This window comes from Plecotus auritus (assembly GCF_963455305.1).
Source record: "Plecotus auritus genome assembly, chromosome: 9".
NCBI classification, from domain to species: domain Eukaryota; kingdom Metazoa; phylum Chordata; class Mammalia; order Chiroptera; family Vespertilionidae; genus Plecotus; species Plecotus auritus.
The window spans coordinates 69,338,420-69,409,303 of NC_137783.1; the positions used below are offsets into that span (position 1 = coordinate 69,338,420).

Consider the following 70,884-nt stretch of genomic DNA (forward strand, 5'->3'; position numbering starts at 1 on the left):
GGACCCTTTGGTCCGCAGGCCAACGTTCTAGCCACTGAACCAAATCGGCTTGGGCACACACGTTATTTTTATTATTTTATTTTTAATGCTGTGCATTTAGATTTTTTCTTTTATTTTTGTTTTAAGTATATTTTTATTGATTTCAGAAAGGAAGGGAGAGGGAGAAAGAGAAACATCAATGATGAGAGAGAATCATTCATCGGCTGCCTTCTGCACGCCCCCTACTGGGGATTGAGCCTGCAACCCGGGCACGTGCCCTTAACTGGAATTGAACCTGGGACCCTTCAGTCAGCAGGCCAACACTCTAGCCACTGAGCCAAACCAGCCAGGGCCACACATTATTTTTAAATTAATAAGTTAAAATTGCTGGTGAGCGGTAATTTTAGTAAAACTGAAGAGGAAAAATGAATAGCTAGAATTCTCTGGGTGATGACCAGAAGACAAACAATGCTGGAACCTTATGAGGCCAAAAGACACCTGCTGAGCTGAGCTAGCTGGTTGTGGTGCCTTAGGAATGGAGAAATGTTATCTGTCAAAAGGAATATCAATTCTGCAAACTAAACCTGGTAGTTTGGGGAATATGTGTTTAACCCATTTTAACTCTCCCTGCATGTAATATTGCTTTCCCACTTTTCAACTTAACTATGGAAGTGGAACATTTAAAAATATATTTTTATTGATTTCAGAGAGGAAGGGAGGAAGGGAGAGGGAGATAGAAACTTCAATGATGAGAATCACTGATTGGCTGCCTCCTGCAAGACCCCTACTGGGGATCAAGCCCGCAACCTGGCATGTACTCTGACTAGGAATCAAACAGAGACCTCCTGGCTCATAGGTCAATGTGCAACAACTGAACCACTCCGGCCAGGCAGAAATGGAACATTTATTCCAACAAAATGTGCCTGGTGTGGCCTCTCAGTGATTAAAAACATCTGCTTAGTTCGCATTAGCTTCAGTATAGTACTTGTACCTCTCTGAGATCTTAGCCTTCAGCAGGCTGGTGCTGCTTCATTTTCTTCAGGTGTGTAAATTGAAGAGGCAATTTTTTACCTATGAATCCCAAAGAAAAATGGTATTTGGCTCCTTGGGCTTATTAGCCTTTAATCTTAGTGACTACCAGATGTTACTAAAGCATATTTGGGAAAGAGCTTTACCTGCTGAAACTTCTTTTGGAAATCAGAATATTATAATGCAAGTCATGAAAGAGGGAAAATGTTGACCTATAAAGCTCAGCCAGGGGTAAATCCTTTTATTGAGGACTAGAGGCCTGGTGCACAAAATTTGTGCATGGGCGGGGGGGGGGGGGAGGTCCCTCAGCCTGGCCTGCACCCTCTCCAATCCAGGACCCCTCGGGGGATGTCCAACTGCCAGTTTAGGCCCCACCGCCTCTGCCTTGGCACCCACTACCATGGCTTTGTCCGGAAGTCAGACATCCGGAAGATGTCTGGTCACCCGGTCTAATTAGCATATTACCCTTTTATTAATATAGATCCTAGAGGCCTGCTGGCACCAGCCTTGGCTGGCCTGGGGCCTGGGGACAGCTCCTGCATTGAGCATCTGCCCCCTGGTAGTCAGTGCGCGTTATAGCGACCGGTCATTTCGCTGTTTGGTCGATTTGCATATTAGGCTTTTATTACATAGGATGGTATGGGCAAATCTTTTTTCTTAAGTAAGTAATGAACATATTTGCTTATTGAGTTTGAAAAAAAAGCTATTATGTTTCCTTAAAAAATTTTTATAGAAAGTGAAAAGTGTGAAATCCATTTTAGCATGTTAAAAACATTTGAGGCCCTAGCTGGTTGGGCTCAGTGGATAGAGTGTCGGCCTGTGGACTAAAGGGTCCCGGGTTCAATTCCAGTCGAGGGCACATACCCGAGTTGTGGGCTTGGTCCCCAGTAGGGGACATGTAGGAGGAGCCGATCAATGATTCTCTCTCATCATTGATGTTTCTCTCTCTCTCTCCCTCTCCCTTCCTCTCTGAAATCAATAAAATATATATATATTTAAAAAATTGAAGAGGAAAATGTATGAAATAAATGTTATGTACCCTGTGATCTAGAATGTGAAAAAAAAAAAACCCACATTTGAGTTTTAAGAGTATCATACGCCTAGCCAGTTTGGCTCAGTGGATAGAGTGTCAGCCTGCTTATTGAAGGGTCCCAGATTCAATTCTGGTCAAGGGCACATGTGGGGGTTGCGGGCTTGATCCCTGTCTCTCATCACTGATGTTTCTCTCTTTCTCCCTCTCCCTTCCTCTCTGAAATCAATAAAAAATATTTTTAAAAAAATAGTATCATAGCTATAAATATATCCAACTTCAAATTACTTGGAATTCTAGATTCTAAATATTTTCAATTGAAGTTAAAATGAAATCAAGTGATTTAAAATTAATGTGATTTTTTTCTGGTTATTTTTAGGTAAATAGGATGTGAGACTGGCAAATAATGCTTGCTAGGAGGACCCATTATTGTAATTGAATTCCAAGTAGCATTTTTTAGTTGCATCTCATTCTTTCAAAAAAAGGAATCCTATTGTGTTATAAATAAAGATACTGAAAACCTCAATTTTATTTTTGAATCTTTTCTTTTTTAAAACATATTTTCTACAGACAGATTCTCTAGAAGCCAGCTAACAATCCAGGCCTAACACTTTAGCTAACAGCTTTATAGTTCAAAATTCAAAACATAGGGTAGGAGGAAAGTGAGAGTGACTACAAATCAAATGAACACAGCTAATATATCTTGGGAAGCATTTTGTTAAAATAAATAGGTGACTCACTGGGTATAGCACACCCTCCAGAAACCATATTTACCACAGACCACCCAAACAATTATATTCAATATTAAGTAAAAGGCCAAAGGATTGGATTTATATATCATTTTTAAAACATTCATTTTACAATATAATGCATTATCAAATAATTCATCTATATTCCTAGTGTCATATTTTCTATGGTTCTTGTTAATCTGTTTGAAGTAGGGAGGGGAAAAAAGTGTTGAGATATAGTAGTTGGATCAGACCTATCAACTACTTAAAATGAACCCTGCTAACCCAAGGGGTTCATAGCTTAATTTTATACTGTCTATGCTTCTCATCAGGAAACTGAAAAGGGCTGACATCCTATATAATAAAAGGATAATATGCAAATTGACCCTAACAGCAGAAGGACATCACTATGACACGCACTGACCACCAGGGGGCAGACACTCAACGCAGGAGCTGCCCCTGGTGGTCAGTGCGCTTCCACAGGGGGAGCTCCGCTCAGCCACAAGCCAGGCTGTCAGCTTCCAGCACAGCAGCAGAGGCGGGAGCCTCTCCTGCCACTGCGGCAGCGCTAAGGATGTCTGGCTGCAGCTAAGCCACAGGTGGACATCCCCCAAGGGCTCCCGGGCTGCCAGAAGGATGTCTGACTGGAGCCCGCCTAAGCTGGCAGGTAGACATCCCCCTAGGGCTCCCGGACTGTGAGAGGGTGCAGGCCTGGCTGAGGGGATCCCCCCCCCACATCCAGTGCACGAATTTTCGTGCACCAGGCCTCTAGTAAAGTTATAAGGATATCTGACTATCTTACAAGACATTATACAGACTCTTTTAATGTTTTAGCCGTGACAGGATTCCCAGGTAAAAATGGGCAGCTATTTCATATTTTACTTCTGGCTGCTTCCTCACTTTTGTTTTTTTGTCAGGACTTCAGCCAAGAGCCTGTGGAAGGTAAGTTTATTTATGAAGCAAACCCCATTCCTTCGCCTGGCCTCATTTTTTGGCTGTATAGGGAGAAACCCCACAGCGCTCTGTTTCAAATCTTTAGGCTCCTCTCCCCTTAACATTCATGCTACTGGGAGACAGTGAAGCAAACAAAGGCCTCACATTTTAACATTTTATTAAGTAACCATTTAGCCACCTCTCTCCAGGATGGGCACAAGGTGTAGAGTTATTTCCTTATATGAGTTATTTCCTTATAAAATCTGGGTGGGAGATGACATGCTACAAAATTAAGCATTTTAAAAATTGTAAGGGGAATCTTCTTTTTAATCTCAAGAACAGCCTTTTCACACTTCTTTATCACCTTTCCATTGGTTGTGTGCATATAAAGACCAACAAAGAGAACGGATTGGAGGGTGTTGGCATGGGTAAGCTGGAGGCGGACTATTAGAGGGGCACCTTGTGTGACTGATTTGGGGAACATATTTAACTTTATCTGATGGGTCCCGAGTTGGAAGCAGCAGCAAAAATGAGGGAAGCTGGCGGTCAGACCATCGAGACCCATCAGGCTGATTCCTGCAGGGGCGGTGGTTTCACTTCCCCGGCTGGGCGCTGCAGATGTGGGTCAGAGCTGTGTCGTCACCTGTCCTGGCCACTCTCCTGGGCATTGGGTCTCAGCTGGGTGAGGCCAGACTTTTCTTCCCCCGACCTAGCTTTCCAGCTTCAATTTTTGTTTCACCTGGAACCACCTCACTTTCTTGTTATTCTGTTAAGGGTTAACAGGACATTAAGATTTGAAAAGTATTTCTGGGGACAAACACATAATACCCTTCTGGTGAGGGTCAGGCCGGCCGGAACCCCCTTCCCTTCAGAACCTATTCCCAGGACAACTGGCTCCCCCGCAGCTTCCCCGGCGCCTTTCTCCGAGGCGCCTGCGGGCCGGGTCCGCTCTCCGTCCCGAGCTGTGGCCTGGGAGGCCCCACTCAGAGCGCGTCCCGGGGCAGGAGATGCAGGTCCGCCTCGGTCACCACCCCGGGTCCCTTGGGGCGAAGGCAGGGCGGACACTTAAGGGCCTCGGCCCCGCGGTGGGAAAGGCAGCCCTCCCTCCCCTTGGGGAGCAGCCGCACCCCCTCTCCCAGCCTGGCGTCCACGGCCTGGGGGGTGAGCACGGCCCGCGTTCTCCGCAGGGCATCGCTGCCCCGCCGACCCCTGCCGGGGAGCTGGGGAACCCGGGAGCCGGGAGGCCGGGGACCCAAGAGGCGACCGTGCAGCGGTGCCGGAGCGCTCGCCATCTTGCGCGGAGAAGGAGCCGCCGCCATGCGGGGGGGCACAAGAGTAAGGCGGGGAGCGGCGGGCCAGGACGGGTGCCGGAGCGAGGCGGCCAGTGGCCAGTGGCGACTTCGGCGGCGGCCTGAGTGCGGGCAGCGGCGGAATTGGGGCCGCAGACCTGGGGTGCGGTTACCACGCTGGGCCCGGCCGGGGGACGGGACTGGGGATGCGGGGCGGGCTGGGGATGCGGGACGGGGCCGGGGGGCCGGGGGGCCGGGCGGGGCCTTGCTAAGCTGGCGGGGCGGGGCCGGCGGCGCGGGGCGGGGCCGGCGGCGCGGGGCGGGGCCGGCGGCGCGGGGCGGGGCCGGCGGCGCGGGGCGGGGCCGGCGGCGCGGGGCGGGGCCGGCGGCGCGGGGCGGGGCCGGCGGCGCGGGGCGGGGCCGGCGGCGCGGGGCGGGGCCGGCGGCGCGGGGCGGGGCCGGCGGCGCGGGGCGGGGCCGGCGGCGCGGCGGGCGGGGCGGGCGCTGGAGCCGAGGAGGAAGGAGCGCCGCCATTTTGGGAGCTTCGAGTCAACAATAAAGGGCCGGGGGTGCGAGCGGAGCGGCCTCGGCGGTAGGACTCGGGCCGAGCCAGGGAGTTGGGTGAAGGGCGGGGGTAAGGTCGGCGGCGCAGTCGGGGCTGCAGGGAGCCCGTCGCCGGCGTGGGGCGCTCAGAGGCGGCGGCCTGAGGCCTGGACGGGCCAGGGGAGGAAGGCAGGCGGCAGCTGTGGGTCGGGGTGCCTGAGAGGAGTCGGATACGGGATGTGGTGCGCGGCGGGGTCCGCGAAGGAGCGGGCCACGGGTTCGGAGGAGCTTTCTAGAAGCGGGAGAATGAGGGCCATGGGGAGGCCAGGACCCCGGACCACGATGGAGGTGACCGGGTACGAGGCAGCCTCCGGGGGCGGCGGGGGTGCAGTGGACCGGCAGCTGCTGGGCTGGAATAAGGCCTGGTAGGTCGGTAGCGAGGGTGTTGCTGGCGCCCCCGAGTCGTGGAGGAAAGGAGGGCTTTTTGGTTAAGGGTTTCTCTTTGGGGCCTTATAGGAAACTCCATATTGTTTCCTACTCACGGAGCTGGTTCGGTCCCTGCTCTTGTTGCGCAGATAGGATTGCAGGGCCCCAACCCTTGTGTGTTTATGATCACGGGGAGCTGACTTGGACTGTGGGTATCTTTTGGCGGGGGAGGAGTGGACAGGGAGAGCAAGAAATAATTGAATTATTATCTTACAATTACGAGGCTCAAATCATCGGCTTGCGTCTTTCCTTATTGCTTGCTTACTCCCCTTTCTCTCCTTCACCCCCTTTCCCCTCTTCACAATAAAACCAGTCAGTCCAGCTAGCAGGCCCACCTTGGAGGAGCTGCGTTGGGGATGACGGGCACTGTTTGGGGAGTAAAACTGTCAATTGCTAACTACAGCCAGGGAAGTGCTGTAATTAACTCAGCGTGGGGTTCCTCCCAGCGAATCTACGTTTCCTTCGAACTTTTGAAAATGTAGAAATATAAGTTGCAAATCTAAGTTGGGAAGGGGTAGGAGGAATATTTCCCTTTCTGAGACAGTGCAAGTTTCGGTTTTAATTAAGAGGGACGCAGTTCTCGCTCTTGGGATCTGAAATCTGTCTTACGCACATGATGGATAGTAATGATAACATTTAATTTTTGGAGGTTGCCCTCTTCATCCTGTTCGTACTTTGCAAACAAGTTTTCTGGTGCGAACTACTGATATTGTTGATCATAATATAAACCTGTCACTATAGGATACCATTCACTGCCTTGAACAGAAACTAGGTAACTGTTGACCACGATCTGCTTAAGAAGTTAATCAGATTCTGGGAGACTTTGAAATAATACCTCTTTGTGTTTGCGATAATCAGGATTTGCTTGTGAGCAACTTTCTTTTTTTAAGGCATAAGTATTTTAGAAAAATTTTGTTTGAGAAGCCGTGGAGTATGACAAAAACAACACTAATTAATAAGCTTGTGTATTTTGGGTAAGGAGGTAAAAAGGAACAAACCCAACAGAGTAGGCATTTATTTTCTGTCTGGCCTTTGTAAATTTTTTATTCACTTCATTTTAATATATGAATTCGGTTTTGGGAATAATTAAAAATGGAGGAAGTTAACCACCTTCATATGTTTATATATTATAGATTTCAGAGAGGAAGGGAGAGAGAGAAACATCAATGATGAAAATCATCAAAAGGCTGCCTCCTGCACGCCCCCTACTGGGGATCAGCCCCCAACGCTAGCATGTGCCTGGTCCAGGAATTGAAGCATGACTTTTGGATTCTGATGCCGCTGCTCAACAACTGAGCCACACCAGCCAGCTAACAGTTTTTTTAGTATTCAAATTCTTGGCTATTTTCAAGCAAAATATTGTGACATGTAGACGTGTATATTCCTGCTTCAGTTACTGTTTTACAGGACAAGAACTTAAGGAAAATGCATTTTTCTTCATAAAGTTTAATTTCTGCACTTGAAATTCATAAGGTTACAAATGGGTTTTATATTTCTAAAAGCATAAAGTTAAGTCAAAAGCTTCTATAGCTCGGAGGATTCTCAGTTGCTGTTAGAAATAGAAGAAATTTGTCTTGCCTTGTACATATGTAGATTTACTCTTAAGTTGTGAGATACTTATTTGAGTTGTGACGCAATTAAGTGGAATGAATCATTGACTTTTAGAAAATTCAGGGAGGAAACTGAAGAGAAGATACTGTCACTTGAGAACTATTGCTAATTTAATTACAGTATCTTTATACTAATATTTTCTGGGTTGCTTTGAGCTGACAATTTAAAAGTTTGAGATTGATTTCATTGTGGGTTTTGTTTTGTGTGCAGTTCATCTTTTTGTGTCTATTAGCCTGGCTAATGATGTGATCTAAGTGCAGTTGTATTCTTAATTTTTTAATTTAAAAAAAAGTGTTAGGGGAAACAGTTTTTTCTAACCTTCCTGTGTTTGCTAACTTAACTTTTTCTTTGTTTCAGATTGAAGTGAGTGAATTCATATATATAACCAAACCTCGTTAGAGAACCTTTAAAAAAATAAAAAGTTGATTCGGTGCATGAGAGCAAGTTACTGCTGCTTACTGTTCAGAGACTTACAGGTGCTTGCCTGCATTGCAATAAAGGACTCAATATTGAGCAAGACTTATATTTATCTCTTCATTTTGGAGAGCCTAATAAACTGTATTACAGTTTCTCTACTGATTTTCAAAAGTTTTGAAGTTTGGAAGAGACATCTGTACATTTAATACAGCATGAGCACGGCCAGAACAGAGAACCCTGTTATAATGGGTCTATCCAGTCAAAATGGTCAGCTGAGGGGCCCTGTGAAGCCCAGTGGTGGCCCCGGAGGAGGGGGCACACCAACACAGCAACAGATGAACCAACTGAAAAACACCAACACAATCAATAATGGCACTCAGCAGCAAGCACAGAGCATGACCACCACTATTAAGTAAGTGTTAGAAGAAATAAACATACTTGGGGGGACCAAGGAGATTTCTTTTTATTACTTTGTTAATGACTATGTATACTTTAACCGTTTTGATTGTAAAGGACAGATGACTTTGTTTTATGGCCAGTAGGTATTTGCAATAGAATAATGTATTTCTGTCATAATTCAGGTTTATTAAGTAATGAATATAGGTACAGATGATATATATTAATTTTGTATAGGTTATATTTTAAACATTGCTGGCTTTCATAATTAGCTCAGATTCATCTTGTTTTTGTCAATATGATTTTTCCCTAGTATAACTGCACCATGTCCTAGTTTAAATGACATTTAAAGTCAATTTGAAGTTTCTAATATAAGGACTTGCCCTGCCTTCTTACCTCTAAATGTACTCATAAAATTCATCCATAACTTTATTTATTTATTTATTTTTTCAGTTTTTGCAGCTTAGCTTAAAATTTTTTGGTTTATAAGCTTTCTCCTGTTACACACACACACAAAATAACACACAGTCAACTATAGGATCTCAGGATTTTGAACTCTGGGAAACACACCTCTGAATAGCCCCAATTCCCCTAGTTGACTAAAAACTTAAGAGCCTCATCTGACTACGGAATATGTTTTCTTTCAAATCTGTAAGATTGTAGGCAGCCATTTTTTAAGTGTTCACTATACATTATTTGAATGGTAAATATCGCTCTAAAGATTCCATTAAAAGAAAATTAACATTTAAACTTGACTCATTTGAGGTTTGGCTTTGTTAAGAATCTAGCCATATAATTGATTTAACCTCTAGAAATATTCTAAGATGATGAAACAGGTTCACTGAACTAAAATATTTTGTGTTACAATCCAGATATTTTCCATGCTTTAGAAGCACTTCCTAAAGAAAAATGGCTTTTATAAGATAACAGGATATCATATAGATGGTCACTGCTATGTGGTTCACTAGTGACTTATAAGAATTTCCAATAGAATTGATTTGGTCACTGGGAGAATTGTCATTAATGCATATTCTATTATTTTTAAGGTGAATGCTTTAATTAGAATATTTTCTGAATTGTATTTTGTCTTGATAAACTATGAATAGGCTAGCAAAATTTAGGCTATTTTTATTCCTTAAAAATAGAAACATAAATCTATGTTATTCTAATTTGAGACAACAGTGGGCTTTACTTTTGCTTTTCCGAGGATTAATGGTTTCTTTTCAATTCTGTGGCTTCTTTAAATCATAGTTCAAGTGTCATCTCTTCCATGAAGGCTTCTAGATCCCATCAGCTGTTCAGGACTCTTCTAATACCGCTATCACTTGTTTTAAGTAGTTTGGTTTCTAAATTCCTTGTGGACAGATTTTGCATTGTATCCTCCGTACTTTTATTAACTGTTGAATTTGACAGTGTGGTAGGCTGGCCTAGTAGGATGTTCAGCTGACATATTTTTGCTTAGAAACTTTGCTGTGGTATAGGTTGAGGTAGAAGGTTTTAATACCCTTGGAAGTGGTAGCAAATAGGTACCTTTCTTAGAGTATCTCTGATTATATGGAACCTAGCTTTAAGTAAAATAAGTGTTCATCTTTCTAAATCAAGACTTGAAATGTTTTGGAGGCTCTGATTATGAGTGGCTATAATGAAATCAATGAAAACATATCTTTTCCCCCCCATTGCTATTAGAGAGTGGAAAGGAGGGAAGGAGGGAGAGAGAGAGAGAGAGAAACATCAATTGATTGGTTGCCTCCAGTACATGCCCCCACCAGAGATGGGGAGCGAACCCCTAACCCAGGTATGTGCCCTGGACCGGAAATCAAACCAGAGACCCGTGGGTTCCCCAGGGTGAGGCTCTGACCACTGAACACCACCAGCCAGGGCAAAAAACTTATTTTTTAAAATATATTTTCTTATTTTTATTGATTTTAGAGAGGAAGGGAGATGGAGAGATAGAAACATCAATGATGAGAGAGAATCATTGATCGGCTGCCTCCTGCACACCCCCTACTGGGGATCCAGCCCGCAACCCAGGCATATGCCCTTGACTGGAATCGAACGCAGGACCCTTCAGTCTGCAGGCTGTCGCTCTATCCACTGAGCCAAACCAGCCAGGGCAAAACTTATTTATTTTAAAGACAGCACTGTTGAAAAGCATTGTTTGCCTTATTGCCAATTTTTTTTCCTATTAGATGCTTTGGATATTATAGTAGAGGTTTTTGCCTGGCCTAAAAGAGATTTTAAAAATTATATATTTTTTGTTTTTTAACTGTATTCATAGTTTAAAGCAGTGGTTGCCAACCAGTGGTCCATGAGGTCCGAAAGGTTGGCGACCACTGGTTTAAGGAAACCTTTGGAGCAGCAGTCGCCAACCGGTGGCCCGAGAGATTTGAAAGGTTGCAACCGCTGGTTTAAAGCATACCTGGTAAAAAAGATTAAGAGAGAGATTCATTAACATAATATTGAGTTCATTTTTTTTCTTTTTTTTTTAAAGGAGTTTTTTTGTTTGTTTTTATATTTTTATTGATTTCAGAGAGGAAGGGAGAGAGAAACAAACATCAATGATAAGAGAGAATCACCAATTGGCTGTCCCCCGTCTCCCCCCCCCCCCCCCCCCCGCAGGTCTCCCCCACCAGGGACCAAGCCCAACTCTGTGCTGATTGCCTTATGTAAATTATCTGATATAATTCTTAATCCGTTGTATATATGAGAATGGAAACTTGGAAAAGTACCTGCTGCATGGTCAAAAAATAAATGGTAGAGTCAGGGATGAAACTGGAGTCTTTAGTGTGTTTTTTTGTTTTTTGTTTTGTTTTAATTCAGAGGGGAACAGAGAGAGGTAGAAACATCAATGATGAGAGAGAGTCATTGATCAGCTGCCTCCTGCACGCCATATGCTAGGAATTGAGCCCACATCGAGGCATGTGCCCTGACTGGGAATCAAACCGTGACTTCCTGGTTCATAGGTGGATGCTCAACCACTGAGCCACTCCAGCCGGGCTGGAGTCCTTGGTTTTAACTAGTATCCAGAAGTTACCAACTCAAATGGCTGTGCCAGATGAGAGGATACTTGCCCTCTTTAAAAGGTCAGCTGCTTGATTTTAAACTCAGTTACTATGCTCTGTCAAACTATTGCCATGCAGAAATTTGGAACCAATGTTGCTAAAGCTTCCAGTTTTACAGGAAAAGCCAGAATCTGGACTTTTACACAAAATTTTCTAATTTTTTAATATTGGTAACTAGCTTAAATTAAAACACATACATGATATGTTTATCTCTGTTAACTATATTCTTTATATATTAGATTTTTAAAAATTGATTCTAGGGGGGAGTAGGAGAGAAATATTGATATAAGAGAGACAATGATCTGTTGCCTCCCACAGGCAGTCAATCAGGAAATGAACCCACCACCTTTTGGTGTGTGAGATGATGCTCTCCAATCAATTGAGCCACACAGGCCAGGGCTGTTAACTATATTCCTAAGTAAATGGCAATATATTAAACTTACTCTGCTTTTTATAACTTAACTAGAGGCCTGGTGCATAAAAATCGTGCACTGGGGAGCGGGGGAGGCCTAGCTTGGCCTGTGCCCTGTCACAGTGCAGGAGCCCTGCAATCAGTTGCCCCAAAGAGGTAGGCGGGAACCTTGGGATGTGCCTCGCAGAGCCACGGGACCCCTGGCCTCGCCATGCGGAGCAGTGGGACCCGCCTCCACGCCATGCACGCAGCGTCAAGCCCCTGCCTACCCGCGTGCGCCCACTGCACACGCAGCCTCCTGGTGATCGCTCATTATGGCATGGACCACATAGGCTTTTATTAATAGGATTATAATTGAGATGAATTATCTTTGTATTAGAATATGATGTTATGAATTCTCATACTTCAGTTTTACTACATTCTCTCTAGACCTGGTGATGACTGGAAAAAGACTTTAAAACTCCCTCCAAAGGATCTAAGAATCAAAACTTCGGTAAGTTGATTGTAAAATTTAACTTAAGATGGTGTGGAAACTCTAAAAGTGAAGTAATCCTTTATGATCCTATATAATAAAAGGCTAATATGCAAATTGTCCCCTTGACTGGGAGTTTGACCAGGGGATGGGCCAGCCGGCCAACCTCCCATGTCCCCTCCCCCTGGCCTGATTGGACTGGACCCAATTCGTGCATGAATTCGTGCACTGGGCCTCTAGTTAATCCTATATAATAAAAGCCTAATGTGCTAAGTATCCAGTTGTCCAGTTGGCTGTTCAACCAATCAAAGCGTAATATGCTAATGATATGCTAAGGCCATTCAACTGCTCGCCATGACGTGCACTGACCACCAGGGAGCATATGCTCTGAATGGTAGGTTAGCTTGCTGCTGGGGTCTGGCCGATTGGGATTGAGCGAGACGGGCTGGACACACCCTGGAGCCCTCCTATGGTCCCTCCCTGGCTGGCCAACCTCCCACATCCCTCCCCAGCCCTGATAGTGCACCAGTGGGGTCCCTCGGCTTGGCCTGCACCCTTTTGCAATCTGAGACCCTCAGGGGATGTCGGAGAGCCTGACGGAGAAATGAGTGGTCTCTATGATGTGCACTGACCACCAGGGGGCAGACACTCAATGTAGGATATGCCTCCTGGTGGTTAGTGCACTCCCACAGGGGGCGAGGTGCTCTGCCAGAAGCCAGGAGTGCAGCGGCAATAGTGGGAGCCTCTCCCGCCTCCACGGCAGTGCTAAGGATGTCCCGACTGATGGCTTAGGCCCGCTCCCCCTGGAAGTTGAAAATGGTTAGTTCTCTTAGCCCAGTATTTTCAACCAAGAGATATTTAGCAATAGCTACAAATATTTCTGGTTATCACAGCTGGGGAAAGGCTACAAGACAGCCCCTTACAGCAGTGAATTTTCTGGCCCAAATGTCAATATTGCTGAGCTTGAGAAGCCCTGATTTTGACTAGGCTATTTGTAGGCAATGAGGGTTTGATTTCATATCTTGGATTTTAATTTCACAGCATGATTCTTATAGTATTCCACCTGTTCCTTAGAAGAATATGACCACAGAGTGGCCTTTCCTCCAAACACAGTTTTTAAATGGCCTGTGTCTGTTAGAGAGTGGTTATTCTTCAGGAATAGTTGAAATACAGATCAGGACAGAGCTAATCTGCATATATTTATACCTTAAATGGGGTAGATAAAGAATTAGTTTCTCAGACAAACATGCTTAAGCACGCTAACTAACAAAGGAACACAGTTGTACTTTATTCTTTTATTATTGTTTTGTTTGGTTGACAAGGATGTAACCTCCACAAAAGGAAATGAGTTTGAAGATTATTGTTTAAAGCGGGAGTTACTGATGGGAATTTTTGAAATGGGCTGGGAAAAGCCATCTCCTATTCAGGTATGTTTCCCCTTTTTATCACGTGTATAATGTTATGAGTGAATAATTATGTACTTATCATCTATGGGAATGATAATATGAATCAATATTTCTCTTTTGTGTACCACACCCACACATATATGCACATATATGCACTCTTTTTCCAAACCTTCCCCCCCCCCCCCAAACTTCTTAAGGATAAGTTACAAAATCATGGCCATCACCTCTAAATATTTCAGTGTTTCCTAAGAATAGAGATACTCTGTTATATAACCTGTTGTCATATCTACATTAATACAATTTTTTTTTGCTGTGTCTCTTAAGTCCCCCCTTTTTTAAAAAATCTCTTTATTAATACAATATTCCTATCTTATCATTTGTATTCTAATTTTTAATTGACACGAAAAATGTCCTTTTTAGCATTTTTTTCTCCTTGGTATAGAATCCATCCTAGGATTGGGTATTTCATATAGTTATGTCTCTTTAACCTCCTTTCAGCATTTCCCTGGTCTGTTTTAGTCTTTTATGATTTTGATATATTAAAAAATATAGCCCCCTTTTTAAAATAGAACATTCCTCATTCTGGGTTTGTCTCATGTTTCTATGTGATTAAAGTTAATACATTCTTAGCCAAAATACTGTAGAAATCATGCTATGGCCTTCTCAGGGTATCACATTTGGAGGTGTATACAGTGTCTGTTTATTTCTCATTGGTGATTTTAATTTTGATTACCCTGTCAAAGTGGCCTCTGATTTTTCTACTGTATAATTGCAGCTTTTTTCCTTCTTTGAAATTTATAAGCAGTCTATAGAGATTACTTTAAGATCATACAGAGATCCTACTCTTCATCAAAGTTTCTCCTAGTCTTAGCATCCATTGATGATCCTATCTTTGTTGGATTATGATGAGTTTCCAACTCTAGGACTCCTTTGGCTTTTTAAAGAGCCTTCCCTATCTCTTCCTTATGCGCGCGCGCTCGGGTGTGTGTGTGTGTGTGTGTGTGTGTGTGTGTGTGTGTGTGTGTGTGTAGAATCAGTATGGAATCATGAATTCTTCTTTTTCCAATGATATTTTTGTGCTCAAATTCCCAGATTTGAGCTCCTTTGTGGTTCTTTTGTAACGTGCCCCCTTTTCTTTTTCAGATAGACTATTTTTATTTTTTTTATTTTATTATTTTTATCAGGTTTCTTTTCTTTTTGTTTAGTTTTTAGTATTGAAAGTATTACATATGTCCCCTTTTTCCCCCCATCTACCTCCTCTAGCCCATCTCCACTCCTGCCATGTATAGACTATTTTTAGAGCAGTTTTAAGCTCACAGCAGTTGAATTGATAGAGATTTCCCATATGCCCCGTCCCCACTTATGCATAGCACCTCCCTCCCCCGCCCCCCCCCCCCCGCCCATTATCAGTATTCTCTGCAAGAGTTATACATTGTGATACATTTGTTACAACTGATGACTTACATTGACATGTATCATCCAAAGTCCATAGTTTACCTTAGGGTTCACTCTTGGTGGTGTACATTCTATGAGTTTGAACAAATGTATAATGACATATATCCACCATTATGGTATCATACAGAGTTGTTTCACTGTCCTAAAAAATCCTCTGTGCTCCACCCTTTCCTCCCTCCATTTTTCTTGAGCACTTCGTTTTTGGCACATCATGAAGCTTATCTGTACCTACCCTGCCCCAGTCTTGGAATCAGCCATTTCTCCAAGGAACCCCAGTTCCAATTAGTGGGGAATAGGGTTAGAGGTCAACATCTGAACACTAGGTGCACTCTTTGTTCCTTGGCCCCTTCAGTGGAAGTAGCAAGGGAATATACAGTATGTATGCATGCATGTACATGCATATATGTAGACATAAACATGCAGTGTACATATGCAGATTTGATAAACATGACTGTTGTCTTTATGTAACTTAAAACTGTTACATAAAACTGCACCCAGGCTTTAAGGACAATCCCCTATTATATCATTGAGCACTTTTTCATTAAGCAAACCTTGAGTGACCTAGAAAGTGTTAGATGCAGGATGTTGTGTTGAACAAGGCAGAGAGGGTTCCTGCCTTTACAGTCTGTGAAGCTTATTGTACAGATAATTTAGTGTAATACTACTTTCTACTCAAAATTGCACAAATATGTAGCCATTTGAGGAAGATGGGACAACCTGGAAGAAGAATTGATCCATGTTCTAAGCACAGAACACTAGGCTAGTGATTGCCTAGGGGTGACAGTATGCCTTTGTGGACAAAACGAAAGAAGTTTATTATGGCTAGAGAAAGTGTCAAGATAATGTTATACATAATCAGATAGGCAATGTGAATGTGGATATTAAAAATATGTAAACTACTTTTCTATAATGTAGTTCATGTTAATGTATTTTATCTGTAAGGATAAAAAAAGTTCTGAGAGCTCTTCTGTAGGGTCTATGTCCTTCAACTTTGTATTTCTGGTACTTAGCAAGGTGCATGCAGGAAACAGGCCCTCAAAAAGCATTTAGAAAGCTTTGAAATTATGGTTAACATGTCGGCAGGCGAACTTGGTCTAAACTGCTTAGAGAACTGCTTAAGAACACTATAGATTTGCAAGTAGGCTGCCCAGGTTGAATCCCAACTCCATTGCTTTCTTAGTTGATTGAGATATCTTCCTAAGCCCTGGTTTGCTGGCCTATAAAATTGATAAAACATATACCAGAGGGCTCTTGTGAAGATTCAGTGAGGTGATGAATGTTAGTAAGCTTAATACAGTGCCTAGTATGTGATAAATGCGTAAGAAATGTTATGGGTTATTGTTCCATATAATAGTTTTATTTATTGGTTCATTAAGCAGACCCTTGCTGGCTTCTATTTTCCACCTTTGTATTAAATTTTAAAATTGACTTTGTTATTTGCACTCTCAGTGTTGGTATAGCATATAGGCAATTAATTCTCCAGCCACTTAGCCAAAGTATTAGATACCTGAGACTACCATTCACATTGCCTTTTTCTTCACTATTATTTTGCCTGACAATTTGTGGAAAACAGCAATGCCAGAGTCTATCATGTGGCTGAGGAGATTGGCTAGACCAGTGGTCGGCAAACTCATTAGTCAACAGAACGGCAAACCGTGGCTTGCGAGCGAGCCACAGTTTGCTGACCACTGGGCTAGATTATTGATACATTGGGGTGGGGGAGATGTAATACCTCAGAAGGAAGCTAGGGATCTACTAAGAAAAGGAAATGGATACTAATGTAACAAAAATACATCATGTATATATACTAGAGGCCCAGTGCACGGGGCCATGGCTGGGGGCCAAGGGATGGTTGGCTGTGGGAGTGCACTGACCACCAGGGAGCAGCTCCTGCGTTGAGTGTCGGCCTCCTAGTGGTCAATATGCATCATAGTGACTGGTTGACTGGTCATTGAGTCATAACAGTTGCTTAGCCTTTTATATATAGAGAGAGGGCTTTTATAGAGAGAGAGATTAGATCAGTCCCTAGACCCTAGATCAGTGGTCGGCAAACTCATTAGTCAACAGAGCCAAATATCAACAGTACAACAATTGAAATTTCTTTTGAGAGCCAAATTTTTTAAACTTAAACTTCTTCTAACACCACTTCTTCAAACTAGACTCGCCCAGGCCATGGTATTTTGTGGAAGAGCCACACTCAAGGGGCTAAAGAGCCGCATGTGGCTCATGAGCCGCAGTTTGCTGACCACGGCCCTAGATCATGGACTTGGAGAGCTAAGGTGGCATGATTCTGCCATCATCAGACCTAAGGTTGTGGGATTGTTGGGCTAAATTCAGATATAACTCAAATATCATACAATTCACACATTTAAAGTATACAGTTCAATGGTTTTTAGTATAGTCACAGTTGTGCAATCAATACTACAATTACTTTTAGAATGTTTTCAGCACCCTAAACATAAACTCCTTTAGCAGTCTCTCATTTTCCCCTAGCCCAGTGGTCGGCAAACTCATTAGTCAGCAGAGTGGCAAACCACGGCTCTAGCCATAAGCAGCTACTAATCTATTTTCTGTCTCTGGATTTACCTATTCTAGACATTTCCTATAAATAGAATTATACAATATATGGTCTCCTCTTTTGGCTTATCATATTTCCTTAGGGGTCATCCATGTTGTAACATTATATCAAAACTTCATTCCTTTCTGTTGAGTAATGTTCCATTGTATGGCTATACCACATTTGGTTTATCCACTCATCAGTTGGTAGGGTTGTTTGCACTGTTAGCTGTTATGAATAACTAGAGGCCTGGCGCACGAATTCCTGTACGGTGGGGTCCAGCCTGCCCGTCCCGGGCGAGGGAACGCGGGAGGTTGGTCAGCCGGCCCTGCCCCCAATCTAGGTGGGGTCAGGGCCGGCCTGGGGGAGGGGCCTGGAGAAGACCCACTGAGCTGGAGCTGAGTGTGGGCCCCAGGCTTCCCAGGGAGGATGGCCTCAGCAAGGAAACACCAGAAGGCTCTGCAAACAGGCCCTGAGCTCCCTTTGGCCAGGCGGACTCAGAGCTGGGGTCTCTGTGTGTACATTAGACTCAGCCCGACACTTGCCTTTGTCTGTTGGTCAAATCCATTGCATCGAAAAACTTGTTCCCCTTCTTCTCTTTGAGCCCTTTCAACAAATACAGGCCAATTGGAAGATACGGGTCCCAGTGGCAGAGCCAGGCCCCACAATCACCCGGAATTTAGGCTTAAGACAACTGGGTAGCAATCTCCATGGAACAGAACACAGTTTTAGAATCTTAATTCTCCCCTAAAATGTGCCCAGCTGCTCCTCTTTAGCCAGGATAGACTGAACTAAGGAACCAAAGACTGAGTTTTCTTTGAGGTGGGATCCACCAGGAGCTGGCTGGTGGCAAGGCCCCTCATAGGTGGCTGCCTTCCCCCCAAGCTCAGTGTACTCTGAGCCGATCCATTTCTGGTGGTGCCGGGTCCTGGGCTGCTGGTCAGGCAGCAGGTTCACAAAGTTTCTCTCCGCCACCTTCCTGGCCTCCTGAGCAGTACCTTCCGGCCCGGCGTGCCAGGCGGCTTTCGCTAGAGCCAGGACTCGGAGGGCAAAGGAGCTGGACCCGCAGGTGGCCAGGCTGTGCTCTCCCACCCCGCTTCTCAGTCTTGCTCACGTGGATTGGGCCAAAGCCTGCTGCCCGAGACTGGCGCCACGTGGGGAGGGTCGCAGCGGGGAGAGGGGCACTCTGACTTGCCAGCCTTGGTGACGATCATCTCAGTGCCCAGCTGATTGAATTTGTCCCACAGAGCCTTCATCTCAAGCTGCACGCTCACGCTGGCCACCTTTGCGTTCTTCTTTACCGGTGCCTTGGCAGCAGCTGTGCAACTGACCCTGGGGCCCTCGGGCTCGGCAGCGGCACTGGTGGCCCCCTGTGACTGGTGTGTCATAGCGACCGGTCGATCTGCCATAACCGTCGCTGGGCTTTTATTATATAGATGCTGCTGTGAACATTAATGTACAAGTTTTGTGGGGAGATGTTTTCACTTTGGGGGTTATATATCTGGGAGTGGAATTGTGGGTTCATATGTTAATGCTCTTTAACCTTTTGAGGAGTTGCCAGACTTCCAAAGTGGCTATACATTCCCACTAACTGTATGAGGGTTTTGATTTCTCCACATCCTCACTTACATGTTGTTATTGGCAGACCTAAGTTCAGGTCCTGGTTCTGGCATTTCTTGCTTCATGACCTTGGGCAAAACAATCTCTGAGGATCCGTTTTATAAATTGTAAAACAAAAAGTACCAAACTTGAAAGGACGTATACCAAACTTGAAAGGACGTAAATATCATAAGGTATCTACCTAGCAGAGTGCCTAGCACACAGTGTTTCAAGAATTTTTAGCTTGCTTTTCTCCTTCTCTTCTTGGCAGCTTCACATTATTTCCTCTTGGTTTCAGAGCTGTCTGAATCTGAGTTTTCTTGCTTCATATTACCTGGTCTTCCTAGGAAACAGTGGTAAGAGACAGTGTGGATGTGCTGAATTACCAGACTAATCATAATGGCCAGCATACAGGCAAAATATCAGTGCATCCTAACTTACAGACTAGCTTACTGACTTTGTTACAAAGTCTTACCCTTAAACAATTTCTGTAGAGCACGAGCCTCGTCAAAGAAAATAGAGGAATTTAGAAGTTAGTAGCCTCCATCTAAACGAAAGACATATTAGGATACCCCCAAATTAATTCTGCCTGCCTGACTTCATTGAAAATCTTTATAGTTTTAAAGGACCTGGCTCGGAAAATCATTGGAAGACCGTTGGAGACCATTTAGCCCCATCCCCCCACCCTTTTTTTTTTTGCTATGGTGTGCAGGTGGCCTGTTTAAAAACCATAGAAGAGGCCCTGGCCAGGTTGCTCAGTGAGTTAAAGTGTTGTCCTGATACGCCAAGGTTGCAGGTTTGATCTCCAGTCATTTTCTTCCTTGACCTCCTTTACCACAATAAGCAGACTGCTGGTTATAGGAACAAGATAACAGTATTGTCACCGGACCATTTTCACTGTTATGGCTCTGTGCTAGTTATTCTGACCATATGGAACCCATCTGACCCCTATGATTGGGTTCTGGGTATAATAAATGTCATGGGAAATAGAAGTCATTATGCTTATGACTTAGATATTTCTACAATAAAAATATATTTAAAAAAATTTTAAAGTGCTGGAGAGATTTCTTTTGGTCATTAGCTTAGGTATAGAAAGAACTAATTATTACAGTGATTATGAATCTCATTTATTTTCCTAACTTTTTCGTTTTTTTGTGTGTGTTTTTTTTAAGTATATTTTTTATTGATTTCAGAGAGGAAGGGAGAAGGGGGAGAGAGAGATAGAAATATCAATGATGAGTCATTGATCGGCTGCCTCCCACATGCCCCACACTGGCGACTGAGCTGCCGAAACCCAGGCATGTGCCCGCTCAGAATCGAACCATGTCCTCCTGGTCCATAGGCCGACGCTCAACCACTGGGCCTAACTTTATAGTTTTAAAAATTAAAATTAATGTCTTTAATTTGAGAAACAGGAATGTTCTGCTTCCTCCCTGTTTATACTTGTTCTGCTTTTTAGTTTCCCAATATATACGTGTATTTAATTTTTAGTAACTGTTAAGACTCCTTTGCTATTGTCTGGGAAATTTGTCCTGAGTTAATAGGAAATGTTGTCTTCTGCAAAACACACATGACAGTAATTTCAATATGAAAATGAGAGTCCTCCTCAGTAATGTGACCATGGATTGAGATAACTAGATTGGAATTGACTCTCCATATGAGCACATTTCAGGACAGAGGAGTTGGTTGTAAGACAGGTATTGGAGGTTTATGGATATAATTATTAAATATGAAATAGGACCTATGGTTAGACTTTTCCAGCCTCTTCCTGCTTTGTGCAAGGCTAACTTCTCCAAGATACAAGTTTTCATTGTAAAATTGGCTTATTAGTCCTAAAATATCATATATAGTGTTTGCTTTGTATTTTTTTGTCACTTTTTTCTCCAGTTTTTTAATTGTGAACTGTCTTCTGCTTTTTTCTCTTTCTGTGTGTCAGCTCAAGTTCCTTCTTTCTTTGTTCTCTTTCTTGTTGATGCTCAGCTTCCTTGGCCATACACACTTACATGTACAGTGTTTATTACATTAGAATGCGATTTAATATATATTCTATGAGTAGTTTTAGTAAATATTGGTTGATAATGATGGTGGTGTTGACTGGTCTTGCTAATTTACGTGGTCTCTACTTACTTATTCTTGTAAAATGCAAACATAATAAGACACGTTAAGGCAATACCAAAGAGATATACCTTCAGTGTATTTTAGAGAAGAATTTGCTTATGTCCTGTTTTGGGTGTGCTGTTTTTTTTTTATTATATATTTTTATTGATTTCAGAGAGGAAGGGAGAGGGAGAAAGAGATAGAAACATCAGTGATGAGAGAATCATTGACTGGCTGCCTCCTGCATGCCCCCCATTGGGGATCGAGCCCCCAACCCGGGCATGTGCCCTGACTGGGAATCGAACTGTGACCACCTGGTTCATAGGTTGACGCTCAAAACACTGAGCCACGCTGGCCAGACTGTGCTATTTTTATTCACAAGTAATTTGTATTTTCTTGTCTCTCTTAGGAGGAGAGCATTCCCATTGCTTTATCTGGTAGGGATATTTTAGCTAGAGCAAAAAATGGAACGGGCAAGAGTGGTGCCTACCTCATTCCCTTACTTGAACGGCTAGACCTGAAGAAGGACAATATACAAGGTTAGTTGTTTGTTTAAACTGAAAATGATAATTTAGACTTTGGAGCTATGTAGAAGATAATTTTTTAAAGCTAGAATTTACATAATCTGGAATTAGTATTTATCCTTTTTTTCCCACAACTCTTCAAAGAGATTTGTAGTTTTCAAAAATATTTTTATATTATGCAGTTTTGATAATATTTCAGTGATACAGGCAAAGTAAGCTATTGCCTTATAGATAGGAACACTAAGATCATGAGAAGTTAAATTGTTGGATATTATTACTTAACAACTATGGAACTGTGATTTCTCTTATATGTGGAATCTAATGAACAAAAATAAAATAGAAAAAAAACTATGGAACTGAATTGTTTCTGTGGCAGCTGTGTGTCTGCAAGTTTCCTATAGAAACATGAATCTTTTCTCTTTATATATATATATATTTTATTTATTTATTTATTTATTTTTATAGAGAGGAAGGGAAAGGGATAGAGAGTTACAAACATCGATGAGAGAGAAACATTGATCAGTTGCCTCCTGCACACCTCCTACTGGGGATGTGCCCACAACCAAGGTACATGCCCTTGACTGGAATCGAACCTGGGACCTTTCAGTTCCGCAGGCCGACACTATCCACTGAGCCAAACCAGTTAGGGCGAATCTTTTCTCTTTAAAGCCACGTGTTTTTGGAATTTTAAGAGCTGAGGCAGTAGGGAAGAAACATTTCCATGCTTGTATCCAAAGTAAGCTAAGAGAGTTAAGTTTTCACTTCTAAAGCGGTTTGGGTTTTTTTGTTTTCAATTTCCAGCTCTTGCGACCTATAAATATCATTTCTCCCATCTTTCATTTACCTACTTTCATGTGATGTAAATGAACCTGGGGCAAAAGTTCCCTGTTTGGGTGTTTAGACTAATGAGTCTCTTACTGAAATATTAAATTAATAAACTTTAAGCAGCTGCCAGCTTATAGGGAACCCTTTAAAGGTTTGTAATTGAGAATAGAACAAGACTTATAGCAACATTGTTTAGGAAAAGTTTATATCTGGATCACTAAGTGGGTGTTTTTTTTTGTTTTAATTTTTTTAAAGATTTGTTCATTTGACGTTTTAGAATTGGTTAGGCCTATTATGATTTAACTTTTTAATATGCTAAGTATCTAGATTGCAAGGAGCAGTATTTCTGTAGCTTCTTAAACTCTTAAAATATATGTTGTTTTTCCTATTTTCTCTGTTGCTTGTTATTTTTTAGCAATGGTGATTGTTCCTACAAGAGAACTTGCTCTACAGGTCAGTCAAATTTGCATCCAGGTCAGCAAACACATGGGAGGGGCCAAAGTGATGGCAACCACAGGAGGAACCAATTTACGTGATGACATAATGAGGCTTGATGATACAGGTAGGAAATAACTGATACAAGGTCACCTAGCTCTCTGAGTTATTTTCATACACAGTGCTTCCTTTCAGTAGCTTATGAAAAATAGCTTTTAAGAATTAATAAGGGTCCTGGCCAGGTGATTCAGTTGGTTGGAGTGTTTTATCGTGCACCAAAGAATTGCGGGCTTGATTTCGGGTCAGGGCACATACCTAGGTTGTGGGTTTGAACCCTGAATGCAGGAAACCAATTAATGTTTATATCTCTATCTCTCTCTTCCTTCTTCTCTTCTTTCCTCTCTCCCTCCCCCCCTTCTGTGTCTAAAAAATCAAAAAGATAGTAATTGAAATGAAAAATGTAAATAAAAACAGCAAATTGATATTGTGCCTTCCTGAATGGCAAGACCAAAAAAAGAATAATAACCAATAACGTGAGTTTGTGGCAAAATAGGCTGCCTTACAGTATAGGCATATAAATTGATGCAATCTCTATGGTGGGCAAGTTGGCATATTTCAAAATTATAAATGTATATTTTCAAGAATCTTTCCTAAAGAAAGAATTGGGCAAATGCGAGGTTGTTTACTACATTTTGGTTTTGTAGTACTGAAAAATTGGAATAACCTAAACATTAGAGGATAGTCTGAATGGAATTCCACACAGCCATTAAAGAATGAAGCTGATCTGTATTAATTTTTATGAAGGGTTCTCCATGATACATTACTGTGTGGAAAAAAAAGATAAAACAATGAAATCTTACATATAAAATTATACATAGAATATTAGATTTTTATATGGTTGTTAGTTATTATAGTCTTCATACTGCACAGTTATTTTAAATGATTATCTCATTTGATCCTTATAACAATTTCCTGAAGACCATTGCTTTAGTTGAAAAAGTCCACTATATTAGAAACCTGGTATGCCTTTTGTTATTCATTAGGGATTGTCCTAAGAAGGAAATATGCCCCTTATTTGGAGCAAGTGATTTGGGAACCTTGAGCCCATCCCATGTAGAGATGAAACAAATAAGTATATCTTAGTCAACCTAAGATGAAGTAGAAATCCATACCCTAAAATACAAATCTTTGTCTCTTTGTACTACAGTAGTCCCCCCTTACCTGCAAGGGATATGTTCTAAGACCTCACCTCCCCCAGTGGATGCCTGAAACTTAGGGTAGTGCCAAACCCTACATACACGCACGTACGCGCACATACATACACACATTATAAATTAGGTAAGGTATTAACAGTAACATAATAAAATGGAACAATTACAGCAATATCTATACTAATAAAAGGGTAATATGCAAATTAGAGCAGACGTCTTCCAGACGTCCATCCGGACAAAGCCACAGCAGCTGTGAGAGCCTAGGGACGGTGCCACGTGGGAAAGGCGGGCCAGTCTGGCACCGTGGCCCCTTTTGCAGAGGCGGTGAGAAGGCAGCGCCACTCCCCCTTCTGCAAAGGTAGCATGGGACAGGGCGCGGCTGGCCTGGTCCCAGGGCTGCCCCTTCCACAGAGGCAGCCACAGAGGCAGTAGCGTGGGCCTGGCTCAGGCACCATGCCTTCACAGAGGCTGGATGGGGTGCAACCTGCTGTGCCTCAACCTCTCACAGCCCCTCCCCCAGCCAGCCTGGCCCCAGAACGCCCCCCCGCCCACCAGTGGGTGGGGAGCGGGGCCAGTGCTAAGAAGCGAGGGCCGAGGGCTCTTGGACTGAGAGAGGGGGCAGGCCAGGTTGAGAGGACACCCCCACCACCACCACGAATTTTTGTGCACCGGGCCTCTAGTACTGTAATAAAAGTTATGTGAATTTGGTCTTTCTCAGTTCACATCTATCACTCATAAATGTAATGCCTTTTCCATCTTAATTAAGTACTTATATGTACAGTGGTCATAAGTTTCCTAGTTTGAGGTATGACAGCAAAACTAGAACAAATTTCTTTTTCTTCACAATTTCATGGGTAGAAGATTGATTCTCATCATACACCTTAGCAAACTCGGCATACATTTTTTTTCTTATGTAGAGAACTTTCACATTTTCACTTAAAGGATGCATGTTCCGACTTCTCTTTGGCACCCCCAAATTGCTAGCATCACCACTCTTGCACTTGAGGCCATTTAATTAAGTAAAATAAATGTTACTTGAACACAAGCACTGAGGTACAACCATCTGACAACCTAGATGACTCTTAAGTGACTTAACAGGTGGTTAGCAGATATACTAGACAAAAGGATGCTTTACATCCTGGGCAGGTCTGAGTGGAAAGGTGCAAGTTTTCATCACATTTTTCAAAATGGCTCGAAATGTAAAGCCTATGAATTGTTTATTTCTGGAATTTTCCATTTAATATTTCCAGACTGCATTTGACTATGGAAAGTGAAACTGAATAAGGAGGGACTACTGAATTCCTACCTCTACTACAATGCAAATCAACCTACCGGCAGAATGTCCGGTCACTATAACGCACACTGACCACCAGGGGGCAGACGCTCAACACTGGAGCTGCCCACAAGGGGCCTCCTGATTGCCCCGCCGGGTTTCTCACAGGTTGGCCCTGTTTGCCGGCCAGGCCTAGGGACCCTACCCATGCATGAATTTCATGCATCGGGCCTCTAGTAGATATATATTTTTAAAGGTTTATATATGTATGCAAGCCTTTACTACATCCTTTTTGCCCAAGCTAAACTTAATGAGAATATTTTCTAATTTTGTGTAGTGCACGTGGTAATAGCTACTCCTGGGAGAATCCTGGATCTTATCAAGAAAGGAGTAGCCAAAGTTGATCATGTCCAGATGATAGTATTGGATGAGGTAATGTCTCTTTATTTGGAAAGATGCTATTCTGTATTATTCTGAGCTTTATTTAGAATTGTCAGGGACTGAAGCAAAGGTTCTTTGTGTTTTACTTATGATCTTCTAATAAATACACGACTTTTGTCAGTTCAAACTAATTTGCTTATAAAACATGTTTTGCCCTTTAAAGGCAATAGATGATAGTTATTTATAGGAATAGGTCAGCCTTGTGCCTTTCTTAGGGATGCCAGATAGTTTGGATTTCATTTTTATTTTTCAAGATGAGAAGTTGTTGAATAACCTCAAACCAAGTTCATGCTAAGTCTCTTTCCATTTAGTGATACATCTTAAAAGGCATGTAATGTCTCTAACCCCTCATTTCGCGTATAATATTTTATACTTGGTTTTTTAGTCTCTATTACATGTATTATTTCACTAGATAGTAAGTGCCTTTAAGAACTTACTCAGCTCTGTGTCCTTGGGTTCCAGTAGTGTTTTATGCATACAGTATATATCACTTAATATTTTGAAATAAAATTACTTTTCTATTTGGTCTGCATTTTAGCTAGATAGATACATCAGGTTGATTGTGGTCTAATTCAGATCCGTGTTATTGTTTTTTTCTTTGAGTAATGAGAGAACATTTATTATTCACTATATATTAACACTAAGTGCTTTACATGTTTGTTTGTTTTTAATTTAATTTTTGCAACAACCTTGTAAAATAGGTATCCAATGAAATTACTATAGTGAGTACACATCCTAATTTAAAAATTGTGGAATGTGAAGAATTTATTGGTTAAGCAACCTCCCAGTGTAGTAAATTGAAGGAAACAAGATTTCAATCCAAGTAATTTGACTCTGCAGCTTATACTTTTAATCAGTATATCATTCTGCCTTTTTAAAGGAAATCATATTAAAATTCTGTTATGGAATCTGCCACCATTTCCCCTGTAGATGGGTTTTACAGACTTTACCCCTTCTGAGTCACTGGGTATGTGCCTTGGTGCTGTCGGATTATGTGGTGGTGGAGAGAACTTCATATTTACCACCAGGAACATTCCATGAATGCTCTTGGTGGATGATGCCGTAGTAACCAAAGACCTTCACATTATTTGATTGTTTTTAAAATTGTCTTCTCTTGTACTGCAGGCAGATAAGTTGCTGTCACAGGATTTTGTGCAAATAATGGAGGATATTATTCTCACGCTACCTAAAAACAGACAGATTTTATTATATTCCGCTACTTTCCCTCTTAGTGTACAGAAGTTCATGGTGAGTGTGAGACAGATGTCCTTGGAAGGGTGCCATCCTGTTCCTCGTGCATATATCTTTATTCATAAGTATATCTTCTCGTCAGGCTATAGTTTAGGCCAGTGGTCAGCAAACTGCGGCTCGCGAGCTGCGGTTTGCCGCTCTGTTAACTAATGAGTTTGCCGACCACTGGTTTAGGCTTAGGATTTTTAAGTTTTTGGCTTTTTTTTTATCAGCTGATAAGTTAACGTTTGTTGTGCATAAATTAACTGAATTTTTAAATAGTAATTTGATTAAATTCTTCATTGTTCACTTTTTGGTGTCAGGCTGACACAGCCATTGATGCTATATAAATTGATTACAGCATAATCCTGTACACAGAGTATAAAATAGTAACTTAGTTACATAATCTGACGGTTAAACCTCACATTTTATTGTAATTTATTTTTTCATGAAAGATTGTATATATTTGTTTTCAAGAAAGCTGCATCCTTAAAGCAATAGTTTTTTTCAGGCAGATGTATAGGATATATTTTGAGTTTAAGAGATACACTCTGCTTTCACTTAAGAATAAGACTTCTTCTATTTATTTATTTATTTATCTATCTATCTATCTATCTATCTTATCTATTTTCAGAATTCCCATTTGCAGAAACCCTATGAGATTAACCTGATGGAGGAATTAACTTTGAAGGGAGTAACCCAGTACTATGCATATGTAACTGAGCGCCAAAAAGTACACTGCCTCAACACACTTTTCTCCAGGGTAAGGAATAGGGCTCCTAAACATTATCTGTTACTTAATCCCAATAAAACACAATTGTATCAGTTTCCCCACCACTTTAAATGTTTTTTTAAAAAGTCCTTAGCTTTTCCTGAAAGATAGTTTCAGCTGATCTGAAGTTGGGGTATAATTGACAAGTCTTAGGTACTTTTAATTTAATTTTAAAATAGTTAGACCTTAATTAAAGTTGATTCTCATGTTTTTAGTAATTATAGTCAGTCCTCGTTTGCAGATACTGTATTTGCAAATTCGTACTTGCCAAAATTTATAACCACAATTGGTACTTGCATGCTTTTGAGATCATTTGTGGACATGCATAACAATTTTGAGTCATTGTGCATATTCCCAACTGTGGTCATATTCATGGCCTATTTAATGCCACATCTTTTTTGCATTTTTGTGACTTTTGTTTAAAAGCATAGTGTTAAAGTGCTGTCTAGTGCACCAAAGTACAAGAAGTCTGAAGTGCCTCGCGGAGGAAATGTGTATTAAATAAACTTCGCTTGCGCAGGCATGAGTTATGGTGCTATTGACCATGAATAAATAAGGTGTCTTTAAACAGTAACACAAAAACAAGGCTATTGATTCATTGATGAAAAACTCATAGCCATCCCTGGCCAGTGTGGCTCAGAGGAATGTCGTGCTGTACACCAGAAGGTGGCAGGTTCGATTCCAGGTCAGGACATGTACCCAGGTTTCAGGTTCCATCTCTTGTCGGGGCATATGTGGGAGGCAGCCAGTTGATGTTTCTCTCTCCCCCTTCCTCTCTCTAATACCAGTTTTAAAAAACACACAAAAAAACTTGTGACCAGATGTTCACAGGAACTACCCTGTATTTATCCTAGGAGCAATGGTTCTTTATTCACTAAATACAAAATTCAGTATTTGCAGCAACTGTTGTATTTTTTTGTTCTTGCTGGCAATTGTGTGCCCTTATGAAATATACTATGCTACAATAAAACTTATAAAGTATCTGCAAATATTAAGGAAATGAATAGTATTTACAATTTTTACAGTTTTGCATCTTTTGTGTCATAAGACTCTTTGTCATAGACCATGGTTTTAACATTGGTTTGCCAGTCAATATTTTCAAGATGTGCAAAGTAAGTAAAGGTGTTTTCCCACTCATGTCTCCCTCCCACCCCCCTGTGCTCAGCTTCAGATAAACCAGTCGATCATTTTCTGTAACTCCTCTCAGCGAGTTGAATTGCTAGCCAAGAAGATTTCTCAACTGGGTTATTCTTGCTTCTATATCCATGCTAAAATGAGGCAGGTGAGTGTCAAACTAGAACTTGCACAGATTTTTAAAACACTTTAAGTATTTCTTGGGATTTTGTTTAAATGCTCCTCCAAATGTCCTGATTTAAGAAGAAATTACTCCTTAGTGGATGAAGGACCCTTCATTTTAACCTCCTGGAGGCCCAGTTTTCTAACTATGAAATAGAGTAATAATACATACTCCTATCTCACAAGGAAGATTGAGATAATGTCCAAATATCTGTCAACTGTCAAGAGTGATACAAATGTCAGACTTTATTCCTTTCTTTCCCCAGGTTATCTCTAGTTTTGTACTATTTAATACAATAACCTTTAGCCACATGTGGCAATTTAAATGAATTAAAATTAAATCAATTTAAATTTTTCAGTCACATTAACCACATTCAAGTGCCTCATTACATGTCACAATCACCTACGGTTTTGGACAGTACAGATACAGAACATTTCCATTATTGCTGAGGATTTTACATTTTTAATGTATCTATGAACCTCCTCAACCCAAGTACTTTTTTTTTTAATTATTTACTATTTGCCTTAAAAAAGGATGGAATTTCTGAACTTTTTATTTAGCAGAGAATAAATTAAAAACTAATGACATTTGTGTGTGTGCCAAGTGAAATTTCATGAAAAGCAGTTTCTGTAGACTTGTCAAGGTTAAGAACTTAAATTAGTTAACTCATATTTGGTTTTCAAAGAAGCTTAATGTCATGGATCAGATACCACCATGTAGGCACCTAGCAGTTAGAAATTATCACAGGAAATGAATGTATTCAGCTGATGAGAATATTTTAAAATGGAAGAATTTTGTGCTCAAAAGATAAGCCAGTTTGCCAAATGCTAGATTTATAACTTCCTAGAATCATTATGTATGCTCTATTTTTGTTTTTTAATTGGAAAGTAGTTATTTTAGCTTTTGTATATAATTACTAAAAAGGTAAAACAGTAGATGTTTGGTCAAGCCAAACTTGGCATCATCTGTTGGAAACATTTTTAAAGGGTATATATACAAAAACATTGTGAAAATTGTTACTTGAAATCCACTTCAGCAAAAAATCTAAATACTTTTGACTTAAAATAAATACAACATATAGAGATTATTAGTTGCTTATTAATGCCCATGGGAAACCAATTTATGGTATATGTTTTTAACCTTATAAATATATGTATATTGAATTGGTTCACTTCTCATTTGTGTAAACAAATTTTGTGCAGGAGAAATAGTGGGGATTTGGGGCTGTGTGCATGAGTGTTGGTCAAATCAAATGCATTGCTCTCTTCCTAGGAACATCGAAATCGTGTCTTTCATGATTTCCGAAATGGCTTATGCCGCAATCTTGTTTGCACTGGTAAGTATTTTTTATTTCCTTTATCCATTGCTTTTTCCCTATTTCTGCTCTGCTTTATTTGTCCGTGTTACACAACAGGAGCCTGTGACATAGCCTAGCTCACCCTGGTACCACTTCTAGAACTTCTGAAGTGGAGAAGGAGCTGTGGTTAACTCCTGAAATCAGGTTCCATATCTGACGCTGCGGAAGACTGGTTCTGGCACTGATGTCTTACCTACCTTCTAAACGAATTTTGGTATTTGTGTGTCTTCTGAATAGCATACAGGAGTGAATTACATTTAGCATACACAAAATGAATTATATTGTGAAACGATCTATGTTTTAGAAATTGCTTATTGTGGCCTTTTGATTTTTTTTGCCAGAAGCAAACTAGTCTGAATTTTGTTATATTTTCACAACATGAAGAAAAACACTGGGGAGGCAGGTGGACAATCAATTAGACAACGCAAATGGATTCAGTATCCTCCCATATCTTTTTGTTTATTCGTTTTTTAAAATACATTTTTATTGATTTCAAAGAGGGAGAGAGAGATAAGAAACATCAATGATGAGAGAGAATCATGGATCAGCTGCCTCCTGAATGCCCCCCACGGGGAATGGAGCCCACAACCCAGGCATGTGCCCTTGACTGGAATCAAACCTGGGACCTTCAGTCCACAGGCCAACGCTCTATCCACTGAGCCAAAGCAGCTAAAGCTCCTCCCATCTTTACATTAAGAATATAATCTTAATATTGGTATAAGATTAATAGTCTTCTGGGTAGAGAGAAAGCCTAGAATTTTTAAAAATTGAGGTAAACCCATAAATCATATGTATATTTGAATATTTACATGGGCATCCAGATCAAGATTTAGAATATTTCAAGATTTGTGTTTTTAAAAATGTTACTGTAGAAATAAACTTTGAAATTTTTAGCAGAATATTTAATTTACATGAATAAAAAGGACTGTCAAATATCTTGTATACCTTCGTTTATCTTGTTTCTCTGCTTTACATCTCAAGAACAGTTTAATATAGCTGTGAATTAATACATTTATGTTCACATTTGTCATTTGCTATTAAGCATTTCCCTGTTTGAATGAGATTTTTTTTTTTCTTAATTTTACTTATTGATTTTAGGGAGGGCATCGAAAGTGGTCAAACAACACTTATTTATGCATTCATTGATTGCTTCTTGCATGTGTATTGGGACATCGCTCTAGTCAACTGAGCTACCCAGCCAGGGGGAGAAATATACCCCCTCTCCCCCAAAAAATGTTATTTGTACTTATACACTGATATAAATTATTGTGATTAATGCTTTTTTAAAAAATCCTCACAGAATATTTTTCTTATTGATTTCTGTAGAGAGAGGGAGGGAGGGAGGAAGGAAGGAGGAGGGGAAGTGAGAGGGAGCACATCGATTGGCTGCCTCCCACATGTGCCCTTGTGCCCTTGACCGGGAATCAAACCTGAGATCCTTTGATGATGCTCTGACCACTGACCAAAGTCAGCCAGGACAATGGGTTTTATATTTAATCATTACTTGCAAGGTTGCCCTTAGGTTTTTGAAGTACCAATGCCTTCTTTCTGATTTTTCAGAACAATAATGTCATTAAATTAATACTGAATAACATGTATAAACGTGTAAGTAAATACCTGCAAAGTACCACCCCTTTCTTCAAGGAGCAATGGTTTAATTAGAGAATGTTAAAAAGGTGAACAACATTAAAAGTCTAGCCCTAGCCGGTTTGCTCTATCTCTCTGTCTTTCCCCTCCCTTCCACTCTCTCTAAAAAAAATTAATGGAGCCCTAGCTGGTTTGGCTCAGTGGAGAGAGCATCGGCCTGTGGACTGGAGGGTCCCAGGTTCGATTCCAGTCAAGGGCACATGCCCAGGTTGCGGGCTTGACTCCAAGTAGTGGGCGTGCAGGAGGCAGCTGATCAATGATTCTCTCTCATCATTGATGTTTCTATCTCTCCCTCTCCCTTCCTCTCTGAAATCAATAAAAATATCATTTAAAAAAATTAACAAAAAATATATATTTTTTTAAAATATATTTTATTGATTTTTCACAGAGAGGAAGGGAGAGGGATAGAGAGTTAGAAACATCGATGAGAGAGAGACATCGATCAGCTGCCTCCTGCACACCCCCCACTGGGGATGTGCCCGCAACCAAGGTACATGCCCTTGACCGGAATCGAACCCGGGACCCTTCAGTCCCCAGGCCGACGCTCTAGCCACTGAGCCAAACCGGTTAGGGCAACAAAAAATATTCTTGAGTGAGGATTAACAACAACAAAAGTCTAAAGCAGGGCCTGCACGCTTCATCTGTAAAGTGGTGGATAGTAAATATTTTAGACTTTACACACCTTGTTGTCTTGTTATAAGATATTCAGCTCTGCCATTCTAACTCAGAAGCACCCTTAGTATATATAAACAAATGGGCATAGACTCACTGGTTAGAGTGTTGGTTTATGCACCAAAGGGTCACAGGTTTGATTCCCAGTCAGGGGTATGTGCCTGGGTTGCAGGTTCAACCCCCAACCCATCAGGAGGCAACCAATCAATGTGTGTCTCTCACATCAATGTTTTTCTTCCTTTCTCTCACACACACACACATCAATGTTTTTTTCTCTTTCTCTCTCTGTCTCTCTCCCCCTCCCCCTCTCTTCCACTCTATCTAAAAAAAATCAATGGAAAAATATCCTTGGATGAGGATTAACAAAACAAAACCTTTATTTACAAAGACAGGCCTTGGACTAGATCTGTAAGGGACTAAAGGTAATTTGCAAATGTGAATTTTATAAAGTGATCGAACAACACGGATTTGAACTGCATGGATCCACTTATATATGGGTTATTTTTCAATAAATACAGTAAATGTGTTACTGAAATTTTCTTTAAAGCTGAAGAAAATGTTCTTAAGATAAGAAAAATTCTTTATTGTAAGAACACAATATATAAAACATCCTATATAATAAAGAGCTAATATGCTAATTAGACCGGATGGCGGAAAGACCTGCCAGAAGACCAGTGGGCGGGGCCGAGAGGCAGCCCGAGCAACGAGGGCTGTGGCAGCCGGGGTTGTGAGGGCTGAGCCCCTTGCACGAATTTTGTGCATCAGGCCTCTAGTGTAACATAAAATATGTGTTAGTCAACTATGATATTGGTAAGGCTTCCGGTATAGTAGGGTTTGTTAATAGTTAAATTTAGGGGGAGTCGTTACACACAGATTTTCAACTGTGCGGGGGTAGGTGCCCCTGACCCCCACATTGTTTCAAGGGTCAACTGTAGCAAATAATCCTAAATTTTCATAGGAGAGGGAAGTAACTAGCTGAGGTTATCTGAGAATAGATGGAATTTTAACTGCTTTGTAAGCTAGGTAAGATTAAGTTAGGGGACTGGTGTCCATAACTGGTGTCCAAGTGATCCATAGAGGGCTGAGAGGTTCAAGGGAGGGAGGGTAAGTGGATGGGTTTGGTGGACAGGAAGTTTTGAGGAGATGTGTTAGAAAAGTATGTTAAGACCAAACATAGAGGAGGGCCTTGAATGTCATTTAAAGCAAGGAGTGGAGTTACAGATTCAAAGTAATATTTTTGAAATATTATTATGACCATCATGGATTATTATGTTGGAGTGAGGAGCCGGTAGAAGAAGGTAAACCTAGTTATTAGCCTGTTGTTGTTTCTATTTATAGTTTTCAGAGCCTAAATTAGCATAGTAATTGTGGGATTAGCTTACCTCAGACATATTATAAATAATTCAGCAAAAAACAGACTAAAGAAAATAAAATTACTGGTTATTCCTGAAATTTGTTTTATGAGTTTATCAGTTATCCTGGTCTCTTCCTGTATTTGCAATTACCTTGGACCATTTTCTAAAATTTCCTTGTAGAATTGGGCTAAGGTAACTTGTGACAAAGTTATTTGTGATAATGTGCATGAAAGGTAATGCTAGTAATTTGAAAATGCATTTAATTACTAAGTGAAAGGAATACATTTAAGGTATACTAGAAATATTTGTTAGGTAGTATTACAGTACCAAGACACATGTTTAAATGCTTAAAATTGCTTAAATATTGAAAGTTATAATGGAGGTTTTTTGTTATTGTTTTTTAAGATTTGTTTACCCGAGGTATTGATATACAAGCTGTGAATGTGGTAATAAACTTTGACTTCCCAAAGCTGGCAGAGACCTATCTCCATCGTATTGGAAGATCAGGTGAGGAAAGACAGGAGATGTTCTTTGTGGACTTTTGGTTTTGTTTTGTTTTGGTTTTTGTTTTGGTTTGTTTTTTGACAAGTTTAGTCACTAAATTTTGTGGGGTTTTGTGTGAAATAGTGTGGTAGCAATGAGAACAGCGAATTAAAACTAATATAGTTGTTTGGTGTTTAAGACTAATTTCTAGTTCTTCTAGAACACTTATTAAGAAAAGTTAACTACCATATGCATAATTTGAGGTAAAATTAACAAAAGAGAAACTTAACTTTTCTGGTACAATCTGTAACTACTGTTTAGTATGTGTATTTTGGCAACTTTTGACAAAAATATCTATTTTGTCCTTTGAAAAGGGTAAAATAGAGTACTACTTTTGGAAAGTAATGTGAATATGAGGAGAGGAGAAAAGTAGTTTCCTATACCCGGAGTGGCACTGGACAAAAACATTAACTCTTTATGGTTTTGACGCTTACAAGCTTACACATGCACAGTCTCATATTTAACTCATTTTTTAATTAAAAAAAATTTTTTTTGTTTTGTTAGGTCGCTTTGGTCATCTTGGCTTAGCTATCAACTTGATCACATATGATGATCGCTTCAACCTGAAAAGTATTGAGGAGCAGCTGGGAACAGAAATTAAACCTATCCCAAGCAACATTGACAAGAGCCTATATGTGGCAGAATACCACAGCGAGCCTGTAGAAGATGATAAACCATAACAAGCATGTGTGTACCTACAGAATAGCTAAGTGAGCATAATGTTTAAAGAAAGGAAAGAAATCAAAATCCTCTTTCATGGGGGCAATTTGATGTCCTAGCTTCTGTAACAGCAATGTAGGGTGGTAAAACATTTGTTGGCATAAATGACAGTAAAATAGCTATCTCTTGGGTGAAGTTGTGGTCGGTCTCATTAGAAAATCCACAAATGTCGTTCTTGAATGCAGTCTTCCTAAGTAATGTGATACTGGGAGCAGTACCAAGACAAATTCAGACTTCAAAAATAATGAAAGCAAAGAGAATATTTTTCAGCAATTTTGAGTGTGAAAATATTTTCTCTTCTCTTTTCCTTTATCATTCAATCATCTCTTGGCATTCACTCTTCATTTCAAATGGGTGCCTCAGTAAGTCAGGTTAAATGACCTATAATACTTTACTGCCAAATGTATAATTGGGTTATGAGGATGACTGTCCTTTTAAATTTTTGTATATTTTAAAAATTTGTTTTTCTGATTTTGGAGAGAGGGGAAGGGAGAGGAGGGGTAGAGAGAAACATCAACGAGAGAGAAGCATCAATTGGCTGCCTCCTGCACGCACTCCTAGTGGGGATCGAGCCAGCAACCTGGGCATGTGCCCTGACCAGGAATTTAACCATGACCTCTTGGTTCCTAGTTTGACACTCAACCACTGAGTCACACCCCCTGGGCAGTTACCTCTTTTTAAATGCCTACTCTGGTTTTCTGCACCACCCTCTCATTTAATCTTTTGGTGACTATTGGGCTCTGATAGAAATGCCCAAAACAAGGCTCAACATAGAGGAAAGTAGACTTGTGGAATTTTTTCTAAGGAAAATATGATTTAACTTGAGAGCTGATGAATTCCAAATTAGCAATGAACATTTTACCTGTTATTTTTAGATTTTTCAAATTACTTTCACTTTTTAAAAATTTTAAATGTCAAGCAATTCTTAAACATAAAACTAGCCACTGTTAGTATATTGGCAAGCTATTTATTACATTTGTGTAAGGTTAAAAAAAAAAGTTGCTTTAAGTGTTGTGAATGATTGCTGGCTGAGGCCAAAATTATCAGGCTCTCATTCTTCCTCTAGAATGCCTGGCAGACATTCCTTAATCCTGCATGGACTCTACAGTAGGCAAGAGTTGAGTAGACGCTATTACAGAGAGAGTATTTGGAATGGGGATGTAAAAACCTGTACACCCTAGTTCATATTGTTTTCACAAATGTTAATTTTAGGTTTCTTCTTTCTTTAGGCTTTGACAAACTAAAGAAGGCTTGCTTGGATCTGTGACACATCATTTTGGGGGGGATGCTCTTCTCTTTGTGGGTTTTTCATCTTTTATTTTGGAACTATGAAGACTTAAAAGAACTCAGACATTTTTTTCTTTTTTAACTGGTGAAGAGAAAAAAGCTGAAAAGAAGGAATTTACCTTTTTTGTTCCACTTGTTTGCACTGTGTGCTGACTGAACATTAGTTGCACTAACTGCTGGATTTTTAAAAATGTTTTCTGGGGAAAGGGGGACAAGGAAGGAGGAGAAAGAAGAGAAGGGAGAAACCCTAAAAAGAGAAGAATCTTGATGAACACACAAGCTTGTCTATTATTTCCGAATTCTCCAACAGCTGACTCTTGTGCATTTCAACTTCTCCCTGATGACTCATCCGTTTTTTAAGCCTGAAGAGCTTATTACTTATTTGTGCGAAGTGCCTTATGCTATGAGACCATTCAGAATATCATCTTTTAGATACAGCCCAAGGAATCAACAATAGTAATTCTTTCCTTTTTTTTTTTTTTTTCTTTTTAAAACTTATTGCATTTTGGTTTCACGTTGAAGTCTCTCTTCCCTTTCGACCCAGTACTCAAGCCCAGGGCTGAAGGATGAAGCCTATTAGTAATATTAAGCACCATTTTTTTTTCTTTAAGTGGAGGAGTTGATATGCAACTGCAGTTCATCCGCACTGTAAATACATGTATTTAAGAAACAACCACACAATCCCAAGTAAAAAATTTTTCTGGGCTGAGTAGATGCAACATCATTGCCCCCAAAGGAAAGAGCGTCTCAGTCATTGCAGGAGCCATACAACAAGCCTTTGTGCTCTATACGGAACACTAAAGACTGGTTCACATGCGTCTCCATTCGCAGCTATGGCATTTGAGGTGTAGCCTGTCAGCCTTGACCCTCTTTCCTCTGTGGCAAAGCGTGTCCCATAGAAAACTGGGTGTGTACACTTGTATAAACTTTGTAAATATGTTTTTTTCTGCGTTCATATATATATATATATATATATATATATATATATATATATATATACATACATATATATATATATATCTTTTTTTTTTTTGATGAAGGTTGCTGGGATTAAGGGGATTAGAGTGATTATGGGAGCAGCTAAGATGAGAGGGGCTCAGTTTTCCGCAACACTAAATTCTAGAAAGTATTTTGACCTCTTACTGTAGCGAGCAGACTCCTGTGGGGACCCTGTGCTGAGAAAGGGCCCCAGAAGTCTTCACTGTTTGCTGCCACACTGTCTCTAGTATCTTTAGAGGAGGCCTGCCGAGGGAGCAAGGAAACTTCAAAAACCTGTCATTCATGGTGTTATTTTTGAAAGGCTCTCTCTGATTTTGCTTTTTTTCCCCTTTTTAAAAGTTTGAGAAACTTTTTAAGCTCTGCAAAAGGGGACAAAGATTAATCTGCATTGCAGTGTGGAAACTCCCTTGAGCAGCAGTATTTGAGCAGTATATGTATAAAGCGTGGGTTTGCATTTCATGATATTAGCCAGCACCAGCTTCGGTAAGGTTAGCCGTTCTGGGGCTTCATTTTTGTGGATCACTTCCTGTGCTGTGTTGCGCTCTGCCCACTTTGATACGTAAACTTGCAGGAGTGGGCAACCCTGAGAGCTGCTGCCTGCCATCCTCTAGCTTTGTGACGAGAACTCATGTTCGCATTGTAAATTGCTGGCAGTGCTTTACAGTCAATAGTGTTGCATTAAATTGTGCCCCTCCCAACATGCTTGATGTTTGGCCTGATCTCCAGGCAAAAGGAGTGAGATGAATCAAAACCAGTGAACTTTTTTTAAAAAAACGTTTTTAATTCCCTTTTAACCCAGTGTACTAGGTCAATCAGGAGGCATCTAGGGTTTTTAAAAAAAAAAAAAAAAAGGCAAAATAAAATTTTTTTAAAATTTGATTTCCATATTCCATTGTTTTTCAAAGCCCTAAAATAGTACAAGTCCTACCTATGTTTTCATACTTAACTCATCTGGATAAAGAAATCAGTTATTCAAAGTTGCTTTTTTGACTCTTGTCTAGTTCTAAACAAAAATGATTTGTGACTCACCCAAAATTCCTTGAAGATCAAAATCCTGCAGATGCCTCCTGATCAGACATAGCCCTAACCCCTTTAAAACTAGCAAGAGCTGCACAGTACAACCCCCCCAAAAAATAAGCTCATTTATTTGATATCCACGCCACATAGGTTCTTCTGCCAGCCAATGTTGGCAACTAAGTACAAGCCCTAGTTAAGGGAATAACTTTTTTTCCAGGGAGGAGAGGAGGGAGGGAATTTAAAAGGCATCAACTTTTGACCAAAAAAATATATATATCCTACTGTGTACTGATGCAGCGCTCTCTTTCTCTCCCATCTCTGGCAAGATAAGAGGGATCATTCTAGAAGAAAAGCAAGAAAGCTCATAAATGCAGTTTTATATCTCGCTAGAGTGCGGGTGACTATAAACAGCACAGTCCTCTCTGCCATCCTCAGACTGTGCTTGGTGCCACATGCCTGTGGGTCTCTCTCAAAGCACAGACTTTAAATTGAAAGTATTACTGAAGTACAGCCTTGGATGAGGAGTGGCACTTAAACTGTCTGGGACACCAGGATTGGATGCAGTCTTGTACAGGCAGCTGTCCAGTTTTGGTGCTTGACTCTTGAATAGGAATTATAAAATGGAAAGATGCTCTAAGGCAGCGGTCACCAGCCGGTGGTCCGTGGACCGCTGATGGTCCGTGAGGTCCAAAAGTTGGCAACCGCTGCTCTAAGGACTAGGTCAAATCCTAGTCTCCCTTTTTAAATCCCCTTCACAATAAGGAGCATTTGTTACTATTGGAAATTTTCGTGTTCTTCCGGTGTAGGGTGTTTATTTTAAGTAATGGTAATATTTTTCCAGTGGTTCACTTGGGTGAAAACTATTCCCTCTTTTTAATATTTAAATAACCTCAGCCCATTGTTCAGCCTGTGGTTATGTGGTTGTGTGATGGTTATGGACTGTTGCACACCTTGCTGCCTCTGGGCCTGTTTCTCTCCCCATACATGGAGAAATTTGCCTTTCCTTTAGGATTGGACTAAATTCCAAAATGATCTTCCATGGGAATAAGTACAGGAGAGAGAAACCTAAATACGTCTCTAAATTTTCAAGTTTGCCCTGCACCATAATAAGGGTTGGCCCCAAAGGCGGGGGGTGGGGGAGGGCGGTTATCAATATTTGTTTTCAGAATGAGATGGGAGCATCTTTCCTTTGCCATGTGCTTTGTGTTTGATACCATCATGCTTGGGTTAGAACCAGATGACTCAGCACAAAGCCTGGAGTGTCAGTTGTTGGAATCAAACATCTCATTCTGATCACTTGGCTTAATTTTTTTTTTTTTTATAGGGGTGGGAGGGAGGTGACTGCCCCAAAGGGAGGGTGTCTGCACTAAGGATTTAGAAACACTTTGAAGCTCATAGCCTCAGAAATTGCCTTTAGCCACACTCTGACCTTATAGATGAGTAACACAAAGATGAAATAAATTCTTGGGAATTAAGCCATGTTATTTTAATTTGTCACTTTGTTCAGCGTTGTATGTATCTTAAAAATTGTTACTGTTGAATCATTTTCTGGCAAAATACCTTTGTCAAACAAAATAATTGGCCTAGTGGGAGTTGACCTTAGTCAACTTTTTGGTGAACTTGAGTGAACTTGCGTGAGCTTGTGGTTCTACTGTACATCCTTAAAGATAGTTTTTTAAAATCCCCCCAAAAAGTTTCTCCTGATCTAAAAACTCATCTTTGGGGTAAAGAGTTAAGGATCCAAAGGCTGTAACAGTTTATGAGGTCAGAGGGAGCCAGCCTGGCACTGGACTCTGCCCCTCCACAGCTGACAGATTCCAACAGGAAGTGTATTTAAATTCTCCGTAGACAATGCTGGGCAGGGGAGGGGAGGGTTGGGTTATGAAGATACAGGCTACTGTGTTTTGACCAGTGGTTGTGGGGGAGGGGTGCCTGGAGGAAACAAAGTCACTATTCCCTTTTTGAAATAAAACTAAAACCTGAAAATTTTTGTTCAATGAAAACGGGGTATAATTTCATTGTCCCTAGCCACAAGGGACCAGTTCCACTGAGAAATGAACAGTGGGGACTCAAAATTTTGCAAACATTTGGGGGAAGGGACAATTGGCTTTCTGTTAATTGGCAAATGTTCCAGTGGGGCTTCCTTTTTGTTGGGGGGTGTTACGTTGTAGATGCACATGTGGACCAGAGTCTCTGCTGAGGTTATAAAGTTCAGAAAAGATGGTTGATAAAATCTTGGCTTTTGTTAATTTATCTCAATAAAGCCCACTGGAACTCCAGCTGTGTATGTGGTGCGTTCTTTAGCAGGAGGCTGCGTGCTACAGTGATTCCTATTGAGCTGAGGCAGTGTGGAGCACGTTGAATAAAATCTGATGCCTTCATCCAGCCCAGTTAGATACTGTTCAGCACCCACATTTCACTTGGTCTATTTTTATTTTTTATTTATTTATTTTTAAATATATTTTATTGATTTTTTTTTTATAGAGAGGAAGGGAGAGGGATAGAGAGTAAGAAACATCGATGAGAGAAACGTGGATCAGCTGCCTCCTGCACAACCCCCACTGGGGATCGAGCCTGCAACCAAGGTACATGCCCTTGACCGGAATCGAACCTGGGACCCTTTAGTCCACAGGCCGACGCTCTATCCACTGAGCCAAACAGGCAAGGGCACTTGGTCAATTTTTATAGCCTAAACCAAACCAAGAATCATTTGGAAAGAAAAAATGTTGGGGTCTACAAGGTGTCATCACTTCCCAGAACTTACCAGGTGTTTCAGTAACACAAACATGCCCACAAAACTTACTTAGGAATAAACCTAAAGAGTGTCATTTGTGTGCTAAGAACTACAAAACACTGAGGAAAGAAGACCTAAATGAGAAATTCAGAATTAAATATGACACCCTGCCCCCCAATGATCAGCTGCCTCCTGAAAGCCCCCCACTGGGGATGAGCCCACAACCTGGGCATGTGCCCTTGATCAGAATTGAACCTGGGACCCTTCAGTCTGCAGGCCAACACTCCATCCACTGAGCCAAACCAGCTGGGGCAAGCTTTTTTTTTTGAGACAGGAAGGGAGGTACTCCCCTACTGGGAATTGAATCCCCAACCTGGGCTTGTGCCCTGACCAGGAATTAAACCAGCAGCTTTTCAGTGCATAGGATGACACCCAACCAACTGAGCCAAATGGGCCAGGGTGCAAAAACAGTTAATTTTTGTATTATATATTAACTAAAGGCACGAAATTCATGCAAAAGTAGGCCTTCCTCCGGCTGCTGGCACCAGCTTCTCTCAGGACCCAGGCTTCGTCCAGAAGGTCGCCCAGAAGGATGTCCAGTCTAATTAGCATATTACCCTTTTATTATTATAAACTAGAAGCCCGATGCACGAAGATTCGTGCTAGAATGGGCCTTCCTTTCCCTGGCTGCCAGCATCGCCTTTCCACTCCAGCCCAGCCCTGGAGCCGCCTCTTTCTGCTCCGGCCCCACCTTCCCCACGCTGTCCAGAGGCCCTGAGAGACCAGGGGTGGGACAGAATGCCTGCGTTGTCGCCATGGTGACAACGCAAGCGTCCCACCTGCCCACGGTTGCTCGGTGCCTATTTATGCAAATTAACCATCTTTGTTGGGTTAATTTGCATATCACTCCTGATTGGCTGGTGGGCATAGAGGAGGTATGGTCAATTTACATGTTAGTCTATTAGGTAAGACTAGAGGCTCAGTGCATGAAATTCGTGCACTGGGGAGGGGTGTCCCTCAGCCCAGCCTGCACCCTCTCCATCTGGGACCCCTTGGGGGATGTCCGACTGCTGGTTTAGGCCTGATCCCTCTCACAATCCAGGGCTGCTGGCTCCTAACCACTCGCCTGCTTTCCTGCGTGATTTCCGTTAACCACGTCTGCCTGCCTGCCTGATCTCCCCCTAACTGCTCCCCTGCCAGCCTGATCAACACCTAACTGCTCCCCTGCTGGCCGGATTGCCCCCAACTGCCCTCCCCTGCTGGCCCAATCACCCCCAACTGCCTTCCCCTGCTGGCCTGTTCACCCCCAACTGCCCTCCCCTGCTGACCTACCTGATCACTCACAACTGCCCTCCCCTGCCAGCCATCTTGTGGTGGCCATCTTGTGATGACTTGAGGGCGTCTCACAAGGGTGCGAGGGCCACCTAGGCTTTTATTAGTATAGATTACTATATTTCCATATGAACAACTGTAAACCTACTTTTGCCACACTCTGTGCAAGACTTAATCTAATTACAGACTGTACTGGGGATTTCTTTGCCTCAGGATCTTTTCCCCCCTCCGCTTACTTGGGTTTTCCTACACCTCTCCCTTTGTAAATAGGGCGTATGTAAATAAACTGTCCTCAGATTCCCTCCTTTTACAAGTGTGCCCTCTGTTTTGTGTTGGGACTCAGACAGTAATTGGGACCAGAAGTGACCTCAGGAAATAGATTCTTAGACTAAGATTCTAGGATTGGGTGTATTTGATGAGATCAATGGTAGCCTATGGGGGTTGGTGAAGGGGAGGCAGGGGATGGGATATGAGTAACCCATGGTATACAGTATCATAATTCCAATTTCTGCTAGTGGTACCATGGGATAAACTGCAGGTAACGGAAAAACAAGGCATGGAGAAATCCAGGGGCTATAGCAATTAGCAACAATAGATCCTCAAATACATACATAAGAATTAAAATTATGAGCATGCAATTAACATACAAAGAGAAGAAGGCTTCTGGGAGTTCTGAGGAGGGGCCCTTTTCTGTAGACACCTTTGTCCTTAGCTAATTGACTACAGTGTCCCTAGAACTGAATAGATGGCAGTCTTTGATGTTTTACTTGATGTGTATGCACAGAAAAGCTCTAGATCTGGTGAGCAGAATTCTGACTTGAGCCAGTCTGTTGAACATCTCTGAAGTTTTGAGGCTTGAGCCAGTTCACTGACACAGAGCCTCTAAATAAAAGGGAAGCTGAGTCCTCTTTCTAAACTTCCTCAAAAGGATTTGTGACTATTTACTAGGTTGACTGTATATTTGGAAAAGAAGAAATACACTTTTGAAAAATCATGTTATATTTTTAAAATTACTATTGACATGCATTATTAGTTTCAGGTGTACATTCTAGTGACTGGACATTACATAGCTTACTAAGTGATCATCCCAATGAATCTTGCACCATCTGACACCATAGATAGTTATTAAAATATTGCTGGCTATATTCCCAATTCTGTAATTTACACCCACATGACTATACTATAACAACCAATTTGTATATCTTAATCCCTTCACATTTTTCACCTAGCCCCCCAACACCCCTCCCAACTGGCAACCCTCAAAATGTTCTCTGTTCTGCTAGTTCGTTTATTTTGATTTTTAGATTCAATTGTTGAGGAATATGTATTTATTGCCATTTTGTTGTTCATAGTTTTTATCTTTCTTCCCCTTCTTAAAGAAGACCCTTTAACATTTCATATAATACTGGTTTGGTGGCAATTAACTCTTAACTTTTTCTTGTCTGTGAAACTATCTGACCTTCAATTGTAAAGGATAGCTTCTCTGGGTAGAATAATCTTGGTTGTAGGCCCTTGCTTTTCATGACTTTGAACATTTCTTGCCACTCCCGTCTGGGCTGCAAAGTTTCTGTTGAGAAATCAGCTGAGAGTCATGGGCGCTCCCTTGTAGACAACTAACTGCTTTTCTCTTGCTACTTTAACCTTTTGGCATTTTAATTATGATATGTTGGTGTGGACCTATTTGGGTTCATCTTGTTTAGGACTCTCTGAGCTTCCTGGACTTGTATGTCTATTTCTCCCACCAGGTTAGGGAAGTTTTCTGTCTTTTTTTCACATAGGGTTTCCATTCCTTGCTCTCTTATCCTTCTGGTACCCCCATAATGCAGATGTGGGTACACTTAAAGTTGTCCCAGAGGCTCCTTACACTATCCTTATTTTTTTAATTCTTTTTTTCTTTTTGCTGTGCTGATTGGGTGATTTCTGTTTCCATATATTCAAAATCATTGATTTAATTCTTGGCTTTATGTAATCTGTTGATTCCCTGTAATATATTCATTTCAGATCATGTATTCTTCATTTCTCACTGGTTCTTTTTTATGTTTTCTAGTTCTGTTTTTATGTTTCCTGTCTCTTTGTTGAATTTCTAAGTTCCTCTACTCTTCCCCTAAGTTCATTGAGCATCCTTACAACCAGTGTTTTGAACTCTGCATCTGGTAGATTGCTTGTTTCCATTTTGTTTAGTTCTTTTTCTGGAGTTTTGCTCTGTTCTTTCATTTGGGACATGCTTCTTTGTCTTCTCATTTTGGCAGCCTCCCTGTGTTTTTTCCTATGTGTTACATAGAGCTGTTATGTCTCCCAGACTTGGTAGAGTGGCTTAATGTAGTAGGTGACCTGTAAGGTCCAGTGGCACAGCCTCCCTGGTCACCCAAGTTGGGCACTCAAGATGCACCCTCTATATGGGCTATATATACCCTCCTCTTATAGTTGAGCCTTGATTGTTATTCGCACATCAATGTTTGATGTGGTCAGAAGCTGTCCAGGTGCACTGGCTCTGGGGCATCCTGGGAGGTGCAGGCCAAGGTCCACCTCCACTTGTGTTCTGCCAGGGTCACTGTGCATAACCTACAAAGTTATGTGCAGATGGTTGCTGCATGTGCTGGGCTTGGAAGTGCCCAGGTGAGGCCAAGCTGCAAACCAAGGCCAGCCACTGCCAGTGCTGGGCCTGAGGCCTTTTAGCGAGAGGTATGGGGCATGCTGAGGCTAGATGCTTCCTGTCTGAGAGATTTTAGGAAAATCTGAAGCATGTGCCAAGACAGGCTCTGAATGGGGAGGGCTTGGAAAATTAACAATGGACTTTGCCAACATTTATGTCTGGTAGAAAGCTGTGCACCACCACCACCCCAGCCCAGCCCTCACTCTGATGCTGGATAATGCAGTTTCTCCTCATATGTCTCTTGTGCCTTTCAAGCTGCTGCCCCAGTGCTGGAGCTAGAGGGAGAAAGTCCAAGTAACTCCATGCTTGGGCCCTTTAAGAGAACTGCCTGGGACTCCAGCAGCCTCCATGTCATTCAGTCACAATCCCCACTGTTTTCACAGCCGGAAGTTATGGAGACTTCTCTTCATGGCGCTGGAGGAGACAACCCCCAAATGAAAGAACAAGAGAATTCTCCAGAAGAAGAGATAAATGAAGTGGAGATAAGATATTTATCTGATATAATATTCAGAATAATGATGGTAAAGATGCTAGACAGCATGAGAAAAGATATTGTAACTATGAAAACAGAAATAAAGAATGACAGCACAAATAAAGAACACATTCGAAGGAATACACAGCAGATTAGGGGAAGCTGAGGATCAAATAAGTGAATTAGAAGACAGGGTTGAAAAAAATCACTCAATCAGAGAACCAAAAAGAATAAACAATTAAAAAACAGGAGGACAGCCCTAACTGGTTTGGCTCAGTGGATAGAGCGTCGGCCTGCGGACTAAAGGGTCCCAGGTTCGATTCCGGTCAAGGGCATGTACCTGGGTTGCGGGCACATCCCCAGTAGGGGGCGTGCAGGAGGCAGCTGATCGATGTCTCTCTCTCATCGATGTTTCTAACTTTCTATCCCTCTCTCTTCCTCTCTGTAAAAAATCAATAAAATATATTTTAAAAAAATAAAATAAAAAACAGGAGGACAGCTTAAGGGAGCTTTGGGACAACATGAAATGTAACAATATTAGAATAGCAGGTGTGCCAGAAGATGCAGAATGGGAGAAAGGGATAGAGAATGTGGTTGAAGAAATAATGACAGAAAACTTCCCTAACCTGGTAAAGGAAAAAGTCATGCAAGTTCAGAAGGCACAGAGAATCCCAAGCAAGAAGAACCCAAACAGGCCCACACCCAGACACATCATAATTAAAATGTCGAAAATTAAAGACAAAGGGAGAATCTTAAAGGCAGCAAGAGAAAAGCAAACTGTTACCTACAAAGGAGCTCCCATAGGCTATCACCTGATTACTCATCAGAAACTACAGGTCAGAAGGGAATGGCATGAAGTACTCAAGATAATGGAGAGCAAGGATCTGAAACAAAGAATAAAAATGGGAAAAATTGTCAATTTGATGTTATGTATATTCACAACAATAAAAAATAGCATGCAAAGCAATGCTATCCATTGTTTGTAAATACATACTGTAAAAGCATAAAGACATGTGGGGGGCACTTTCCCCTGGGGGGCAGGAGTGCAAGCAGGACAGGCAGACAGGATGTGTCAGTTGGACCTGTTAATGTTTCATTTTTCAAAACAAAATCTGAAGAAAATAGGATAAAGCAAGGTGGTAGGCATACCTATGCTTCTTATCATTATACTCTGAACTTTTCCATCTGCTCTGAGTTTTTCCTAATCTGAAGGAACAAGATATTGTGTCTGCCTGGTGGGTAGAAGCTGTGCTGTGGGCTGGTCTGTATTACACACCAATGAGACTCGACCCTAAGAAGACGCTCCTCCACCCTCATGTCGCCTGAGCAGCCTTCACTTAGTTGCCAAGTCTGGAGCCCAGCCTGGAAGTTGCCACATCAGATCCTTCCCTTCCTTCCTGCCCCCTACCCCTACCCCCCCTACCCCCCCCGCCTGCTGACCAAATCACATCCCTCTTGTAAGAATTTGTAAGAATCTGCAGGGCAGAGAACATGCTGAGGAATTGTACCCGCCAGAGGAAGCCATGGGTGCTGAGGTGCCCTCTATGGGGAGAGATGGAGCCTGAGTTTCCAGTGAACAGTCTCAAAACACGCTGGCCTCGAGCTGGGAGAGGCTTGCAGGGAGCATTTGCTCAATCAAGTCTGGGGTTTGGAATGGATTTCCACGCTGACAAGGCTGTGAGGAAGGGGATGGGTGTTCATACTCAGCATTACCTTCCCCATGAGGAATGACAAGAGTCCCCCTTCCCACCTGAGTATGAGCCCCTCATGTTTGCTATGATGAAGTCCCCACGTTTCTGACAGAATCTTCACTCCTCTTTTGGACAGACTTGCTTTCAGTGGTTGCTCTTGTCCATCTTCACTTTCATGCCAATGGCTGAGCCAAGCAGCAGGCTCTTCTGGACTCATCCAGGCTGTGGCAAGAGGCCCCGGATAGTCTTACTCTGTTGCCCTGAGGCTGGGCTTTGCTGGTCTGCCTCCATGTATTTTTGGAAGCAGTGCTCAGATGGGCACATGCTACCTCACTTCTGGCCACAGATCTGTGCCATGCAGGGTTCAGCACATGAGGGCTCCTGAAGAAGCAGCCCTGTGGTGACTGGCTGATAAGGAGGTCCTCCCAGGTAAGGCCTAGTGGTTGGTACCTTAAATGCACCTGCTGCCGGCCCCTTTGGAAAGTTTGTCAGCTGTGACCTGAGGTCTGCACAGTGGGGTGAAACAGTGCTCCTGGCCCCTGAGCTGCTGGAATGGAGTTTCCTGGGGCACCTCTACCCATTCATAACACAGGTTGACGATCTGCATACATAAAAAATACCATCTCATTCTTACCACACCCTCTAAAAGGGAGACTGCCACCCCCAATTCTTCAATGAGGAAACTGACGCTCAAAAAGATCACATGACTGGTCTGCGCTCATGCAGACCAAATGTGGCAGAACTAGAGTCGGTGTCTGAAACCCCACTCAGAGCAGCCTTGGCCTCCGCGGTCACAGGCAGGTGGTCTCAGTGGGCGGGATGGGACTGCAGGTGCAGGGCGCCTGGTGGGGCCCAGCACCCTGGTGAGGCCGCACCTGAGCACTGAGGAGGAGAGCAGGTGCAGGAGTCGGGCTGCAGCAGCGCCTGCGCAGAGGAGAGCAGGCGCCTGGGTCGGGCTCCAAAGGCGCCTGCGCAGCAGCGCCTGGCTGCAGTGGAAAAGAGAGCTCGCTCCCCGCCTGCCCTCCGGTTTAGTTCTCACACGGAAGCTGCTGGTCTGCTGGTTGCAGCTGATCTAAGAGGAGGAGCAGCACGGTTCGGTGCTGGGGCCCAGGGACCAGTCAGACCGCCGGCCCCTGCCCTGCGAGCTGGCCCTGCATCCGAGCGGGCTCCTGGGGCCGGACCGTGTCCGCCTCTGCAGTCGCAGACCATGCCCCAGGAGCCAAACTAAGCTGGCGTCGGGCTCTCTTTTTAGTATTTTATGATTTCAGAGGAAGGGAGAGGGAGCGAGAGAGAAACATCAATGATGAGAGAGAATCATTGATCCGCTGCTTCCTGCACGCTCCAGACTGAATCCAGCACGCAACCCAGGCATGCGCCCTGACTGGGAATCTATCCCTGATCCCTGGTTCATAGTTCCACGCTCAACCACTGAGCCATGGGGGCCTGGCAGATGGACTATTTTTAAAATTTCAAATATGTGTATTATGAGCTACAGCACAATACAGGGACATGGCAGGGCGCAAAGGTCGCTGCAAGCAACCTGAGGCAGGACATCGCCAGCACCTTGGAGCTGCGAGTGCTACCTTCCTTCCAGCCGGGGCCTCGCTGCCCAGGGAGGTTCCAGGGCATTCTGCGCCTCCACCGAGGGGAGAATGGGGCCTGAGGTGGATGCTCACACGGCCTGTTGGAGACCTTCAGCCAAAAGTGACAGGACCCTGAAAGCCAGTGGCTTGGGGTTTGTTTTTCTCGTATAACCAGAACCCAGGGCTGTCCTGGCTCCAAAGGGCCGCGGAGCGTGTCTCTCTCCACCTCTCGGCTCTTCTCCTTAAGCGTGTGATCTTCAGCCTCAGGCCCATTGCCTGGTGGTGCAAGGTGGCCTCTGCATGCCAGGCACGTCACCTGTGCCCAAGGCAGGAAGGAGTGGGGAGGGCAGAGGGCAACGTGCAAAGCCAGCTGAGTCTTTCCCACTCATTCATTCACTCACTCACTCATTCATTCCTCACCTGAGGACATACTTATGGGGAGAGAGAGAAAGAAACATCGGTGAGAGAGAGAGATCAGTCGCTGGTCTCCTTACGTGTCCAGCGGGGGATTGCATGACAACCAGCTGAGCAGCTGCAGTGAGCTCTTTCCGGTAGGGCTCTCCCAGGAGCCCCTTCCTGCGACTTCCGCTAACTTCTCATCTGTCCAGGGGGTCCCCGGCGGCCTCGAACTTCAGGGGAGCCTGGGAGACCAGCCCGCTTCATGCTGCTCACAGTGCTGTCCTGAGAACTGAGAAGGAACTAGTCACTCTTCTCCAAGAAACACTCGGGTCAGGGCCTGAGAAGCACACCCCCCGCAGCTCGCCAGAGGCAGGGGCCTGGGAGCCGCAGGGCGTGTTGCTGGGTGAGGGCCCGCTTCTGAGAACTTAGAAAAGGCTGAGTGGTCTCTCGGGGTCCCCTTCTCAGTCCTTCCCCACACAGCGTGCGGCTTTGCTGCAAAATCAAAGCTGAGTGAAAGTGTGGCTTTCCCACTGATGATGCGCCTGCTCGTGGTGCTGAGAAAGCCGGGCAGCCGAGCTCAGCGCTGAGACCTGGGAGGGGACGTCCCAGAAGGTCAGGGAACCCCTCTGGGCCGCGGGGCTGCCCCGCGTGGGCGGAGGCGGATCCAGATCAGAGGAACAGAACAAGCGCCGTGTTTATCCATCGCCCATGGGATTCTGCAGATGCCTCCCACGTGTGACAGCATTTTCTAACGTTTGGTTCTGTAAGCGATTTCTACATATGAAGGGTCTCACTGTGAACAGTGTCTCCATGCACAGGGCACAAGGCTGAGGCTTCATTCACGGGCGGGGCCTGACACTTCCGGGTCAGCGGCACCCTGTGGTGGGGCCCCTCTCCTCCTTACCACTCCTCGCGGGCACGCACGAATCACCCCCAGGTTTCCAGTTAGAATTTGGAACATTGGGACACTTAAAATTTGGGACATTTTAAGTAAAAAGATGTATTTCCACTTTACTTTGAAATATTGGGAGATCTGGCAACTAAGGGTCCCACACCACCTGCGCCAACCCCCTCCTGCCACAGAGACCTTTACCCGGGAATATGCGCCAGCTCCCCACGACCCACAGGGGGCTCCTGGAACCCAGCTCTGTTTTAAAAGTCTTTCAGCCCTAGCCGGTTTGGCTCAGTGGATAGAGCGTCGGCCTGGAGACTGAAGGGTCCTGGGTTCGATTCCAGTCCAGGGCATGTACCTTGGTTGTGGGTACATCCCCAGTAGGAGGTGTGCAGGAGGCAGCTGATCGATGTTTCCCTCTCATCGATGTTTCTAACTCTCTATCCCTCTCCCTTCCTCTCTGTAAGAAAATCAATAAAATATATATTTAAAAGTCTTTCAGGGAGCCCAGCATGTGTGGCTCAGTGGTTGAGCATCAACCTATGAACCAGGAGGTCACAGTTCGATTCCCAGTCAGGGCACATGCCCAGTTTGCAGGCTTGATCCCCAGTGTGGGACGTGCAGGAGGCAGTTGATCCATGACTCTCATCATTGATGTTTCTATCTCTCTCCCTCTCCCTTCCTCTCTGAAATCAATAAAAAATATTAATTTTTAAAAATTCTGTGATGAACATAAATTGTACATAAATTGGGAGGAAAAAGTCTCTTGGGGAATGAACGTTGCAGGTCCCCTGGATTCCAGGGAGAGAGAGAGAGAGAGAGAGAGAGAGAGAGAGAGAGAGAGAGAAGAGAAGAGAAGAGAAGAGAAGAGAAGAGAAGAGAAGAGAAGAGAAGAGAAGAGAAGAGAAGAGAAGAGAAGAGAAGAGAAGAGAAGAGAAGAGAAGAGAAGAGGAGAGGAGAGAGAGAGCCAGAGCCAGCAGGGAGGACCTGCTGTGCTGATACTGGGGCCCTAGCAGTGTGAGTGAGGCAGAGGCCCCATCCTGGACCCTGTCCCCATGGGAGCGAAATCACAGCAGTTGAGGTGAGAACAAGAGGTTGTGCAAGGCGACCACAGACAGCAGGACCAGCTGGAGCCCAGCCCAGAGGCGCCTTCTCCTTCCTGAAACCTGCTGCCATGTGCAGAGATGCAGCCACGCCCACAATCACAGCGGGAGCACGGGCCCCCAACTGCCCTGGGCGCAAGGGTCCTCCTGGCCAAGCCCAGCCATGCCCAACTGAGGGCAACAAAACAGTGGTCTTGATCTGCAGGGGGAGGTGGTTGGAGAAGGAGCAGGGGCAGGAGCAGGAGCAGGGGCAGGGGCAGGAGCAGGAGCAGGGGCAGGGGCAGGGGCAGGGGCAGGAGCAGGAGCAAGGGCAGGGGCAGGAGCAGGAGTAAGAGCAGGGGCAGGAGCAGGGGCAGAAGCAGGGGCAGGGGCAGGGGCAGGGACAGGAGCAGGGGCAGGGGCAGGGGCAGGGGCAGGGGCAGGAGCAAGGGCAGGGACAGGAGCAGGGGCAGGGACAGGAGCAGGGGCAGGGGCAGGGGCAGGGGCAGGGGCAGGTGGAGGTGGTTGGAGCAGAAGCAGGGGCAGGAGCAGGAGCAGGGGCAGGGGCAGGAGCAGGAGCAGGGGCAGGGGCAGGGGCAGGGGCAGGAGCAGGAGCAAGGGCAGGGGCAGGAGCAGGAGTAAGAGCAGGGGCAGGAGCAGGGGCAGAAGCAGGGGCAGGGGCAGGGGCAGGGGCAGGGACAGGAGCAGGGCAGGAGCAGGAGCAGTGGCAGGGGCAGGGGCAGGGGCAGGAGCAGGGGCAAGGGCAGGGGCAGGGGCAGGGGCAGGGGCAGGGGAAAGGGCAGGGGCAGGAACAGGAGCAAGAGCAGGGGCAGGAACAGGAGCAGGGGCAGGGGCAGGGGCAGGGGGAGGTGGTTGGAGCAGGGGCAGGGGCAGGAGCAGGAGCAGGGGCAGGGGCAGGAGCAGGGGGAGGTGGTTGGAGCAGGGGCAGGAGCAGGGACAGGGGCAAGAGCAGGAGCAAGAGCAGGGGCAGGGGCAGGGGCAGGAGCAGGAGCAGGGGCAGGGGCAGGGGCAGGGGCAGGGGGAGGTGGTTGGAGCAGGGGCAGGGGCAGGAGCAGGAGCAGGGGCAGGGGCAGGAGCAGGAGCAAGAGCAGGGGCATGAGCAGAGGCAGGGGCAGGGACAGGGGCAGGGGCAGGGGCACGGGCAGGGGCAGGAACAGGAGCAAGAGCAGGGGCAGGAGCAGGAGCAGGAGCAGGGGCAGGGGCAGGAGCAGGGGGAGGTGGTTGGAGCAGGGGCAGGAGCAGGGGTCAGGGGCAGGAGCAGGAGCAAGAGCAGAGGCAGGGGCAGGAGCAGGAGCAGGAACAGGGGCAGGGGCAGGGGCAGGAGCAGGGGCAAGGGCAGGGGCAGGGGCAGGGGCAGGAGCAGGGGCAGGGGCAGGAGCAGGGGCAGTGGCAGGGGCAGGGGCAGGGACAGGAGCAGTGGCAGGGGCAGGGTCAGGGGCAGGAGCAGGGGCAGGGGCAGGGGAAGGGGGAGGTGGTTGGAGCAGGGGCAGGGGCAGGAGCAGGAGCAGGAGCAAGAGCAGGGGCAGGAGCAGGAGCAGGAGCAGGGGCAGGGGCAGGGGCAGGAGCAGGAGTAAGAGCAGGGGCAGGAGCAGGGGCAGAAGCAGGGGCAGGAGCAGGGGCAGTGGCAGGGTCAGGGGCAGGGACAGGAGCAGGGCAGGAGCAGGAGCAGTGGCAGGGGCAGGGGCAGGGGCAAGGGCAGGAGCAGAAGCAGGAGCAGGAGCAGGGGCAGTGGCAGGGGCAGGGTCAGGGGCAGGAGCAGGGGCAGGGGCAGGAGCAGGGGCAGTGGCAGGGGCAGGGTCAGGGGCAGGAGCAGGGGCAGGGGCAGGGGAAGGGGGAGGTGGTTGGAGCAGGGGCAGGGGCAGGAGCAGGAGCAGGGGCAGGGGCAGGAGCAGGAGCAAGAGCAGGGGCAGGAGCAGGAGCAGGAGCAGGGGCAGGGGCAGGGGCAGGGGCAGGGGCAGGAGCAGGAGTAAGAGCAGGGGCAGGAGCAGGGGCAGAAGCAGGGGCAGGAGCAGGGGCAGTGGCAGGGTCTGGGGCAGGGACAGGAGCAGGGCAGGAGCAGGAGCAGTGGCAGGGGCAGGGGCAGGGGCAGGAGCAGGGGCAAGGGCAGGGGCAGGAGCAGGAGCAAGAGCAGGGGCAGAATCAGGGGCAGGGGCAGGGGCAGGGGCAGGGGCAGGGACATGAGCAGGGGCAGGGGCAGGGGCAGGGGCAGGGGCAGGTGGAGGTGGTTGGAGCAGAAGCAGGGGCAGGAGCAGGAGCAGGGGCAGGGGCAGGAGCAGGAGCAGGGGCAGGGGCAGGGGCAGGGGCAGGAGCAGGAGCAAGGGCAGGGGCAGGAGCAGGAGTAAGAGCAGGGGCAGGAGCAGGGGCAGAAGCAGGGGCAGGGGCAGGGGCAGGGGCAGGGACAGGAGCAGGGCAGGAGCAGGAGCAGTGGCAGGGGCAGGGGCAGGGGCAGGAGCAGGGGCAAGGGCAGGGGCAGGGGCAGGGGCAGGGGCAGGGGAAAGGGCAGGGGCAGGAACAGGAGCAAGAGCAGGGGCAGGAACAGGAGCAGGGGCAGGGGCAGGGGCAGGGGCAGGGGGAGGTGGTTGGAGCAGGGGCAGGGGCAGGAGCAGGAGCAGGGGCAGGGGCAGGAGCAGGAGAAGGGGCAGGGGCAGGAGCAGGGGGAGGTGGTTGGAGCAGGGGCAGGAGCAGGGACAGGGGCAAGAGCAGGAGCAAGAGCAGGGGCAGGGGCAGGGGCAGGAGCAGGAGCAGGGGCAGGGGCAGGGGCAGGGGCAGGGGGAGGTGGTTGGAGCAGGGGCAGGGGCAGGAGCAGGAGCAGGGGCAGGGGCAGGAGCAGGAGCAAGAGCAGGGGCATGAGCAGAGGCAGGGGCAGGGACAGGGGCAGGGGCAGGGGCACGGGCAGGGGCAGGAACAGGAGCAAGAGCAGGGGCAGGAGCAGGAGCAGGAGCAGGGGCAGGGGCAGGAGCAGGGGGAGGTGGTTGGAGCAGGGGCAGGAGCAGGGGTCAGGGGCAGGAGCAGGAGCAAGAGCAGAGGCAGGGGCAGGAGCAGGAGCAGGAACAGGGGCAGGGGCAGGGGCAGGAGCAGGGGCAAGGGCAGGGGCAGGGGCAGGGGCAGGAGCAGGGGCAGTGGCAGGGGCAGGGGCAGGGACAGGAGCAGGGGCAGGAGCAGGAGCAGTGGCAGGGGCAGGGTCAGGGGCAGGAGCAGGGGCAGGGGCAGGGAAGGGGGAGGTGGTTGGAGCAGGGGCAGGGGCAGGAGCAGGAGCAGGAGCAAGAGCAGGGGCAGGAGCAGGAGCAGGAGCAGGGGCAGGGGCAGGGGCAGGAGCAGGAGTAAGAGCAGGGGCAGGAGCAGGGGCAGAAGCAGGGGCAGGAGCAGGGGCAGTGGCAGGGTCAGGGGCAGGGACAGGAGCAGGGCAGGAGCAGGAGCAGTGGCAGGGGCAGGGGCAGGGGCAAGGGCAGGAGCAGAAGCAGGAGCAGGAGCAGGGGCAGGGGCAGGAGCAGGGGCAGTGGCAGGGGCAGGGTCAGGGGCAGGAGCAGGGGCAGGGGCAGGAGCAGGGGCAGTGGCAGGGGCAGGGTCAGGGGCAGGAGCAGGGGCAGGGGCAGGGGAAGGGGGAGGTGGTTGGAGCAGGGGCAGGGGCAGGAGCAGGAGCAGGGGCAGGGGCAGGAGCAGGAGCAAGAGCAGGGGCAGGAGCAGGAGCAGGAGCAGGGGCAGGGGCAGGGGCAGGGGCAGGGGCAGGAGCAGGAGTAAGAGCAGGGGCAGGAGCAGGGGCAGAAGCAGGGGCAGGAGCAGGGGCAGTGGCAGGGTCTGGGGCAGGGACAGGAGCAGGGCAGGAGCAGGAGCAGTGGCAGGGGCAGGGGCAGGGGCAGGAGCAGGGGCAAGGGCAGGGGCAGGAGCAGGAGCAAGAGCAGGGGCAGAATCAGGGGCAGGGGCAGGGGCAAGGGCAGGGGCAGGAGCAGGACCAGGGGCAGGGGCAGGGGCAGGAGCAGAAGCAGAAGCAGGAGCAGGAGCAGGGGCAGTGGCAGTGGCAGGGGCAGGGACAGGAGCAGGGGCAGGAGCAGGAGCAGGAGCAGGGGCAGGGGCAGGGGCAGGAGCAGGGGCAGGAGCAGGAGCAGGGGCAGTGGCAGGGGCAGGGGCAGGAGCAGGGGCAGTGGCAGGGGCAAGGGCATGGGCAGGAGCAGGAACAGGGGCAGGGGCAGGGGCAGGAGCAGGAGCAAGAGCAGGGGCAGGAGCAGGAGCAGGAGCAGGGTCAGGGGCAGGGGCAGGAGCCGGAGTAAGAGCAGGGGCAGGAGCAGGGGCAGAAGCAGGGGCAGTAGCAGGGGCAGTGGCAGGGTCAGGGGCAGGGACAGGAGCAGGAGCAGTGGCAGGGGCAGGGGCAGGGGCAGGAGCAGGGGCAAGGGCAGGAGCAGGAGCAGGACCAGGGGCAGGGGCAGGGGCAGGGGCAGGGACAGGAGCAGGGGCAGGAGCAGGAGCAGTGGCAGGGGCAGGGGCAGGGGCAGGAGCAGGGGCAGGTGCAGGAGCAGGGGCGGGGGCAGGGGCAGGAGCAGGGGCAGGGGCAGGAGCAGGGGCAGGGGCAGGAGCAGGGGCAGGGGCAGGGGAAGGGGGAGGTGGTTGGAGCAGGGGCAGGGGCAGGAGCAGGAGCAGGGGCAGGGGCAGGGGCAGGAGCAGGGGCAGGGGCAGGAGCAGGGGCAGGGGCAGGGGCAGGGGCAGGGGAAAGGGCAGGGGCAGGAACAGGAGCAAGAGCAGGGGCAGGAACAGGAGCAGGGGCAGGGGCAGGGGCAGGAGCAGGGGCAGGAGCAGGAGCAGGGGCAGGGGCAGGGGCAGGGGCAGGGGCAGGGGAAAGGGCAGGGGCAGGAACAGGAGCAAGAGCAGGGGCAGGAGCAGGAGCAGGAGCAGGGGCAGGGGCAGGAGCAGGGGTAGGTGGTTGGAGCAGGGGCAGGAGCAGGGACAGGGGCAGGAGCAGGAGCAAGAGCAGGGGCAGGGGCAGGAGCAGGAGCAGGAACAGGGGCAGGGGCAGGAGCAGGAGCAAGAGCAGGGGGGCAGGAGCAGGGGCAGGAGCAGGAGCAGGGGCAGGGGCAGGGGCAGGGGCAGGGGGAGGTGGTTGGAGCATGGGCAGGGGCAGGAGCAGGAGCAGGGGCAGGGGCAGGAGCAGGAGCAAGAGCAGGGGCAGGAGCAGGAGCAGGAGCAGGGGCAGGGGCAGGGGCAGGGGCAGGAGTAAGAGCAGGGGCAGGAGCAGGGGCAGGAGCAGGGACAGGGGCAGGAGCAGGAGCAGTGGCAGTGGCAGGGGCAGGGGCAGGGGCAAGGGCAGGGGCAGGAGCAGGAGCAAGAGCAGGGGCAGGATCAGGGGCAGGGGCAGGGGCAAGGGCAGGGGCAGGAGCAGGACCAGGGGCAGGAGCAGGGGCAGGGGCAGGAGCAGGGGCAGTGGCAGGGGCAGGGGCAGGGACAGGAGCAGGGGCAGGGGCAGGGGCAGGAGCAGGGGCAGTGGCAGGGGCAGGGGCAGGGGCAGGATCAGGGGAGGGGCAGGGGCAGGAGCAGAAGCAGGAGCAGGAGCAGGGGCAGGGGCAGGAGCAGGGGCAGTGGCAGGGGCAGGGACAGGAGCAGGGGCAGGAGCAGGAGCAGGAACAGGGGCAGGGGCAGGAGCAGGAGCAAGAGCAGGGGGGCAGGAGCAGGGGCAGGAGCAGGAGCAGGGGCAGGGGCAGGGGCAGGGGCAGGGGGAGGTGGTTGGAGCATGGGCAGGGGCAGGAGCAGGAGCAGGGGCAGGGGCAGGAGCAGGAGCAAGAGCAGGGGCAGGAGCAGGAGCAGGAGCAGGGGCAGGGGCAGGGGCAGGGGCAGGAGTAAGAGCAGGGGCAGGAGAGCAGGGGCAGGAGCAGGAGCAGTGGCAGTGGCAGGGGCAGGGGCAGGGGCAAGGGCAGGGGCAGGAGCAGGAGCAAGAGCAGGGGCAGGATCAGGGGCAGGGGCAGGGGCAAGGGCAGGGGCAGGAGCAGGACCAGGGGCAGGAGCAGGGGCAGGGGCAGGAGCAGGGGCAGTGGCAGGGGCAGGGGCAGGGACAGGAGCAGGGGCAGGGGCAGGGGCAGGAGCAGGGGCAGTGGCAGGGGCAGGGGCAGGGGCAGGATCAGGGGAGGGGCAGGGGCAGGAGCAGAAGCAGGAGCAGGAGCAGGGGCAGGGGCAGGAGCAGGGGCAGTGGCAGGGGCAGGGACAGGAGCAGGGGCAGGAGCAGGAGCAGTGGCAGGGGCAGGGGCAGGAGCAGGGGCAGGGGCAGGGGAAGGGGGAGGTGGTTGGAGCAGGGGCCGGGGCAGGAGCAGGAGCAGGGGCAGGAGCAGGAGCAGGAGCAAGAGCAGGGGCAGGAGCAGGAGCAGGGGCAGGTGCAGGGGCAGGAGCAGGAGTAAGAGCAGGGGCAGGAGCAGGGGCAGAAGCAGGGGCAGGGGCAGGGGCAGGGGCAGGGACAGGAGCAGGGCAGGAGCAGGAGCAGTGGCAGGGGCAGGGGCAGGGGCAGGAGCAGGGGCAAGGGCAGGGGCAGGGGCAGGGGCAGGGGCAGGGGAAAGGGCAGGGGCAGGAACAGGAGCAAGAGCAGGGGCAGGAACAGGAGCAGGGGCAGGGGCAGGGGCAGGGGCAGGGGGAGGTGGTTGGAGCAGGGGCAGGGGCAGGAGCAGGAGCAGGGGCAGGGGCAGGAGCAGGAGAAGGGGCAGGGGCAGGAGCAGGGGGAGGTGGTTGGAGCAGGGGCAGGAGCAGGGACAGGGGCAAGAGCAGGAGCAAGAGCAGGGGCAGGGGCAGGGGCAGGAGCAGGAGCAGGGGCAGGGGCAGGGGCAGGGGCAGGGGGAGGTGGTTGGAGCAGGGGCAGGGGCAGGAGCAGGAGCAGGGGCAGGGGCAGGAGCAGGAGCAAGAGCAGGGGCATGAGCAGAGGCAGGGGCAGGGACAGGGGCAGGGGCAGGGGCACGGGCAGGGGCAGGAACAGGAGCAAGAGCAGGGGCAGGAGCAGGAGCAGGAGCAGGGGCAGGGGCAGGAGCAGGGGGAGGTGGTTGGAGCAGGGGCAGGAGCAGGGGTCAGGGGCAGGAGCAGGAGCAAGAGCAGAGGCAGGGGCAGGAGCAGGAGCAGGAACAGGGGCAGGGGCAGGGGCAGGAGCAGAAGCAGGAGCAGGATCAGGAGCAGGGGCAGGGGCAGGGCAGGAGCAAGAGCAAGAGCAGGGGCAGGAGTAGGGGCAGAAGCAGGGGCAGGGGCAGGGGCAGGAGCAGGAGCAAGAGCAGGGGCAGGAGCAGGAGCAGGAGCAGTGGCAGGGGCAGGGGAAGGGGGAGGTGGTTGGAGCAGGGGCAGGGGCAGGAGCAGGAGCAGGGGCAGGGGCAGGGGCAGGAGCAGGGGCAGAAGCAGGGGCAGGAGCAGGGGCAGGGGCAGGGGCAGGGGCAGGGACAGGAGCAGGGCAGGAGCAGGTCAGTGGCAGGGGCAGGGGCAGGGGCAGGGGCAGGAGCAGTGGCAGGGGCAGGGGCAAGGGCAGGGGCAGGAGCAGGAGCAAGAGCAGGAGCAGGGGCAGGGGCAGGAGCTGGGGCAGGGGCAGGGGCAAGGGCAGGGGCAGGGGCAGGGGCAGGAGCAGAAGCAGGAGCAGGAGCAGGGGCAGGGGCAGGAGCTGGGGCAGTGGCAGGGGCAGGGGCAGGGACAGGAGCTGGGGCAGGAGCAGGAGCAGTGGCAGGGGCAGGGGCAGGGGCAGGAGCAGGGGCAGGGGCAGGGGAAGGGGGAGGTGGTTGGAGCAGGGGCAGGGGCAGGAGCAGGAGCAAGAGCAGGGGCAGGAGCAGGAGCAGGAGCAGGGGCAGGAGCAGGGGCAGGGGCAGGAGCAGGAGTAAGAGCAGGGGCAGGAGCAGGGGCAGAAGCAGAGGCAGTGGCAGGGTCAGGGGCAGGGACAGGAGCAGTGGCAGGGGCAGGGGCAGGAGTAGGGGCAAGGGCAGGGGTAGGAGCAGGAGCAGGGGCAGGAGCAGGAGCAAGAGCAGGGGCAGGAGCAGGTGCAGGGGCAGGGGCATGGGCAGGAGCAGGAACAGGGGCAGGGGCAGGGGCAGGAGCAGGAACAGGGGCAGGGGAAGGAGCAGGGACAGGGTAGGGGGAGGTGGTTGGAGCAGAAGCAGGAGCAGGAGCAGGAGCAGGAGCAGGGGCAGCGGCAGGGGCAGGGGCAGGAGCAGGAGCAAGAGCAGGGGCAGGAGCAGGGGCAGGAGCAGGAGCAGGGGCAGGGGCAGGGGTAGGGGCAGGGGCAGGAGCAGGGGCAGGAGTAGGTGCCGGGGCAAGAGCAGTGGCAGGGGCAGGGGCAGGGGGAGGTGGTTGGAGCAGGGGCAGGGGCAGGAGCAGGAACAGGGGCAGGGGCAGGGGCAGGAGCAGGAGCAAGAGCAGGGCAGGAGCAGGAGCAGGGGCAGGGGCAGGGGCAGGGGCAGGGGCAGGGGCAGGGGCAAGGGCAGGGGCAGGAACACGAGCAAGAGCAGGGGCAGGAGCAGGAGCAGGAGCAGTGGCAGGGACAGGGGCAGGGGGAGGTGGTTGGAGCAGGGGCAGGGGCAGGAGCAGGAGCAGAGGCAGGGGCAGGAGCAGGAGCAAGAGCAGGGGCAGGAGCAGGAGCAGGAGCAGTGGCAGGGGCAGGGTCTGGGGCAGGAGCAGGAGCAAGAGCAGGGGCAAGAGCAGGGGCAGAAGCAGGGGCAGGAACAGGGGCAGTGGCAGGGGCAGGGGCAGGGACAGGAGCAGGGGCAGGAGCAGGAGCAGTGGCAGGGGCAGGGGCAGGGGCAGGAGCAGGGGCAGGAGCAGGAGCAGTGGCAGTGGCAGGGGCAGGGGCAGGGGCAGGAGCAGGGGCAGTGGCAGGGGCAGGGGCAGGGACAGGAGCAGGGGCAGGAGCAGGAGCAGTGGTAGGGGCAGGGGCAGGAGCAGGGGCAAGGGCAAGGGCAGGAGCAGGAGCAGGGGCAGGGGCAGGAGCAGGAGCAGGGGCAGGAGCAGGAGCAGGGGCAGGGGCAGGGGCAAGGGCAGGGGCAGGAGCAGGAACAGGGGCAGGGGCAGGGGCAGGAGCAGGAACAGGGGCAGGGGTAGGAGCAGGGGCAGGGGGAGGTGGTTGGAGCAGGAGCAGGGACAGGGGCAGGAGCAGGGGCAGGAGCAGAAGCAGGGGCAAGAGCAGGGGCAGGGGCAGGGGCAGGGGCAAGGGCAGGGGCAGGAGCAGGAGCAGGGGCAGGGGCAGGGGCAGGAGCAGGAGCAGAGGCAGGGGCAGGGGCAGGGGGATGTGGTTGGAGCAGGGGCAGGGGCAGGGGCAGGAGCAGAGGCAGGGGCAGGGGCAGGGGCAGGGGGAATTGGTTGGAGCAGGGGCAGGAGCAGGAGCAGGGGCAGGGGCAGGAGCAGGAGCAGGGGCAGGGGCAGAAGCAGGGGCAGGGGCAGGGGCAGGAGCAGGGCCAGGGGCAGGGACAGGGACAGGAGCAGGGGCAGGGGCAGTGGTAGGAGCAGTGGCAGGGGCAGGGGCAAGGGCAGGGGCAGGAGCAGGAGCAAGAGGAGGGGCAGGAGTACGGGTAGGGGCAAGTGCAAGGGCAGGGGCAGGAGCAGGAACAGGGGCAGGGGCAGGGACAGGAGCAGGAGCAGGAGCAGGAGCAGGGGCAGGGGCAGGAGCAGGGGCAGGGGCAGGGGGTGGTGGTTGGAGCAGGAGCAGGGGCAGGGGCAGGGGCAGGAGCAGGGGCAGGAGAAGGAGCAGGGGCAGGAGCAGGGGCAGGGGCAGGGGCAGGGGCAGGAGCAGGAGCAAGAGCAGTGGCAGGGGCAGGGGCAGGAGCAGAGGCAGGGGCAGGGGCAGGGGCAGGGGGAGGTGGTTGGAGCAGGGGCAGGAGCAGGAGCAGGGGCAGGGGCAGGAGCAGAAGCAGGGGCAAGGGGCAGGAGCAGGAGCAGGGGCAGGAGCTGGGGCAGGGGCAGGGGCAGGGGCAGGGGCAGGGGCAGGGGCAGGAGCAGAGGCAGGGGCAGGGTCAGGGGGAGGTGGTTGGAGCAGGGGTAGGGGCAGGCTAACTTGTGGCCATTGATGTTTGCCACTCCCTAGTCTAGTGACGCCCTGGGAGCCCGCCCCGCACAACCTGCAGATCCACCCAAGCTCCAAGCAGCAGCTTTAGCATATGAATGGCCTGCCCAATGGCAGCTTAACCTGGCAAACTTGTAGCCCAGGTCAGACAGCTCCAAAACCTCCAAACCCCAAGCAGGTAGGAGAGAACTGTGGTTCTCCCTTTAGCTCCTGCTGGGTGGCCTCAGACAGTAGTTGACCTACACCCCATTAGAGAACCAGAAGCCAGTGTACCTAGTGGTCAGTGTGAGACACCAGATTTCAACTCCTCACATCCATGGGTGGCCTGTTCGGGAGGCAGACTCGGTGAGCACCAAAGCCCCACTGAAACAAGTCCTACACCATAAGCGTGTCTCCAGCACAGCAGTTCTTCCATTATAGACACAGCGGGTCCCCACAGCCAATTGGCCTGGAGGTCAATTCCTCCCAGTGTACCAACGGCAATCGGGGCTTAACTACACCAAGACTTTGCACTCAGCCCACAAAGGGGTGTAACCAAGAGCGTCCACCTCAGGTAATTGGGCAGGCTGAGCTACTGGCCCCTCCCTATAGGTCACCTACCACACAAAGCCACTCCATCAACACAGGGAAGCAGCAGAATGCGGAGATGGGGAAGCATGTCACAAATGGGGGAGGTGGAGGAAAGCAAACTACTGGACGACATAGAGTTAAGAACCACATTTGTAAGGTTGCTCAAGAATCTTCTAAAAACCGCTGAGGAACTTAGTGAGACCTTTAAGGATCTTAATGAGAATGCCAAGGGAATGGAAGGGGACCAGTCAGAAATTAAGCATACACTGTCTAGAGTGAAGAATGTATAGAAACTCAACTGTGGATCAACGTACCCCAGGAATCAAGCCAAAGATCTGAAGTGTGGGGAGGCAGAAAACACCCAGCCAGAAAAACAAGAAGAAAGAAGAATCCAAAAGTATGAGGATGGTGTGGGGAGCCTCTGGGACAACTTTGAGCATACCAGCTTCCGAATTTTTGGGGTGCCAGAAGAAGAGAGAGAGTGGGGTGTTGAAAACCTATTAGAGGAAATAATGATAGAGGACTTTCCCTGCCTGGTGAAAGAAATGGACTTGCAGGTTCAGGAAGCACACAGAACCCCATACGGGAGGAGTCCGGGAGGACCACACCAAGACACATCATAGTTAGGATGCCAGGGGCAAAGGACGAGGAGAGGGTCTTGAAAGCAGCAGGAGAGGAACGTTTGGTTACCTACAAGAGAGCAACCATACGACTGTCAGCTGATTTCTCAGCAGAAACTATGCAGGCCAGAAGGGAGTGGCAAGAAATATTCGGAGTGATGAACAGCAGGAACCTACAGCCAAGATTACTCTACCCAGTGGAGCTATCATTCAGAGTTGAGGGTCAGATGGAGAGCTTCACAGACGGGAAGAAGCTGGGGGAGTTCATCACCACCAAACCAGGATTTCATGAAATGCTGAGGGGTGTTCTTTGAGAAGGGGAAGAGGAAGAAAAGGGTAAAGATGGAAATTATGAACAACAAAATGACATCGAGTGCATGCCTACCAACAAGTGAATCTGAAAATCAGGTGAATGGAAAATCTGAAGAACAGAATGGACTGGTGAATATAATAGAGTCAGGGACATAGAAAGGGAGTGGACTGGCAGTTCTCAGGGTGGGGAGGGGGGTGTGAGGGGTGCGGGAAGAGATTGGACAAGGGTCTTGCACCTATGGATGAAGATAGTGGCGGGGGGTGGGGGCGGGGGGTGGGGTGGGGAATCAGGTGGAGGGGAGCTATGGGGGGGTAAAAAGAGGAACACCTGTAATAATCTGAACAATAAAGATTTATTTAAAAAAAAACTATAAAACTCCTAGAAAACATAGGCAGTAAAATCTCTGATAATTGTTTAGTAATATTTTTTCCGATATATCTCCTTAGACTAGTGAAACAATAAAAATAAATAAATGAGATGACATCAAAATAAAAAGGTTTTCCATGGCAAAAGAAACCATCAACAAAACGAAAAGACAAACTACTGAATGGGAGAAGATACAGGGGGCCCCAAAAAATGTATACACACTTAACAACTGATAGCTCAGCTTTGAAAATAAAATGTATTTTAATGGCATCGCCTTTATAATTATTCAGAGTGTGTATATACATTTTTTTTGGGGGGGGGCACCTTATATTTGCCAATGAGACGGGGTTGAGAAGGGGTTAATATCCAAAAATTATAAATAATTCATACAACTCAACACCATAAAAACAAACACTCACATTCTAAAATGAGCAGAGGACCTGAATAGACACTTCTCCAAAGAGAACATACAGATGGTCAGTAGACACATGAAAAGATGCTCAATGTCACTACTTATCAGAAAGATGCAAATTAAAACCACAATGAGCTGTCACTTCACATCGATACATCAACAAGTGTGGTGAGGATGTGCAGGGAAAAAACCCCTTGTGCACTGCTGGTGGGGATGCTGATTGGTGCAGCCACTATGGAAAACAGTATGACAGTTCCTCAAAAAAATTAAATGTGGAACTGCTTTCTGGCCCAGCAATTCCACTTCTGGGAATATATTTGAAGAAACTTAGAAAGCTACTTTGAAAAGATACATGCACCCCTATGTTCATTGCAGCACTATTTACATTAGCCAAGATATGGAAGCCACCCAAGGGCCCATCAGGAGACGAGTGGATGAAAAAGCAGTGGCGCATATATACAATGGAATATTACTCAGCCATAAAAAAGAATGAAATCTTAGCATTTGTGACAGCACGGATGGACCTTGAGGACATTATGCTCAGTGAAATAAGCCAGTCAGAGAAGGATAAATACCATGTGATTTCGCTTATATGTGGACTCTAAAGAACAAAATATACTAACAAACAATATAGAAACAGACTCATAGACACAAAGCACAGACTGGTAGTTGCCATAGGGGAATGGGGTTAGGGATTGAATAAAAATGGTGAAGAGAGTAAGAAATACCAAAAAAAAAAAAAGTACAAATTGGTGATTACAAAGTAATCCTGGGGATATAAAATACAGCACAGGAAATATAGTCAATAATATTTCAATAATATTGTAATAATTATGTATGGTGCCAAGTGGATATTGGAAATATTGGGAGTACACTTTTTAAAATATATGATTGTCTAACCACTATGCTATACACCTGAAACTAATACAAAATAATTTTGAATGCAAACTATAATTGAAAATTTAAAAAATAAAAATAAATAAACTCCAACCCTAGCCGGTTTAGCTCAGTGGATAGAGCATTGGCCTGCAGACTAAAGAGTCCCAGGTTCGATTTCAGTCAAGAGCACATGCCAGGGTTATGGGTTCAATCATTAATGTTTCTATCTCTCTCTCCCTCTCCCTTCCTCTTCGAAATCAATAAAAATATATTTTAAAATAATAATTATAAATAAATAAACTACACACACACACAAAAAAAAACCCTTAAATCTCCTAACCAAAAAAAAAAAAAAACAACCCATTTGATGAATATGTTAATGTGCCATATTATCGAGACCAAGGTACCCTGATATTTAGTCAAAGATTATTCTAGATGTTTCTGTAAAGGTATTATTTGTTTGTTTATTTATTTTAATTTTAATCCTCACCAAAGGATATGTTTTTCATTGATTCTAGAGAGAAAGGAAGGGAAAGGTAGAGAGAGAAAAACATCAATGTGAGAACAAAACATTGATCAGTTGACAGCACGCTAACCACTGAATGCACCGGCCAGGGCTGTGGAGGTATTTTTAGATGAGATTCACTTTTAAATCAATAGACATGAGTAAGTTGCTCTCCGCGGGGTGAGTGGGCCTCATGTAATTATTTGAAGGCCTTAGAAGAGAAGACCAGCCTCCTCAGGAGCAGAGGGAGTTCTGCCAGCACATTGCCCATTGGTTACAATGCAGCTCCTCCTGGTCTCTGGCCTGTGGGCCTATCCTGCAGATTTTGGACTTGTAAGAAAACACCTTAAAGTTGGTCTCTCCTTCTCTCTCTCTCCCCTTCCCTCATCTCTCTCTCTCTCTCTCTCTCTCGCTCTCCCTCTCTCTCTCTCTAGACATACACACACACACACACACACACACACACACACACACTATATTATTTCAATTTATCTGGAAACCAGAAAACCATAATATAGTCTAAGACCAATGGCTTCTCTACCATACATTTAAAGAAGAATAAACACCAATCCTTCTCAAAATCTTCCAAAAGTAGAAAACTTTCTAACTAATTCTATGAGACGAGCATTACCTAATGTCTAAGCCAGATAAAGACATCACAAGAAAAGAAAATTACAGCCAAATATCCTTTATGCATATGATGTGAAAATCCTCAGCTAAACACCAGCAAACCAAATCCAATAGCATATCAAAAAGAATATGTACCATGCAAGGGAGATTTATCCCAAGAATGCAAGGTTGGCTCAATATAAAAAAATTAATCAATTAAATATTCCCTATTAATAGAACAACGAAGAAAAACCCCACATGATTGTTAATTGATGCAGAAAAAGCATTAGACCAAATCCAATACCATTCTATAATAAAAACATTTTAAAAAGTAGGAATAGAAGGGAACTTCCTTGGAACAATATAGAGCATTTATTAAAAACCCATATCTAGCATTATACTCAATGATGAAAGACTGCAAGCTTTCCCCCTAAAATCAAGAACAAGACAAGGATGTCTACTGTTACCACTGCTATTCAACGCTGTACTGGAAGTTCTAGCCAAAGCCAACAGGACAAGAAAAAGAGATAGAAGACACTCAAATTAGAAAGGAAGAGTATATCTATTCACAAATGACATGATTCTATAGATAGAAAATCCTAAAGGATCCACAAGAAAAGCAACTAGATCTAATAAACAGATTCAGCAAAGCTGTAGTACAAGATCAATACACAAAAATCAGCTGAGTTTTTACACAATCAGAACAGTCTAAGAAGAAAAATTTTAAAGCAATTTCATTTTACAATAGAATCTAAAACAATAAGATACCTAGGAATAAATTTATTCAAAAAGATGAAAGACTTGTACACTGAACTCTACAAAACATTGCTGAAAGAAATGAAAGAAGATCAAAATAAAGGGGAAGACTTCTAAAGTTCATGGATAAGAAGGCTAATTATTGTTAGGATGCCACTAATATCTACAGTGATCTACAGATTCAACACAATCTTTATCAAAATTCCAACAGCCTTTTTTGCAGAAGTGAAAATGGCCATCTCCTAATTCCTGTGGAAATGTGAGATGCCCTAAATACTGAAAACCATCTTTAAAAGGAAGAACAGGTCCTGGCCTGTGTGACTCAGTTGGTCGAGCATTGTCCCATCTTGTGCACAGAAAGGTCGCTGGTTGGATTCCTGGTCAGGGCACATGCCCAGATTGTTCAGTCCCTGGTTGATTCTCTCTCACATCAATGTTCTTTCTCTCTCAAATCAAATTTTTAACAAATATTAAGAATGTCCAGAGGAGAAACCAAGATGGCAGCATAAGTAAACACCTGAACTTGCTGCCTCTCACAAACACTTCAAAACTACAACTAAAAGACAAAACGGGTATCATCCAGAACCACAGGAAGGCTGGCTGAGTGGAAATTCTACAACTAGAAGGAAAGAGAAAAGCATACCAAGACTCGGAGGAGGGGCGGAGGTGCAGAAGTGAAGTGCAGAGGTACGGAGGCACGAAGGGCTGGCAACTGAATACACTGTTGTCTTTTTCAATCGGGAGGGAGATACAAGCTCCCGACTGCTCTGAATTCCAGTTCTGGGTGAGATTCTGGGGACCCAGACTCATAGGGGGAGAAACTGGACTGTCTGGCATAGGGCGGAACTCGAGGTTGGCTTTCTCTCAGAGGTGCTTGCAGTGATCATTGTTCCTGCACGGTGCTGCAGGACACAGAGACACAGGACTTCTTCCAGGCAGGGCTGACAGTCAGCCATTGCTGTTTGCTCCACCCTGGTGATTCCCTGAGATCCCGCCCCACCCAATTTACAACCCCACCCAAGCTGTGGGCAGAGGCTTTTACATATGAATGGCCTGGCCCTTTGCAATCTGAAACCTAACATACTGCAGCTGGGTCAAAGATCCCCAGAGCCTCCAAAAGAAGACCCAAGGCTCCACAGCAGCTTGCATTGCTTCACAGCTGGGCCTCATCTGGGCACCTCCAAACCCCAAACAAAGAGAAGGAATCTGCAGATCTCTCTGTAGCTCCTGCTGGGTGGCCTCTCTCCTTGGAGAACCAAGAGCCAGTATACCCAGTGGTGAGAGAGAGACCATCCAGACTACAACTCTTCAGATCCATAAGAGACACACTCAGGGGGCAGACTCAGTGAGCACCAAAGCCCCACTGAAGCAAGTCTTGCCCCATAAGGGTGTCTCCAACACAGAAGTTCTCCCATCATAGACACAACTGATCCTCACAGCCAATTGGCCTGGAGGTCAATTCCTCCCAGTGATACCAACAACAATCAAGGCTTAACTACAACAAGACTGTGCACACAGCCCACAAAGGGGTGCACCAAGAGTGTCCACCTCAGGTAATTAGGGAGGCTGAGCCACTGGGACCTATAGGACACCTAGCACACAAAACCATGCTATCAACACAGGGAAGCAGCCAAAATGTGGAGACAAAGAAACAGGTCACAAATGAAAGAAATGGAGGAAAGCAAATGACTGGATATAGAGTTCAAAACCAGGGTTATAAGGTTTTTCAAGAATCTTCTAGAAACAGCCAATAAATTTAGTGAGACCCTCGAGAATATGAAAAAGGACCAACTAAAAATTAAGCGTACACTGACTGAAATAAAGAATAATACATAGAGATCCAGCAGCAGACTAGAGGATCGCAAGAATCAAGTCAAAGTTTTGAAATATGAAGAAGCAAAAAACACCCAACTGGAAAAGCAAAAAGAAAAAAGAATCCAAAAATATGAAGATAGTGTAAGGAGCTTCTGGGACAACTTCAAGCATACCAACATCAGAATTATGGGGGTGCCAGAAGAAGAGAGCAAGATACTGAAACCTATTTGAAGAAATAATGACAGAAAACTTCCCCCACCTGGGGAAAGAAATAGACTTACAAATCCAGGAAGCGCAGAGAACCCCAAACAAAAGGAATCCAAAGAGGACCACACCAAGACACGTCTTAATTAAAATGCCAAGGGCAAAAGACAAAGAGAGAATATTAAAAGCAGCAAGAGAAAAACAGTTAGTTACCTACAAGGGAGCACCCATACGACTGGAACTATGCAGGCCAGACGTGAGTGGCAAGAAATATTCAAAGTGATGAATAGCAAGAACCTACAACCAAGATCACTCTACCCAGCAAAGCTATCATTCAGAATTGAAGGTCAGATAAAGAGCTTCACAGATAAGAAAAAGCTAAAGGAATTCATCACCGCCAAACCAGTATCATATGAAATGCTGAAGGGTATTCTTAAAGAAGAGGAAGAAGAAGAAAAAGGTAAAGATAAAAATTATGAACAACAAATACATATCTATCAACAAGTGAATCTAAAAATCAAGTGAATAAAAAATCTGATGAACAGAATAAAGTGGTGAATATAATAGAATCAGGGGCATAGAAAGGGAGTGGACTGACAATTCTAGGGGGGAAAAGGGTGTGGGGGTGTGGGAAGAGACTGGACAATAATTGTACACCTATGGATGAGGACAGTGAGGGGGGAGGTTAAGGGCATGGGGTGGGGTGGGAACCGGGTGGAGGGGAGCTATGGGGGAGAAAAAGAGGAACAATTGTAATAATCTGAACAATAAAGATTTATTTAAAAAAAAAAAACACAATGAGACATCACTTCCTACCCATTAGGATGTCTATTATTTAAAAGATAACCACAGCCCTAGCCGGTTTGGCTCAGTGGACAGAGCATCGGTCTGTGGACCAAAGGATCCCAGATTCGATTCTGGTCAAGGGCACCAACCTTGGTTGCAGGCTCCTCCTGGCCCAGGCCCTGGTCAGGGCTCATGCAGAAGGCAACCAATTGATGTGTTTCTCTCACATCAATGTTTATCTCTGTCTTTCCCTCTCTCTGAAAATCAATAGAAAAATATCCTCAGATGAGGATTAAAGAAAAGAAAAGCAAAACATTAAAACACACACACACACAGAAAAGAACAAGTGTTGCCCTCGTTGGTTTGGCTCAGTTGATAGAGTGTCGGTCTGCAGACGAAGGGTCCCAGGTTCGATTCTGGACAATGGCACATGCCAGGCTTGCAGGCTCGATACCCCCCAGTAGGGGGTGTGCAGGAGGCAGCCAGTCAATGATTCTCTCTCATCATTGATGTTTCTCTCTCTCTCTCTCCCTCTCCCTTCCTCTCTGAAATCAATAATATATATATATATATATATATATATATATATATATATATATATATATATTAAAAAAAGAAAAGAAAAGAACAAGTGTTGGGGAGAATGGTGAGACTGGAGCCATTGTGCACTGTTGGGGAGAAGGTAAGATGGAACAGCTACTGTGGAACACTGTCTGATGGTTCCTCAAAAATTAAACATTGAATCACCATATGGCCCAGCAAGCCTACCTCTAGGCACATACTCAAAAGAACTGAACGCAGGTCTCCAAGATCGTTTACCCCATGTTCATAGCAGCACGATCCACAACAACTAAAAGGTGAAGGCAACCCAAGGGTCCACCGACAGCTAAATAGATATGTACACGCAATGGAATATTCTTTATTATGCTAAGTGAAATAAACCAGGCACAGAGGACAAACATTGTATGATTCCACTTACATGACATACGTAGAACAGGCAAATGTGTCGAGACTGAAAGTAGAATAATGGCTCCCAGGGGTTGTGGAGAGAAGGGCCCGAGGAGTTATTGCTTAATAGTTATAGAGTGTTTGTGTG

The 70,884-nt window shown here is 46.7% G+C and overlaps 1 protein-coding gene across 3 annotated transcripts; it reads left to right on the forward strand.

Moving 5' to 3' along the window:
- The first annotated feature begins 5,473 nt into the window (after positions 1–5,473).
- On the forward strand, positions 5,474–37,997 carry DDX6 (DEAD-box helicase 6). 3 transcript variants are annotated; one of them, XM_080642985.1, is made up of 14 exons: positions 5,474–5,580; positions 7,986–8,457; positions 12,345–12,408; positions 13,710–13,814; positions 21,911–22,040; positions 23,266–23,412; positions 26,107–26,201; positions 27,336–27,458; positions 28,075–28,203; positions 29,378–29,494; positions 30,782–30,845; positions 34,946–35,047; positions 35,588–35,793; positions 37,033–37,798. In XM_080642985.1, the coding sequence occupies exons 2-13, from the start codon at positions 8,258–8,260 to the stop codon at positions 35,761–35,763; spliced, it is 1,452 nt and encodes a 483-aa protein (XP_080499111.1). In that variant the 5' UTR covers positions 5,474–5,580; positions 7,986–8,257; the 3' UTR covers positions 35,764–35,793; positions 37,033–37,798. The 3 variants fall into 3 exon arrangements, with proteins under 3 accessions (XP_080499111.1, XP_080499109.1, XP_080499110.1); XM_080642983.1 differs by having other exon boundaries at positions 5,479–5,580; positions 35,588–35,770; positions 37,033–37,997; XM_080642984.1 differs by lacking the exon at positions 34,946–35,047 and having other exon boundaries at positions 5,479–5,580; positions 37,033–37,171.
- Positions 37,998–70,884: the final 32,887 nt, after the last annotated feature.

Excerpts from the sequence above, each read along its gene's own strand:
- DDX6 (XM_080642985.1), top strand. The coding sequence starts at position 8,258 with ATGAGCACGGCCAGAACAGAGAACCCTGTTATAATGGGTCTATCCAGT. Across the intron at positions 28,204-29,377 it reads TCAACACACTTTTCTCCAGG|CTTCAGATAAACCAGTCGAT; the intron begins GTAAGGAATAGG and ends CCCTGTGCTCAG. Across the intron at positions 35,048-35,587 it reads CCATCGTATTGGAAGATCAG|GTCGCTTTGGTCATCTTGGC; the intron begins GTGAGGAAAGAC and ends TTGTTTTGTTAG.